General features: G+C 41.6%; 2 protein-coding genes across 2 annotated transcripts in view; one reads left to right on the forward strand and one right to left on the reverse strand.

The window, feature by feature from the left end:
* Nucleotides 1-5525: 5525 nt before the first annotated feature.
* On the forward strand, nucleotides 5526-31376 carry elp2 (elongator acetyltransferase complex subunit 2). The gene is made up of 22 exons (XM_070921490.1): nucleotides 5526-5672; nucleotides 5822-5900; nucleotides 6457-6527; nucleotides 6621-6765; nucleotides 7922-7999; nucleotides 8337-8401; nucleotides 8498-8564; nucleotides 10948-11094; nucleotides 11570-11665; nucleotides 12929-13029; nucleotides 18704-18835; nucleotides 19451-19600; nucleotides 20861-21052; nucleotides 21301-21370; nucleotides 21579-21674; nucleotides 23248-23305; nucleotides 24350-24422; nucleotides 25147-25339; nucleotides 28703-28824; nucleotides 29069-29211; nucleotides 29893-30006; nucleotides 30674-31376. Exons 1-22 carry the CDS (start codon nucleotides 5541-5543, stop codon nucleotides 30867-30869), a joined length of 2520 nt encoding a protein of 839 aa, XP_070777591.1. The 5' UTR covers nucleotides 5526-5540; the 3' UTR covers nucleotides 30870-31376.
* Nucleotides 31377-39968: 8592 nt separating this feature from the next.
* gabbr2 (gamma-aminobutyric acid (GABA) B receptor, 2) overlaps nucleotides 39969-72089 on the reverse strand; it is a 160209-nt gene continuing 128088 nt past the window's right edge. The window contains exons 14-19 of the mRNA XM_070922051.1: nucleotides 49845-49955; nucleotides 47855-48079; nucleotides 47485-47667; nucleotides 46680-46809; nucleotides 41962-42079; nucleotides 39969-40134 (exon numbers count right to left, since the gene is read on the reverse strand). Of these exons, the coding sequence (XP_070778152.1) occupies nucleotides 39969-40134; nucleotides 41962-42079; nucleotides 46680-46809; nucleotides 47485-47667; nucleotides 47855-48079; nucleotides 49845-49955 (933 nt within the window). The remainder of the gene's footprint in view (nucleotides 40135-41961; nucleotides 42080-46679; nucleotides 46810-47484; nucleotides 47668-47854; nucleotides 48080-49844; nucleotides 49956-72089) is intronic.

A 72089-nucleotide genomic window follows, 5' to 3' on the forward strand; every position in this document is an offset into this window, starting at 1 on the left:
TTTAAACAATGACGACTTGGAGGCTACGGTGACTCATATGGATGTTATTTCTAGATGGAATAATGAGACGATGAGATGATCTATCCAATACAAGGTCCATAAGTTCTATCTATACAGTTTTTAACCATTATCTGTATCTGGCATCATTAATATGTATAATTTGTCTGCATCAGAGGATCTTTAAATCTGTCTGTCTCCAAAATGAGGAACAAACGTTTTTCTTCCTAGCAGTACATTGTTCCTCTTCTTCCTTTGTGACCCAGTGACTTGTATCCATAATAGGACTCAAAATACTTTATTTCCATCTGGATCCAAGCCTGACCAAACTATTGCCAAATTCTCTGTATCCTCAAGTGGCTCCAGTTGCTATTTCTAACTTTACAAGTGCAGCCACTGGATGACAAGTGGTGAGTAACACATCATATTACAAACACACCAGATGGCTGAGAGCAGATATGGCTTATAAGCACTGTGGCACTGTTAGTGAGGGCTTTTGCTGCCTGCTTCATCATCAACTATGGTGGCTGGCTAGCACTCTGTGTCAGCAGTGGAGACAATGTGTGTGTGTGTGTGTGTGTGTGTGTGTGTGTTAAGGCTGTCTGCCGCTCTGAGGCCCAGCCTGTATTTATTCAAAACCCCAGAGCTATGCTTTAGTGTAACCCTCCCTGTTTACATAGGTTTCACTCCACACACACACAGACATGTACACACACACACACACAGCATCATTATGAAGGTATGCAAGCAGTTTGGCTGCTCTGAGCGGACAGGGTTGTGTTCCACTTTGATGAATGGCTCTACTACTAACTAGATAATATCTGTATGTTTTTTTTGTTAATCTGCTCTGAGGCTCTCTTCCAAGCAATAAAATGATAAGAAACTCCACTCGGGCTACTTGCATTGTGCTGTATCAACTTGTGTTGGCTTAAATGATTCTGGTCACAGTAGATAAGTTCAAGAGGCAGAATAAGATAAGAAGTACGATACATCCTGTAACATTTCAGTGGAAATGATTTAGTTATCATATAGACAAATAGCTTCAAATCCACAAGCTCAGTGTGCATATTCTCATTGAGTTTGTCCGTGCCATACTCCAAACTGTTAAACAGGCTTGTTTTTCTAAACAGTAGCTCATTTGCTCTGGAATATTCAATATTTGCTCGTCTGCCTCTAATCTGTTTTAGGCACATTGCATTTTGACAATTTGCCTGAAAACCCGTACAAGCAGGAAGTCCCGTTTGTGTATACTCATCTGCACAGTCCAAGGGTATTACTCATTAAATAAAAGATGCTTATGCGTAGTGTGATTGTGTTGCTAACAGCTGCTCGCCGTGCTTTAGAAGTGCTGACTTCTCTCTCTCTCTCTCTGGATCATTCCTTCTGGCTGTACAGCTCCTGGGACAGGAACTGCTGAGCCTAAAGAGATAGTGATTTTGCACACTGCAAAATGTGAAATGAGTGCAGTCAGTCATATTCCCCTGTTGGATAAGTAGATTGAAAATTTGGGATTCAAAGGACGGATTGTAGTGGAATGTTGAAAGACTTTTTCCCCACCTGCATTTTAAAACGTAAGAAAATTTCAATCTCGAGGAAACAATTCAAGTATACTTTGTACATGCATGTTCTTATTATGGCCCTCTTCATACATAGTTTATATAAGATTATGATTTGTATATAGTTTTCACAACACAATTCACACATTAACATTTGCCTCCAGGGAAGGCATAACCCTGAGCCTGCTGGTCAGATGAAATAGTTTAAAAGAAATATCACTCTGAACACTTGCACCTCAGGTTAACGTGTCCTTGACGGAGACCTGCAGCTGAACTCGCCTGCTTACAATGATGCAGTGACCGGAGAGGCCTCTGTGAAGGAGAAGAGGTCAAACTGAGTTGAGGTTGAATATTTAGTTGGCTGCACGCTGTTTTTACTGACTGACCCTGAATAGTTTTACAGTTTAAAGCTTCAGGATGTGAGATGAGTTTAATCCTAGCTGGCTTACAGGTGTTTATGTTAATATGGATTCTGGTCAGGAAAAATGACACTGCTTCCAGTGCACATAATACACACCACAGAATTAATAACTGGATACAAATCAGACATTTTAATATGTTCAAATAAAAAACCAAAGCAGCGGTGCTAATAAGGCATGGGGTCATCTGTCTGTTATTTACCGCTCTCCTCCTGCCAAGGAAGCCCCCTCGGGGACAAGGCTAATTTAATTGCACGTAAACATAACGAGGGAGCAGCGAAGTGCCATGCAGACACCCATTTCAGTAATCTTGGCTTTTCTTGCATGTCCATTTCTGTTGTTACATAATCACAGACACCTCGCTTATACTCATTATCATTCTGTTTCCATCCAGAACTTCTTTGTCTGAAGGCTGCCGCATTTGTCAGAGATGCTTTCTGCAGTGTGGAAGAACATAATATGTAAACACACAGGAGTGTATAGAGATGTAATGCACAAATGGACACACTATGAGCTGTGTGTTTCTACACACTGCAGTAGGCATGCAAACGTAATACACAGCCACTCCCAAACACTGAAATGTGTCCATGTACTGTAGACAAATTAATACAGAATATAAACACAGCGTGAGATTGTGATGATTGTTCTTAAAAATCGAAGGTAAAGTTCCACAAGGAGTTTTACAAACAATGTATAGCTTGATGAGGAAATCAGCCGTCAGTAATGACTTAAGAGTAGATCTGAATATGATTTGAATGACTTTAAGGGGATAAATCGCTGAGCCTGAGATAATATTAAAACGTAAAGAAAGATCAGACAGTACATGTGCGTGTCAGGAAACATAATCTACAAAAGTTTAGCTATTTATATTTTGTTTATTATTTATATTTGCATTCTTGCATGCAATACCAAGCATTCACCAAGATAAATCCAGTTCTTTCTACACAGCTCAGAGAAAGTATACACAGTGAACTGTTGCAAAATACTGCTGTTATCTGAGATCTTAAAAGTGTAATGGTATAATTATAGAGTCATTACATGCACTGTTTTAGCCTGTCTCAACCGCTGTGCCGAAATATGCTTGTTTGTAGGTGAGTGAGGAAATGGCATTGAATGAGAAAGACAGTTTAAACTCCCCAAGAATATTTTATCATCTCTCAATCCCTTAAGTATGAAGTTCATTATGGTTATTCCTTAAATTACTATCCTCAGGCACACTGAGTCATTGAGCACTTGGTGGCAACATATGGCGCAATGAAATGAATGAATAAAACATTTGAAGATATTATCTACATTGCAAAACATTGCATTCTGCTTTCATACATTCTTGATGCACACAGCAGTGAGATGGAGATCTATTGTATGCATTACATAAATCAGAATTAGTCATTTTGGGGGTGAGGATCCTACTTGGGGTCACTATATTAAATAAAAGATAAATGGAAATGCATTAGAATTATATCACACTTTCTGAACTTACACATTGAGCTCCCCTCCATGCTCCTATAGAGATAAAGGCATAATGTATATTCAAATTAACATTACTTTTATGACAAAAACAGGACCAGACAAGGTTAAGAAATCCAGACTTATATCCGCTATATTCGCTCACACAAAGGCAGATGTTATGGCCCAATTACTAATCCATATAAATACAAATCCATACACTAAATTGTCTCCACTGTAGATATGTTAAGAATTTGACCACCCTGCGCTATACCAATTAGCAGCAACATGTTTGTTTTCAATCTCTTGAGCACTGTTGCCATATAATGAGAGCATCATAGCTGATGCAGAGTGTGTCCACGGGCTAAATCAAAGCGCTTTCCCGGAATGACCCTGTCTTTACTGGCTGAGAGAAACAGTTCACCCTGGTGCAAAAGACACAAAAGACACAAAACATTTCACATTAAGCCGTATCCTTACATGCTGTGGAGTGGAAAATAGGACAGGATCTTTCATAAATCAACCTCCTCTCTCTCTCTCCTGCAATGACCTGTTACATTTGATCAAACTAATCCTGCATTGTGTAAGCAGGTACAGAGATTTCACCACGAGAGGATGATAAATGCATGCTCAAAGCAGTACAAAGATAATAGAGATGTTTTTTTCACAGACGCAGCTGTTTGGCTACATCCCAGCTATCGCCTAGCTGCCACTCCAGAGATGAGAGCCATAGATGCATGGGCATCCTCCACAGAGAGGTCGTCTCACCCTCTGTCAGTCTGTCTGAATCCTGTCTCCAAGAGACTAAGAGAGGAGGGACAACAATAGCAAGATGAACACAATCTATTTTCTATCCAAGTGTTCGTGACAGTGCGTGTGTTTTGTCTTTGTCACGCACATATACCACAAGTCAGCACAGTCAAGCCAAAAAAGACCCAGGCACCCCTCCTTCATCCATTCTCACTTCCTCGTACTATTTGGCTCTATCCCTTTTTGTCTTTGCAACGTTGTCATTTATCATATCGTCTCAAGGTTTCACAGATGCCATCACATTTTCCCCCCCTGATCATGTCAAGTGGGTGCCTGGAAACTCCTTGTGACAAAAGTGTCGCCTCAACCTTTGAAATCTAAAAGGCCCAGGGGCGTTTTTTTAAACAAGCAAGGCTGTCTGGCTGGCAGCTAGCTCAGCTGTGACCAGTCACACATGTCAAGGGGATAATACAGTCCGACACAGCTGTGTTTGTATGCTGTGGCATCTTGATTATTGATGGAGCAATTTCAAAGTAATGCAAAATGTGTCATCAGCCACTTGGTTTTTACTCCTGTTATCATAGTTGTCAACAGTATTGCCATTTCCTATTTGTATACTGTTCAATAAATACATGGGTTGTCTTCAGCACCATTTACTGACACTAGACAGATGCAGCAGGGTGGCTTAATGAATGTGGGGACCAACCGTCAGTCAGAAGACCAATGTTCAAATCTCAAAGCATCCATCCTGCTGACATCACTCCAAACAAGGCACTAAATCCCCTCCAGCTCTATTTTGGTCTGACCTTTGACTCCCTGTAGGATGGTAAAGAAAAAAAAAATCTATTCAGACCAATAGATTATCACCTCCTTATTACCCCTTTCCACTTCCACTGAGAGAATTCAAATACATTAAATCATATAATCTTTATTACTATAATCTACTTTGGTTAATTCCACTGGGCATTTTACAGTAGTGTAGTTATGTGCTCTTTAAGAAGGCCAAGTTCAACAATAGGGTTAGTAAAACATTCATTAGCAAGAAATGGGCAATCAATGAGGTCTTTATGACCATTTGTAAATTGGAGAAGCCTCTCTGGGTTTTGTGATTGTCTTACGCCATCTAGTGGACATTACTCCGCAGTGTACTTTAGTGAGTTAAACCGCTTTAGTGCTTATTTATCACCGACATTTGAACATATTAGACATAATAAAGATTGTGTAGGATTTGGTGTGTGAAAACGTTTCTAAAAGAATATCACCATTGAAGTCAATGATCGAACTGTTGACCGTCGGATGTGGAACGTTTGTTGGCACGGCGCGGTTTAGGTACAGCCACATTTACGGCAACACCATAACGACAGCTTTCAAGATGGCGGCGCCCATAATTGAAACATGCCATGTAGCCTGTTGTGCAAACAGGACACCAAATGTTGTTTCTTGGGGTCGTGGAGGGACCATTGCATTTGGGACATGTAACTCCGTGGCTCTGTATGACCCACAGGTACTAAAATCTGTCTAACTTCTACTGTAAAGTTAGCTGCCGTTGTTAGTTGTCACAGCTAGCGATAAGCGAGCATCCCATAGTTGTCAATAAGCGTATTATGTTTTGTTCGTTACCTTAATAAAGACACCATTTGGTTTTTACTTCAGGAGAGAAGAGTTGTCGCTGTGCTGAATGGACACACAGGCAGAGTGAATACAGTCCAGTGGGTTCACAGAGAGGACTGTGGTGAGTGTGGAGAGGGAGGAAACCGATGTCACTGATGGACCTGTCAAACTGCTGGTTGTGATCGGTTTATGTTAGCCTCTCGACCATTTGATTTGCCACCACAACAAATGTACAGCGGCTTGTGTGCCAGTGGAAGTTAGATGTTTTATGAAGGCTTAATTCAGTCTATGGATCTAAACTTGAATTACTGGTGTAAATGGCTAGTTTTCAACTAGTCTTCTTCATTGTGGCTTTAAAACACGTGTGCAAAGTTGGTGTAAAGTTTAGTTATTTGCTGCCATGTTACTCTTAACAAGAGCATTAGTGAGGCACTGATGTTGAGCAACAATCCTGGCTCACAGTCGGTGTTCCAGTTCATCCAACAAGGTGTTGCACACCAAACCTGTAAAACCATTCTCCTTGGAGCTCAGAAAGCCTTCCCCAAACTGTTACCTACACTATTGTATAAAACTATAATTGTTTGCTGTAGTATTAAGATTAACCTTTATTGTGACTAAGTGGTACTTTTAGCCATATAGTGTATCTTTACTCAACTGTGCTGGTATTGTTGTGGCAGCTCCAGAGAGTCATCTTGTCTCCGGAGGCTCAGACAATCGGCTCATTGTCTGGGAGGCTTGTAATGGGAAGGTAAGCCACCTTTTTCATCAGTCACTGTTTCTGACTCAAGGTTTCCTGCCTTTATTTATAGATGTCTTCTAAAATGTGCTCTGCTGTTTCCAGTTTGTCCAGTCAGTGGAGTGCAAGGGCCATACTGGTCCAGTTTGTGCTGTGGATGCCATCTACGTGAAGGACTCAACGATCCTGGTGGCCTCCTCAGCGTCCGACTCCACAGTCAGACTGTGGCTCTGCAATGAAGCCAAAGAAGGTACAAAAAAACCCAACTGGCAATACATTTTAGTGTCAGTCTGTAATAAGAATAATGTCAGTATGTAATGTCAATAAAGTAGTTTGGTATGATTGATTTAATTTGGGTGATTCCCAACATCTGTCCCAACAAGGGATTTTCCCTTCTCAGATGGTTTCATTTGAATAGTTATAGAGGAATGAGGTAAAACTATACAGAGTCCCTCAATAAAAACGTAAAAAAGAAAATAGAGAAAAGTCCAAAAGATAAACCATTTTGTGTTTGTAAGTAATCATTTGTCATCGCCTTAGATTCACCCTTAAATTAGAAACCACCTGTAGGATATTGTGATTATTTTGAGAAAAAAAAGTCTTTCTTGAAAAGTCATCTTTGCAAGAACAAGCAAAACTGGTTAATTTTCCACCAGGTGCTTTGCATGTTTTTGGATATGGTACTCTATCCAGAAAGTAACAGAGTCACATATTACTTGATAAAAAAATTTAAATTTTTATTAATTCAGTTACAGTCAGAGTGTCTGCCCCCTAGTGGCTGCAAGAGGGCATGGCAATGTTTTCAATAACATATTCATTTGCTTCACCTCTGCAGTGCTGCAGAACTGTTCAGGATGCATCACATCTATGACATTGTGCCTATGTTTTATAAACATATATATATATATATATATAGTGTTTTTATTTTCTAAGTAATGTAAGTTGACAAAATCACAACAGCTGTGTTAATTGTAATATTGCTTTAATTTCTGCACATAGTTGAATATCAGTGGTGTTCCAAGCTGTCATCCGTATCTACTTGACTTTTTTTCCAAAGCTGTCACCCATAACAGCTTCCCGTTGGTGAAAGTTTCTGTCCACCTGTCAGTGCAGATGAACGCTGATGCTGCTTGACAGTCATGGAAATTAAACGCGTGTATGTGGACATAACCTTGGGGCATATTCCCGGATAAAAATACTATCTATGTTATGTTGGTGTCTGCATGGAGATTGTGGCAGCTTGAAAGACCCTTGGCCTCCACACATTAGGGTAGAAAAAAATGTATCAATTCTGTTCACACAAAAACCAAAACCCATATAGTTATATATATTATTCTTTAATTGTGTAGCAGTATTACTCGCATGGCATCAGAAAGTTTAATTCCATGTGCATGTGTGTTCTTCAGCTGAGTGCCTTCATACCTTATCATTTGGCAGCAGTTTCATGATGGATGTCTCTCTGGCGCTGTTGCCAGGCAGCAGAGGTAAGCCTAAACTGTTCCTACATAGACACCCTTTAAGTTGTGCGCCACACACACACACACACAGACATTTTTCCTCTCAAGTCATCCATCTAAATTTGCACCACTGCTTTAGTGCCTGTAACTGAATCTCATATTCAAAATGCAGCATGCGTTTGAAGTGTCTCATGTCATTTCGCCTTTCTAGTTTACATGCCTTTCGTCAGTTTGATGCTGTTCTTCATCCTTCACTTCCACCTCGCTCCTGTTCATGAAACCTAAGCCCCAGATGGAAATGTATGCAACCTGCCGTGTGTGTACTTAACGTGTGTGAAAACCTAAGCTTCTTTTCCTCTTACAGTTCCCATACTGGCCTGTGGGGGTGATAACTCTCAGGTGCATCTGTATGTGCAGTCCAGCAGACAGGTAAGCTCAGATCGATACTCTCTCAGGGGCAGCTCACTCATGTATTCTGTGCCAAATCTTTCATTTCAACATTTGACCTTTTTAAACTGCTAACAGCTCCAGAAAGCCATGTCACTGCAAGGACATGAAGACTGGGTCCGTGGGGTGGCATGGGCAACTCTAGGTGAGTACTACTGTTCCTGATGTAGAACCTATTTTTAATAAACTGTTACTATCCCGGTCTCAATTAACTCAAGGTCAGATATACATACAATATACTGTATATTTTCCATAATTCGGAAAACCTTTCCTTTAACCAGAAAGCCTTGAAGATATATTCTGTACAACAGTCAGCCGGGTTTTGACAAGCTAGCAAGATGTTTTTGACAATAAAGATATATTGTTAATGTTTGCTTGATGGCTAATTAAGACTTATGTAGACATTGTATGAGCAAAACAGTACTTGTTAAATTGGACTTTTTTACCTGTTTTTCTGCTTGTTTCTGATATGGTGGTCTTTGTCTTCTGAAGACAAAGACTATAGGCTTAAAAGCTTGTGCTTGTGGTTCTCCAGTATCTTTGAATTATCTTAAATAAGCAAAGCTGGATAATATTGGGCTTTGAAAGAGTCAGATAACAAGTGATTGGCTGAATGCTGAGAGGTGGGTGGAGATTTACAGTCAAAGCCCTCAACCAATTTGATGAGGAAAGACAAGTGCATTTTGACCTTCTTAAAGCAAAAAGCAAGCAAGCAAAAAGACAAATTCCTCTTTTTAGATCATTAGATACAAAGAAAATCAAAACTAGCCACCATGCACAGCTTTTGAACACGTTATTTTGAGTCCAGCTTCACAAACCAGTGTGCTATTGACTGTATTGTGATAGCACATGCATGGATCCAATCCAGGCTCTCTACTAATTGTGTAACCCTCTTCAAGGGCACTTCATTACTGCACTGTTCTGACTGTGTAAAAGCTATTTCATCTCCTTAACCAGCCCTCTCCACCAGTGTCTCCGTCCCACTCAGTCTATGACCTACTCCACGCTGCCAAGCTACGAGCCAGCAAAGAGACAGAGAGAAGTTTGTTGATATGAAATATCCCCATTGGAATGACAAAACCCTCTCTCCACAGTGATAGTAGTTAAATAAATCATTCTGTTCTTTTATGACTTGGCAGATGGCAGATTGCAGCATTAGAGGTGCAGTTTATCATAGCTGTTAAACACTGGGATTCAGAGCACGATGCTGTTTTTTATATTTGTGTTTCTGTCTTTATCCTATTTTCTTTCCATCAACCTTACTAGTAGAATAAAATCGGCACTAGTATAAAATCACCTGTTCATATGTCAACCACAGGCTTTACCCAGTTTATTATCACTCTTTTAACATGACTTTTAAATTATACAATCAACATGAGACACATTCTTAGAGCAGAGACAGTCAGACATCTGATCTCATACACATCAGATGTCTGACTACATCATCTGATATCATTAATATTTATTTTATTTTATTTTTTTTATAATTCAGAGTGCCGTGTCACAGAGCTGGAGCTGTTCATGGTTAGTTTATTTAGCAGCTCTTCATTCAAAATTAGAGAGTGGCTGTATTTTCACCTCTTTGTTAATTTTGCTATAAGTGTTTTTTATCTTGGTGGGAGGGTATTGCATTTTCTTTCCAGCGTCAAGGGGAGGGTCCAACGAAAATATAAATAAAACTGTGGAGGATTTCGCTTTTTTATAAAATGAAATATAAGATTTAGCCCCCCTCCCCACCCAATAAATGTTTTAAAATGTAATGAATTAAGAAAAACTCCACACTCATGATTCAAGATAAGTTGCAGTTCAGCCTGCAACTTTATTTGTTGCTTATGGGTAATATCTCAAAAACAATGTTCCATTAAAAAAAACAAAAAACAATTGTACATCACAATTGACAAACAATAAAGGCCTTTCTCCTACCTCTCACCCACCAGCATGCAGGAGGCCTTAGGTGGTAGCATCATCATTTTTTATTACGTCTGTTTATCTTGGCAGAGGAAGAACTGGGCCAGTGGCCATTGGACTGAACCTGAAATGCGTAATTTGACAGACCGGGGCACTCTGAGATGGTGGCATGTGCTTTGTTTACCACCTGTCTGTGTATATTTGGCATTTACTCCCGCTGTCTTACTGGCCACGTCACAGTCAGCAGCATTCTTCTGTAATGCCTTGATAACAGTTAACAAACTGGTGAATGTGTAGACGCTGTTTGCGAACATGTTCATCATATCAAATTCATAAGGTGATAATATATCAGTGTTTGGTTTACAGCGTGTTGCGCTACCCCCAATTTATGCAGGTTTTATCAACCTGAAGTATATTAAGCACTACACTTCTCAAATTATTGCTGAACACCACAACAGTAATTACATATTTGATAATAACACACTTTTAATCAAAGCACTGCTGGAGAGTAAACAATACAAAAGCAGTTTTGATCAGTCCAATAACAGGGTAGTTTAAGAGTTGATGGAATATGTCTTTCACTCTGGAAGGTTTTCAGGGTCTCTCTCTGGCTCTTTCAGGTAGGGAGCTGTTATTAGCCAGCTGTTCACAGGACTGTCTCATCAGAGTGTGGAGGCTGTGTGCCAAGTCTGGGACAGACGCCCGCACAGAGGACGATCACACCATCATCAAAATGAAAGAGGACGTTTTTGAAGTGAAGGAGAGAGGTGAGCGAGCCGCGCAGGCTTGATTATGAAAAGAGTGCTAATTAACCAAATGAAGCGATACGCTTTTTGATGGTTTAATGGCACATGGTGGTTATGGGGTGTGTGTGTGTGTGTGTGTGTGTGTGTGTGTGTGTGTGTGTGTGTGTGTGTGTGTGTGTGTGTGTGTGTGTGTGTGTGTGTGTGTGTGTGTGTGTGTGTGTGTGTGTGTGTGTGTGTGTGTGTGTGTGTGTGTGTGTGTGTGTGTGTGTGTGTGTGTGTGTGTGTGTGTGTGTGTGTGTGTGTGTTTTTTTACATTTATTGGCGTAATACATACGTAATTGATTTATAATGGAATATTTATAATTACATGTAGTTTGCCACAAAAAAGGAGATTTTCTTTTTCAAAGCAGATATGTACCTTCTCAGTTAATGAGCTACCTTTCTCTTGATCATAGCATAAAACAGGTCATCTGGGCTCTCTGTCTCTCTGATACAGACGTGTCCTCGGTGTTTGCTGTGTCTCTTGAGACGGTCCTGGCAGGCCATGAGAACTGGGTCTATGGAGTCCACTGGCAGCCTCCACTTTGCAGAGGTACCTTGATTAAAAAGCAGGGAAGTGATTTGTCATTATTCATAACATTTTTAGATAACTGACAGTAGCTGCCTGCTAAAATCTCTTAGTAGTGTTTGTCAGAAAGTGAATCCAACCTTTTCTTTCAGAATCAGACATAACTCCCACTAAACATTTCCACCACGTATTCTGTTTCTACAGCCTGTGGTAGTAAATGGATTGGCTTGCATGCTAAGCTGAGAGACATTGTTTATCTCCCTGTGTCTTACGATGCTACTGCTAAAGCCAGCAAGAGACGGTGATGATGTCAAAGAAAAAAAGGAGAAAAAACGGGTGTGAAAAGTTATTGGCTTAATTAGTTCTCAAGGGAAAGGCTGACTGATGTGCTAAATCTTCTCTTTTACTCTGGTTGCCTTAAAAGCTCATCACATCAAGATCCCTTCACACCCGTCCCAGCTTTTGTGTACATCACACGTCATTATGTTCAGATACTTCAAGTGAGTAAAGCTGCACAATTATGCAGTAATTATGCAGAGTGCATAGTGCAAAGGTAGTCACAATTATTTTACTCAATATTGAAATCACATTTTGTTTTTCCATCTTTACAAACAATATTTTTTATTATCATTAAGCATAGATTCTAATATTTATAATAACATGATACCATGCCTCCTAATAAAAAGGAATCTCTTCATAAATCCCTACATAAAATGCACTTGCGCTCTCCTTGCAGTTAGTCTTTGTAGGAAAAATGCCTGCAGCTCCCACTGTGTTTGGGAAGACCAGTTAACCAAGCACCCTTGCCTGTGATTGGTCAGATTTTTTTTTTTACCTGTAAACACATGTAGGAAGCACTTGATTTGATGCATCAGAGCAGTCATTCTAAATACTAAGTGTCAATATCGTATGCTACCAACATTAATAAATTGTGGAGACAAAAGCATGATCATGGTTACTGTGCTGCCTTAGAAATAAATCATAGAAGGCCTAATACAGTGGCTCTATAGGTAAATCTGATGGGTTGTGAGATGATTAAATCTGTTCCCTAATCTTTGCTATTTTAGTGTTAGATCTTGTGGGACATTAGTTACCTCTTCAGGCCTCACACTATTCAAATGAAACAGTCTGATAAAAGAGCATCACAACAGCTCATAAGTGTTTCAGATCATAAGCCCAAAAAGTTGAAAAACCACTGGCCCAATAATTGACTGTTGTCTGTTGGCCGTTATTGTGTGTGCTTCTCCTGTATTGGGTTCTTCAGCGTCTCTTTGTCTCCCCCTGCAGGTGGCGAGCTACAACAGCCCCTCTGTCTGCTCTCTGCCTCCATGGACAAAACCATGATCCTCTGGGCCCCTGAGGAGGGATCTGGAGTCTGGGTGGAGCAGGTGAGTGTTGACTTAAATACAAGGAGGGTGTATGCAGATACACAGACCCTACACACACATACACACACGCGGTATCAATCACTCTCTGAGGGGATCACAGGGTTTTCACACAGACCCACACACCAATTTCCCTCTCTATTTCTGCTAGCTTCCCTTTCAATAGCTCTTGACATGATCCGGAGCTTCAGCCCTCCCCTAGTATTCTCTCTCCTGCTGTCAGTGCCCCTGCGTCGGTTTCCACTCTCCCTGACATTGAGGTGTCAGGAATAGAAGTGATAGACAGTGATGAAGAGGCGCCGAGCCTGGCGCACCACTGTGAGTTTAGACAAGCTGAGGTTGTCCTCCCCCATCTTCCCTTCTATCACTCACTCACACTGAACCCCCTCTTTTACGGCCCATTCTCCAACACATCCGACAGGGGATGGAGAGGCTGGTGGAAGACATGCCATAGCCTTTGCCTGCACCACCTTTCTCATTATTTTTTTCCTCCATGATCTGTCTTTCCCTTTCACTCCCCACTCCTGCCTTCTGTCATTTTCTGTCGTCCACCTCCTCTTTTTCTTCACCACTTACCTCCTTTTCTCTCATCTCCCTCTCTCACATAATCTCTCTCCTTTCTTTTCGCTCCCCTCCACCTCATCTCTCTTAGCTCCCAACAGCTGCTGTTGTGCCAGAATGGGGCTAAATTTAAGTGTGGATGGTGAAGAAAAAGCAGTTCTGCCCATCTGTCCCACAGCTTCTTTTTTTTTTTTTTTTTAAATAGGCCTGGCAAATTCTCAGGTGGTTCAGGAGTACCTCAGATTACCTTTCCATGTACCTAACAGAAACAAGTACTCATGGGCACAGTCACAAATATATCAGACACAAACTACTGACATAGACATGCTCACATACGCAGAATGTATTCCGCAATGTGTGCACACATGCTCGTAAATACACACACGCATCCCATTGCACAGACATGGCTCACCTCGCCATGGCAGGCACCTTGTGTGTGATCACACTCGGATGTGATGAGAAAGATTCTACACTTTCACATTTTTGCGCCTTTGATCTCATCATTCACATCCACAGTGACGAGCAGAAAGGAGCAACCATGAAAGTCTTGATTGTCCTCTCTGACAAAGGGACGATGATTAGGGCCTGAAGCCAGTGCGGATGTCACATATTCTTCTTAGTTTTATCAGACAAAGGTGGTCAGTGGAAAAGACAAGCAGCAGTTGGCGTTTGAAATCAAGTCTGGTGTGGTCAATCTCCCTCCACAGCTCAGGACTTTTCCTCTTGATGTCAAAAATAAAAAATAAACCCCCTACCTGAAATAACCTTTTTGTTGAATGTGAAAGTGCGTAGCATGCGTCTCCTCTCTATTTCTCTCCTCCTCTCTTTCTATTCCTTTTGATCGGGTTTTTTTTTTTTCAAACGAGAGCCAAACCCTTTGAACTGACAGGTTCCCTGCCTATAAAGGAAGCTTAACCTCTGAAGCTCTGTCACACACACATAAACACACACACAAACACACACAGATGCACATGTGTAATAATGAAGTGTCAGTGAATTAAACTGTATTTACATTTTGTTCCTATCTTTACACGTTAGACAGAAATAAAGGCCTTTGCTGTAATCTGAATAGGCCTCACAAAGGCTTTCTACGGGACGGTGAAGTTTTTGGCACAGCAGATTCTGCAGCACCAAATGACCAGCCATGTGTGTCTTAATTAGCCGATTTTTACAAAGAAGTGCTCCACTTCTTCACGCTGATTAGAGTAATTGGTGAGATTTAATGGAGAGCGAGGTTAGCAGTGGGGTGGCCGGGCCCACCGCTGCGTAAAGCACATCTTACTAACGAGACACACTGGTAATTAACATCTCAGACTGACCACAGCGGGCCACTACAATGCCTGGGGGGATTGTCAGTTTGTGTGTGTGTTTTGAGAGAGAAGAGGTCCTAGCCCTTGGCTTGTGTACAAGTTACACTTAACCATATGGCGGACCGAGAAAAGCCAATAAAACCAAAATGAGTTTATATTTTTGAATAATGTATACGTGCATGTTTACGAGGAGTAAGTCAACACCAGGTTGAGAGGCTGTTTTGCTGCCCTCTCTGGTAGAAAGTTTCAAGCCTATTACACCTCTGACCAAACCCAGCATCATAGATGGGTGGGGTTGGGTGTGGTTGGAAGTATGCTCTATTGAACCTGTAACCACACCCAACACTGATGTCACGCTGTCCTGGAATCCACCTGTTCTTCACTGTTAAGTTACTCTTTAACTTTAACCCTTTTAGCAAAAATGACATGTAAAAGTTGATTTCATGTCGTACTTAAATGACAATTCATTGAAAAAGGAAGAAAATCGATCAACAACACATTTCATAATTGATTAATTGGTAAAAGCTTTACAATGAATTAATGAATTAAATGATGATGATGTATAATGTGAAATGTGTCGCTCCTAGTGACAAAAGCACAGAGAATTATCACCTGACTCTGCAGTATACTTCAACTCTATGGAGCTTTTTAGCCTCTTTTAGCACATTGTTTTGGCTGTTTGGTTCACTCTCGCTGAGTGATTTTCAGCAGTTTTTCAGTAAAAATGCGAAATTTATCAAATTAATTTTAATGTTGCTCCGCGGCTGCTGGTTGTGAAAAAAAGAAAAGTGTTCGCTAACACGTTCACCATATTAACTTTTTTTAGGTCAGCATCTCAAATTTGAGGATTGTCTGCTTTTTTTCTCACATTTTGTAGACCGTGTCGATTGATTGAGACAAATCAACAGATTAATAGAAAATGAACATAGTCCTTAGTTGCAGTCCTTACTTTAAGATGTCAACATCACGAGAGATAGAAGGGAAGAAGACTCTTGGTGCGTCTGTCAGTGTTTCAGCTGGAAAAGCTGATTTGAAAACCTGTACTCCACACTGTATGGATTTTCCTGGCTTGGCTAAGCTCATTCAGCACTCATCACCCTCTTCCTCTCCTTCTGAGAATGATATATGCCTTCCCTTCTTTGCTGCCCTTGTTCTAGTCCTCCCCCATACCCCCGCTGGCCAGCGATAAGGCACGCGGTGCATCCATATTGTTCCCCCTCTCGTAAACAAGACAGATGACGGCTTTTTGCCTCTGTGAGTTTTTGCATGATTTATGGCAGGCTCTTGTGTGCAGAATTTTAGAATCAATCTGCTTAATGTTGCATCTCATTCTCTCTCAATCTCCCCATCTCTGTTTCTACCTGTCTGTCTCTCTCACTGAATGGCTGGAGGATCGTGCCATTCAAAGTGAAGGCATGCCTTTATCGCTGTCATTAGTTCCGCTGTGTTTCAGCCTGCAGACAGGCATTATTTTGAAGGTCATTGATGACCAACGCAAGCTCCCTAAGAGGGCCAGATGATTGAGGACCCCACTTTACTGCCACATACAGTAGACAGACGTAGCGAAGATATGTGCGTGCCTCTGCTAGTGTGTTTGTGTGTAGCCTTTCAACGTGTTTGTTTAACATGTAACTGATGCACGCACATTCTTGTGTGTCTCTCCTGCAGTCTGCCTCAGGTCACTGCTGCAGCGAAACATGCTCTCGCTCTACCTGCCTGCTTTAAGAAAAGATAATGGGCTAAGCTGTACATCTTTCCAGATTTTAATCACTCAAGTATATGAATTTAGCACTTCTCATATTTCCTCACATCCAATGTCCATATCATTTAAGATAAGCTAATAAGCACAAGCTAATTATAGATGGCGGAGATATTACATAGTCATATCAGGATACAGACCACAGTGCTGCTGAGGGAGCAGTGTAGCGCTCTCAACGGTTGGTTCTGCTGCTATCGATTTGAATAGATCTGCCCTCTGGGCCCAGTTTACCTCCAAGGCCTCTGGGCCCGATAAAGCTTTTAATTGTTTGAATTCCTCATGGCAGTGAGAAGTTGGCCTGGCCAACAGAATACTCTCAAAGTCCTTGAGTAAATAGTTTCTCTTTGTCTGGTTAGGCATTGAAGTATCGTTCTCAAGAGCGAGTAGATAATAATGAAGATTTCTGACTAAGTGATGGGCGTGAATATAAATGTCTCCTCGTGCAGAAGTAGGGACTTGCCCTCTTGCACTGTCCATTATATTTCAAGGATGAAGCTCATTTCTTCTTGTACAGACCAGCTGCAGGTCGACATATTGACAGCTCGTGGCTAGAAAAACTCTCTGTTACTTAAACAAGATGTGTTTATTCAGATTTTAAATATTTTGATTAATTTCCACATTGTTTCAAGTTATTTCTGTCTGATGCCATAATCCTGCATTTAATCCTACCAGTTATGCAAGCAACCGGATGAGATATTAATATTATTTTGTTTTCTCTATTTTGATATGTAATTTCTGTTCTCTATGGATATTAATGTCAATGAAAGGATGAATGAATACAGATTGTAATTCAGTTTTTACATTTTTAGAACTAATTGGGAGCTTTTTTATTTTGCATTATGGCTGAATATTGTTCATTTTTAGTTGTAATCCTCTGTCTGTTTTGCCTTCTGTTTACTTTAAATGTACTTCTTTATTTCTTTTTCTTTTTTTGTTCTCTAATTTGCAAAGCAAAACTTTAAAGAAACTTTAATGTGAGTTAGAATGACCTCAGAAAGAGTCTAAACAAGTACACTTTCATTTTTTAGTGTAATTGGTAACTGCACTTAAATCGAAATGGGATTTCTGCCCCAGATAGTGATTTGAAACCACAGAATTCAATACAGAATTGTCTTGACTCACAAAAGCAAGGTGTCTGAGATTGGACAGGTGGTCAGAATCCTAAAGGAGCGATTTTTATTTTCTAGCATTTTTCTGAACTGAGAGGCAGTCATTTTGGGCATTTTTAAATTGGTTTGGTTTTTCAGTGGATGCTCAGAACCCATGGACCCTTCATTGTCTATATGAGCTGCCCTGTGAATGTGACACAGGGGTCACAGGCTCTCACCCAAATCCAATTTATATAAATCCTTCTGTTTTCTCAAGGTTTGCCATTTGTTTAGTGTGATATGCTGCACTGCAATTGCTTTCATTTTGTATTAGACAAATGTATTTTGTCAGAAAAAACACAACACAGTTTATTCAACTATAATAAGTCCCATTTTGCATAATTTCTCATCTGACTTGTCAGCTTAATTTGCTGTTTTTTTTCTTGCTTCTATCCACCATTATGGGAGCTGTTAGTTAATAAGTCATGAAGGGAGACTGAGAACAGATTTGAGAACCCTAACTTGTTTTCCCTCACTCCTCTTCTTTTCTGTAAATCTGAGCCTGTAGGTTTACACAACCCAGCTGTTTGCCACAACAACTAGGCTGTAAACTGCATGTCTGAATGTTATATAGGATGGAAGGAGGTGCTAAACTCTCAGAAATAGCAGCATTTTTTTTAAACTAACCTACTTTAAGATGAAAGTAACCTATAACAACATGAATGTGCATCACCTCAGTTTTCTCCATATGAGACAGGTGATGCACATTCATGTCATTACAGGTTACTTTCATCTTTTTCTGCAGCAAGTCAGTGACTCTGACCCAGAAATCAAATGTTCTTCACCCATCTGATGTCAAATATGTGTTATGTGTGTTGAAAAGGCAGATGAGTTGATGCTTCTGATCAGTGATGATCGCCCCCTCAACATGTTTTTTTTTTTTTTCTTTTCCACACCAGGTGCGTGTAGGGGAGGTTGGTGGCAACACTCTGGGTTTCTACGGCTGCCAGATGAGTCCGGACGGCTCCATGATTGTGGCTCATGCTTTTCATGGAGCGCTACATCTCTGGTGCAAAGACCAAGACAAAGAGGTGAGAGTCATGGCCTCAGCTACTCTTAAATTCAATATAATGCCAGTATTTTTGTAGTTTGTTCAGTTACAATACACAAATTGTTTCTTTCATTCACACAAGAAATGTACAACTTTTCCCTGAAGCGCTGGAATGGTAAGAATGTTTGAAATGAGACTCAATGTCAGTGCATTGCTACAGCTACACTGTGTGAGAGACTGTGATTAGTGTAATTAGTCACACTGAGTCTCCTGTCTGCCACTCAATTTGACTGGCTTCGCATGTGTCTTTGTTGGGTGTCCCTGAGAAAGAGTCGGGGTCTGAAGTCACAATATCAGTTCAGAGATAACTGCATTTCAATTACGCTTGCTTGGAAGGTGAATTTAAAGTTCAGCACCAACCTGAAGGTGTTGATAACTAATTCAGATGTTTCAAAGGAGATCGACTTCTCAGACAAAAGCACCTAAATTATAATGACCCACTCTCATGTAGTTGTCAATCATAGACACCAGTTCTGGGGTTTACTAAAATGTGGCAGGGGTGGTAGTCATGGAAATGGTGTTTATATAGAGGGGGATTTAGACAGGAAATCAGTTGAAAGCGTGTGAACTGACCATTGCAATGCTGTCTGACCAGGGAGAGTGGAGACCTGGGGTTGTGATATCAGGTCACTTTAATGCAGTCCAGGACCTGAGCTGGGATCCTGAGGGTGAGTTCATCCTCAGCGTGGGCTCAGACCAGACCACCAGACTCTTCACTCCGTGGAGGAAACAGGATGCCAAACAGGTAAAATAGGCTAACAATCACCTGTAACATGTTGAAGTAGAAGAAAAATTACAAAGCTGATTGTAGCTCAAAGTATTTGAGACATTATTTGACTGTATGTTTTAAATGTTTTATGTGCATAGTTAGGAATTAGATTAAATAACTAGATGAAAATCTGTTGTAGGCTAATCATACCTGAAAAATCATGTGAATTTATCACACTGATGCAAATATTCTATAAATCTAATATTGCCATAAAGCAGTCTTGTTAGATGCAAGATTACGGAGCAATATTAAAATGCAACGACATTATGAATATACTAAAGACATTAAAGGGATAGTTACCCTGGTATAAACAGTATAGAAAAATCTCACAGCCTACATCGTCAGTTCATTCACTCCTATCAGGAATAATAGGAATACACTGTTAATACATCACATACACATCAGAGTTCATTTTCCTCAAAGAGAAGGATACATTTGAAATGAGCTTGTAGTGTAGATGAAGAGGTACCTCGCCACATTTCTCTATTCACAAGACAATATAGAAAATGGCTCATGTTTCACACACCTGGCATCAACATGTTGACATCAGGATTCAGGCTGTCTCCTGTAAGCAGTGGTTACTTAGTATGCGGCTCTCTTTTTAACACCGTTAATCTTTGTGGGATACACTCTGTACCTAATAGATTCTCTACTTGCAGTGGCTAAAATATGTTTAGGCTCTGTCCCTGATCGAATTTTTGCAGGCTGTGGCTTAATAATAAAGAGTTTCTGAGAAGTGATGATATATTTTTGAGGGAAAAAATGAAGACTTGAGGTACAGGGGTAGATTGATCAGCCCCGGCTCTTCGCCCACTACTTACTTCACCTCAGGTTTATCCAGATGAAGTTGTTAGAAGCGTGGTGAAACACTCCAGTTTGGATAGAAACATAATCAAGGTTCCAGTCTTCATCACATCATTCAAGATGCCAGTTTGGTATATTGCCACCTCATGCCAGTGCCAAAGGAAGTCCTGCCATTGTAGTGAAGCTTTCCATCTTCTCCCGTGAGAACACTTTGCATCTCAAGCTGTAAATGTTTTTTGAACAGGCGATTCAGTGTTGTATTTGGCTTGGTTTCAAATGCCTGGGTATAGGGCCAAGACACCCTGTTCCACAACATCAGAGATCTTATTGAAACACTGGCACTTCCCCCTGCAAAGGCATGCAGCTGGTTGGGATCCTCGTGACCAGATCTGTATCTGTACAATATCTTTCCATGTCTTTTTCACCCTGCAGGTAACCTGGCACGAGATCTCTCGGCCACAGATCCACGGATACGACATGCAGTGTCTGGCGATGGTTGGGAGGTTTCAGTTTGTGTCTGGAGCTGACGAGAAAGTCCTGCGAGTGTTTCAAGCGCCTCGTAATTTTGTGGAGAACTTTGCCAACATCTCTGGGACCTCAAGAGAAAAGCTGTTGACATCTAGTGTGAGTGCCAAATTAAATGAAACCATCTATGATTATATTTTCAAGTGATTTGTATTCGATGCGTAGAAGTAGTCAAGTGATTAAATCCATGACCTTTAGAGCCACATGTTCCTCACCAAGACTTTCTTTGTAGTGTCTCTTTCACTTTGTGTTCCAACTGTAAAGTGTGCTGAGTGGAATTCTCACTCTCCTTAAAAATCCGACACACTGTGTGTCTCTGTTCGTTTCATTTATCTGCTCATTGTCAGGACTCCGCCAACCTTCCAGAAGGAGCCAGCACGCCTGCCTTGGGCCTGTCCAACAAGGCTGTATTTCAAGGTAAAATACTTGCTCAGCTCTGCGCTGGAGTGTTTTTTAGTGCTCAGGGTTGGGGCCCAGTTTTGTCTGATAATCAATTTTCATGAGCTCTGCACAGTAGGTTGAGACAGCTGTGCCTTATTAAGCAGAGGGTTTGTTTAGTATCTCCATTCCTTTCATGTAACGTAATAGTCAAATATATTTACAGAAATGTCATTTTAATTTACAGGCGACCTTGCCCCAAAAACCAATGAAGAAGAGGGGCAGTTCAACAGTGTATCTGATCAATACCAGGAGTCTTACTTCCACCCACTCGTCATGACAGGTACTGTAAACCTGCAAAAACAACACTTTCAATTATTTTACATAACATGGTCATTACTAAAATGTGGCAGTAATCTAAGTACACTCTCATTTAATTTAAACCTCCTTGATAAATAATTTCAGAACCAAAATGCACCCCTGTCTCCTCTACAGTCTGATAGCCTGATTCGTATTCCTCATTGCGATCCACTCAGCAGCCTTAGTACACATTTAAGAGTTCCCGTCAGCCTGTCGCTGGATGTTCTTATGAGAGACAATGACATGCGGCCAGACGGACGGTTAGTTATTACAGCTCCACTCCCACAGTGCCTGAGGTCTCCTGGAGGCCGATGGTATTACAGCAGGCGAGGGGATGAGAGGAAAGGGATGGTGGGTGAGAGAAGAGGAAGAATAGGTGTCAGGAAGCCGAGATGTGAGAGAAAAAAAAGGAATAAGACAGGAAAATTGTAGGCTCTCATTACAAAATGAGTAGAAAATTCCAAAATAACTGCAAATCAGAGAAAAATCTCAAATGTGACATAAGATGGATGGGTTTAGGAACGGAAATGGCATTGAGTTAATGTGTAGAGAAGACACAGTGGTACACGGAGGAAGAAGAGTACAAGAAACAAAGGCAAAACAGGGAAACTAATTGTAGGAAATGTGCAGATGGGGAATGGATGAGAGTCAAATGAAGAGAACGTAGCATGGCGCTTTAAAACCCCTGGGCTAGAGGGTGTCAAGGGCTGTCATCAGCATGATTGAAGCCACTCCTTAATCTGCAATGCTAATTAGAACGCAGGCTTATGTGATTGCAAAGTTTAAGTATTGATGACCCCGGGCTATGTAGGGAGCAACCAAGTGCGGAGACTGTTGTTAACAATGCATTTTCACTCGTTTGATTGGCTTCCACAGGCAGGGAGACTAATGAATAATTAGGCAAAATGGGAAGCCGATGACCAATAAGAAAAACACAAGGAGTCTAGCTTTCAATTACATGCAACACGAAGGCAGCGCAAGGCTTGTGCAGAGTCTGCGGTGTGAAGGAGAGGATTGGCACCCGGCTAGATTTGATCCCCCTCAAAGCCAGCAGCCGTTAAGAATCGAAGATAAAGCTGCAGTTGTTTCAAAATAGCTTCTTTTTTTCGGGGGGGGGGCAAGTTGCAGGGCTGAGGATTTCATGCAAGCTAAATGCTAAAAGAGGCTGTATGTGAATGTGAGAGAACATTGTCTTGAGGCGATCAATCGTGTTCTCAGTCTACCATGTAGCTTGTAGTTCACTCTTTCTGTCTCTCTTTATGCTACTCACTGTCTTTTTTTCCCACCTTTTTAACTTGTACGCCTGCCGCATAGACACATGCACATGTATCCTATCTGTCGCTCTTTCAGTTAATAGTACAGGGATTTAAAAGAGGGAAATTATAATAGCCACTTGGGTGTAATCCTCATTTAGTAAATTGGAAACTGGGTTGTATTAGAATTAAAAATTTTAAAACAGCTCAGGTTTCAGGGCCATGCAAATGACAGTTTTGTAAGGATTTTGAAGTCTGTTGTTAACTGTGTGTGTGTGTGTGTGTGTGTGTGTGTGTGTGTAGAGCCCCCACCAGAGGATCATCTCCTCCAGAACACACTCTGGCCTGAGGTCCAGAAACTGTGAGTATCCAAATGTCTCTCTGCTAACAGCGTATCCAAACCCTCTTAGCTTGCTTTTAGTTTCAGTTATCTGCTGGTTCAAACAATATCCACAGTCCTGAGACAACCCACAGCAACATACAACCTCTATCTCCATTATATATATTTCTATATACTTCCTTTCCCTATAAAGACATCAGGGTTTCCATATTGTTCTTAATGAAGCAGCATTTCCAGAGTATTTGTTTGGTTTTGCCCAAAGGGTTTATTGTATCTAAAAATGATGGACTTCCCGAAGCTCTTGGTTGTCTCCATCCCCATGTTCATCAGCCAATCAGGATCCAGCTTGTTGCCATCCCATGAGCCTCTTCTCCAGGCTGAATATATGGCCTCCATTTGTGGCCAATGTTAAATCCATTTACCTGTCAATCCGCCATAAACATGACGTATGGCGCAGCCGCTTATTCAAGGTGTGGGCATTGTATGTGTTGGAAAGCCTTTTTCTACCTCCATTTGGCTTCACCCCCTTGACGCATTTAGTGCATAATAGAAACATTAAAATGAGTAAGTGGCCAAATTATTTTTGTGGCATAAATAATACTCTCACCGTCGCGGCCAAATTGCCGCAGCGTTTAAAAGCTTCCTCGTCGGGGAGCAAAGTCTCTCCGTTGAGTTGCTGGCTGTGAATTCACTTTGCTGACTTGTTGACATTTAAAAACAACCAGGTGATAGTCGGCAAGCTAACAGTAATTAGGCTGTGAGTGATTAGCTGGACCATCATCATTGTTCATCTCTGTCAGCAGGAGAAGGGCCAGTCATCGCAGATCAGTATTTTAATTTCACACTCTGTCTGCTTATTTACCTGTCAGCAAGCGGCGGCGGCTCAGCCTGGAAGCTTGTTTGGAATAACAGAATACTTAATTTACTGTCAGACAGGGAGTGCCGTCTTTGTTGTTGTCCTCCTCTCTTCACCCGTCTCTCTGATCTCTGTCTGTCCTCCCACATATTCAGTGTGGCTGTTCTTCTTGAATCCTGTCCATGATCGTCCTCCTTTGTCTCCTCCAGGTACGGCCACGGCTTCGAGATGTTCTGTCTGGCTGCAGACAGCGCTAGGACAGTGGTGGCCTCTGCATGCAAGGTCAGTGTGATAAGATTGAGGCCAGAGACCATGTCACAGTCCAGACCACAGACCACATACCACCCCACCCCTCCCTTAGTAAAGGGTATTAGATCACAGAGGAGAGAGCATCATGACATATTTACTCCGCCTGCACTTATTCACACCAAGCAGGGGTAGACACTGCTGTCACTCAGGTATTGATGGTACCCACCTTGTCTTGACCTTGATTGTGCAGACAATTCTGTCTTTCTGTGGCATACAATCACTCTGATTCACTTTGACTCTTTCTTTCTACTTCACCCACCTTCTCACCCTGCATTCCTCCCCCCTCTCTCTTCCCTTCAGCTCCAGTTCCTTCCAACTGTCCTCCTTTCTTCCCTCTGCACCTCTTTGCTTTAGTCCTTTCTCCCTTTATAATTATGTTCCCTTTTCTTCCTTGTTACAGCTGCCCTCATCCCTCCTTTACATCTTTAATTTTTTTCCAACAAGCAAGCAAATTTTCTATAACATTCTTCAAAATAGAAGTGCCAAAGTGCTTTACAGGAAGAAGAAAAGGCTCAGAGGGAGATAGAAAAGACAGAGAAGATGGTATCTAAAACAAGGGGAAATAAGTGTATTACCCACAAAGTAAAAGTTATAAAATAAGGAAAAAAAGACAACAAATGGGTTTCAAGATGCTTTTGGGAGTTGTTGTATTGTGTATATTTCCCTGTAAATGAACTAGTCTAAACTGTCTTTCTAGGCGTCTAAAGCCGAGCACGCAGCAATCCTGCTGTGGAGTACAGCAACATGGCGTCAGCTACAGACGCTGCCGTGCCACTCCCTCACCGTCACCCAGATGGCCTTCTCCCCCGATGCACGACTCCTATTGGCCGTTTCCCGTGATCGCACCTGGTCTTTATGGAGACGGAACCTGCCTACACCTGAAAGTCCAGGTGAGAAAGTGGAAGGAGTTGTCACTAATACGGGCTCCTTTTAAAGGTCTGTGTTATTTAGTCGTCAGGATTTTGTTTTGTAATGCAGGACGGCTCAGGAGGAGATAAAGGTCCGTCATGGGGCTTTGCATATAAACTTAGCTTAAAGCAGCTACAAGGAGTTTTTAACTGGTTATGAAACAGTCTCACTACAGATGCCTCTATATGACCTACATAAACAAACGAGACCATCTGCGAGAAGATTGGCTATTTCTGTATAGTTATTCTTAATGCCTGTCCCGGGTCCGATTCCCCGCCAAATCAGACGAAACAATTTACAGTATGCAGACTGGAAGAGCCTATGTTTACATTTTTACAATGCCAGGAGATTCTTCTTTGGAGAATTTTATTTTTGACGTTATATTTTCTGTTAGTTGTAGGTTTACATGTAACCTAGGTATATGATTAGTACTAAAACAAAGTTTACTGTGTCACCATTGTTTTTTTATTTTTATTAATCTTACATAGTCACAAATCATTACCTTATCGCTATGCATCCTGGATAGGATTAAAAGTAAGTCTTTCTTTCATTCCCTTCCAAAACAAACACACTCACTAGCCAGATCAAGATCTTTTACGACCACAAGGGCCTTAGTGGCAGACACCACCAGCTCCCTGATTCAAATTAATTAAAAACAAGGTAAACCCACGCATATTTGTTCCAAATCAAATTCCAAGTCAAGCTGGCCTGATTGGAAGGAATCCCCTAATTAATACTGTGAAGAGCCAAACAAGTGATGCATTGACTGAAACTAGTCCAAAAAGGAGCTAATGAAGGAACAATTATTAATTTATTTGATTTAAAATGTAACCACATTTTCTCTGCATATTTATGTAAACTGACCACAATTTGAATTTTTTTAACTTTCCCCCTTAAACAAACGTATTAGTATCTTTATTGCAGGTAATACTTTGGATAGTAGGCGCAGCAAAGCTTTGAAATGGGGTATGAGGGCTTTCAGATGGACATTAAGTAATGCAGAATACCTCAGGTGCCTTCATGTTTACTTGTTCAACCTCATTCATTGCCGGAGGCCTTGTCAGTATGGGACCAGGTACACCCACATCAATACAGCCTGTTGTTATTTTTGACATATTGCAAACATCAATCTAAAAGCCTCCTTTGTAGCTTTTCATCACTCATTTTGTCTGTTTTGCTTGACCTTTGACCTCTTTCAGATTTAACTCAGTGGTGGTGACATTAATGGTTAGAGAAACAGATTTGTTTCTGGAAGGTCACCACTATCAGTATCCACATAGTCTGAGAAATTAAGCAGATGAGAAATCATCTGGACCTTTTTTTTGTCGATGGTGGAAACAGTTGATTTTGTTTGAAATCACCTTCCATGCATAAACAATGTGGTAGATGTTGTGTAAATCCTTGTCTCTGATTGGCTATTCCTGCTCTGAACATACATGTGATTAATCATGCGCTCACTTGAGAGCTGCTCTTAAAGGTCACTCTTGCACTTTGCTGTAAGTAGGAGTAATATGATGATAAATGGGCCTTATTCTTCACACTTCACAAAACACTGTTTTACTCCTCAGTTCACTCTTAAGAGCATTCTGAAGTGTAATTCTTAAAAGTTTGATCAACATGGTCAGGTATTGGCAAGGTGTGAGCCATCCACAAACAACGTTTCTGAGTCACTGTCATCATATAAAAATAGTTATGAATATATCTAGAACAAGATACTTAAAGTCTGTAACAAACAAAAAATAAGCACTGATATCGGATCAGTACTTGTCGGCCAATGTCCTGAGTCGATCTGCGTATCCCCACTCTCCATTCACCTCCTGCAGGGCCCCTGTTGTGAACAAGAGCATGCTCCTGCAGAGTTTGTTTATATGAGAATCTCAGCACCCTGACTCAGACAAATAACCCGATCCTGCATCCAAGGTGAGCAGAACACGACATTTAAGCCCGGAGGATTACCTCCCACCTGCACCTGGTAACGCATCTCGTGGCTCTTTTGGCAGCTCAGGATGGTCGTAATGGGCACTGACAGAGGCTAACCAGTCCTGCACTGTATGGTGGACTGCACGGAGGCAGGGGGGGTGTTTGTGAGAGAGGAGAGGAGGAGAGGAGTAGAGGGAGTAGAAGAGGAGGGCGGGGGGGGGGGGGGGGGGGGGGGGTTGGGGGGCGTCCCGTCTGTTCCGGTTGGCTGCTGAATCACTCAAGGTGATTGTGAAGAACACACACTCACACACAGTCTCGCAGACCAGACCAGGGAAGGTTAAACGAAGTCAGAGCTGATCAAACAAACTGACTCCCTCTATCCTTACCTCCACTGTGTCTCTCCTTTTCCTCTCACCTGTTTTGTCTAACCACGTCCTCCTCCCTTCCCTTGTCCAACACCTCTTCCTCCCTCTTCCTCTCCCTCGTGGGTCAACCACCCAGACATCTTCATTAAGGAGATACTGTCACTTTCCTCTCCTCCTTTTCTTTGTGCCACTGTCTATCTAATCTGTGTAGCCCTTTTTAATACGCTGCTCTTATCTTCTTGATGTATTTAGCTTTTTGTGTCTCCTCTTTTTTTTTTTTACTTTACTGGATGGACTTTACTTTGTCCATCTCTGGTCTCCATCTCTGTGTGTTCGGACTGAACAGCCCACCGTGTCTCCTCGCGGTCCTCAGATGAGTGTTAATGGAAGGAGGTGCAACACCTGTGTGTCCCAAACAACACACCCTCAAGTGTGTGTGTGTGTGTGTGTGTGTGTGTGTGTGTGTGTGTGTGTGTGTGTGTGTGTGTGCGTGCACTTTGTATAGAGGGAGTGTTGTGAGCGTATATACACGACATGGTTTTTAACTCTGACACTGTGGTTTTTATGACTACGTGTACATGCCGGTTCCATTGTGTGTGTGTGGTTGCACCAGTGAAGAGCAGCACTGCTGCGGACGCGCAGACAGGCGGCTGCCAGCAGCTTACAAACAAACTCTCAGGGGAAAACCAATCTGGGGTCTGAACTGACTTAGACTGGGGAAATAAACAGCAGCAGGTCATAAACCAAAACTGACTGAAATGGAGGGCTGGAATGAGGTTCTCTGTCTTGTTTGGTTGTTTATTTGTCGCTCGGGAGAGCCTTTGTTGCTACAGAGCAGTGAGGGAGGGATGTAGACATGCTGATGTCATGCTATAATAGTGGTGACACAGAGTTTTGACTACCAGCTCATGTCTCATCAAAAAGGAAACGTCAGTGTCGAGATCTATAAATTAAATGTGACAAAATATATGTATTGTTAGGAATGATGATAGCATTTTGAGTTTGAATGAATTCTTCATATACTCTCTGTACTTGTTTGTGTTTGTTGTATCCATGCAGAGCTGCAGTTCTCGCTGTTCACACACACAGGGAAAGACACAGCCATACACAGCCGAATCATCTGGTCATGTGACTGGAGCCCAGACAGCAAATACTTTGTGACATCCAGTCGGGACAAGAAGGTATATACTCTATAAGTCCTTGCTTTTAAGGTGATAAAATGATGGTAAGAAAAGTCATTGCACTTTCAGGTAGTAATGTCATGAATGTAATGAATTTTGTGTGTGTGTGTGTGTGTGTGTGTGTGTGTGTGTGTGTGTGTGTGTGTGTGTGTGTGTGTGTGTGTGTGTGTGTGTGTGTGTGTGTGTGTGTGTGTGTGTGTGTGTGTGTGTGTGTGTGTGTGTGTGTGTCTGTCTGTTTGTCCAGGTGATAGTGTGGGGACCCTGCGGATTAGAGGACTCTGGAGACTCTGTGCTTCCTCCTGAGATTAAACCTCGTTCTTCCATCTTGGATGTGGGCGATTCTGCTACCGCTGTGGCTTTCTGCCCCGTACTCTGCGCCGATAACAGGTACACACACACACACACACACACACACACACACACACACACACACACACACACACACACACACACACACACACACACACACACACACAACCCAATTCTTTATTTTTGTGTCATGGCTAACTTTATGTAAGTAAGTGTAAGTACGACCAGCTGAACTCTGAGCTCTGTACACTGACAACATCCTGCAAAGAATTTGAAAGTGAAATATAAACTATTTTAGTCCTTTTCAAACTGATTATCTGTCATACTAACACTCTTGGTGATGTTATTTTATTTGTGCTGAGGAAAAACCACAAGTAAATGGTTCTTTCTTTTCATTTGATAAGACAGTACAACGACCCAGAACTAGTTAATAGCAGATCCACCGTCCACTGTTTTAATGTGAAGTTGTTTGTAGTTATTTTAAGTCATAAGGAAGTGTAGAAGTTACCTGCTATGGCTCAGCCAGTCTACGCTCAAGTGTTGGCAGGAAACTATGGAACTGAAGAGGCTGCAAATCAATACTGAATATCACTGTGTAGACACAATGCAGAAGTCTGACTTCACCGCCACGTTTAATATTAGAATTTTGCACGAATTCTAGGTCACTGCCCTAAGGTCTGAGCACCGTAAATGAATGTAGTCAGTGAAGGTTTGGTTTGCTGTAATGCAAATGTGTGTGTGTTTTGGCGCCTTCCACAGCTACCTGCTTGCAGTGGGCCTGGAGTGTGGCAGGATCTTGCTGTACAGGTGGAGCCCTGGCCAGGAGCCTGCTGGAGGACACGACTGGAGCATCTGTGGAGAAACGGACATCTCGTATCCTTTACAACACACACACAAACACAGTTCATCTGAAGTTCATTTCCTGATGGAACTTTGAAAGGCCTCCAATGGCTATTGGCAGTAGATGTAAATGACAATGTGTCACAGCAACAGTAGTGTGGTTTAGTTTGATGGCTGGTGAGAGGCAGAAGCTTTCTGTTCTGTGTTACAGAGAAAAAGGCAGCAGCCCGCTGGATCTGGCTGCGTTCCTTTGAAGCAGGCAGCAGTTAGGGGGGAAGGCATCGACAGGTACTTGTGTGTATTTCTGTGTGTGTAGTATCCCACATGGGTGTGTGAGTCATCATTTGCAGAGCTCCGGAAGTGAATTGAAGACAGTTATCTCTATTGTGCCTTTGTATCAGAAGGCTTCTGCTCCTCAGGCGTCAATGCTGCTCAAACCACATTTTTGTCAGCATTTTTCAACAACTTTTGAAATCAAGTTAGTTTAGCCATTCTGTACCTCAACAGCTATTGTTTTTATACATATATGTTTCAACTCCCTGTTATGTGTCCAATAATCCCAAGATCAGAGAGAGATGTTTGGGATTGTCTCTTCACATTTGAGAAGGAGAGACGGTACAGTAGTAGAGTATGTGTAGTCTGATGCTTGTCATACAGAGCAGTATCCTGTTGTTTCCCTTCATCACACATCCTTTCGCAGACAAAGCCACACTTTGGCGGTCAAGAGGCTCCGCTGGAGGCCCAGGACCGGCCGGGCAGGTCGAGACAGCAACAAGACGGATAGACAGACTGACGGAGAGAGTGAAATCAAGGAGCAGAGCTCCTGGGTCCAGCTTGCCAGCGCCAGTGCCGACCACTCTGTCAAAATCTTCAACATCAACAAACGGGCTCTTTAGCACCACCAACACTGACACTATTATGTCTCTCCCACGCAGAGAGACACTTGGACTGAGGGCCAGGGGCCTGACTGTGGCACCAAGGCCACAGCTGCTCGCTGGCAAGCCATTCACTCCCTGTGACAGCCAGTTAAGTCATGGGTCAGTCGCAGGACAAACCCACAGCACACATGCCCCGCAGTCTGTCTGCACACAGCTGAACAGATTTGATGGGTGGAAGCAAGATGGTGAAAACGCCGTGACCCTAGGGTGGTATTTTGCTTAGACACTTCAAAGTGTTTTAGATTCAGAGAAGACGACACTGCTGGATATATATACAGATTGCATATTTAGACTTGTTATCCAAGTAAACATTTATACAGTGAGCGGATGCTTTTTAGGAACAAATCAAGGAAGTGATTATGATCATGCTATTCTCCCTGGTTGTTAAGGCTGTCATTAATTGCACAGATGTATGGTGTGTATTTGTTTTATGACAAATTAATTAAATGTTTTTTACATCCAAAATTTGACTGTCTTTGGTCTCTCAATGAAGTTCTATTGTTGAAGTAAAACAAATCACAGAACTCTCAAGTACAAAATGGTGTAAGATCACAAAACATGAATCGTAAGTAGCAGAGCCGTAACTGAAATGGTAGTACAGCACCTGTCCAATTACTAAAGATTTAATGTACAATATAGCTAATCATGTTTATGTGTTTCAGATTTCTCTTGTATTTTCCTGTCTTCCAAGCAGCCAGTAGTTGCTAGTTGAAACCACTTTAACCAAAGAGTGATTTTTTTCATTTTCTGTTTTGATTCAGTAATATTTAGTGGCCAGGAGAGGTAAAATGACCCAGTAATTCACATGGAAAAATACAAACCAGCAACAAAGCCTGAAACATTTTTGGTGTCAAAATGTATAATTTCTTTTGCTTTTTTTATGTAATTGTCTTGTGTCTCCTCAGAGTTCTCTTACGATCATTGTGGGTGTTCAACCCCCATTTTGGGAACACCATGCATTCGAAGATTGTTCGCCGCAAGTATACATGAGTTGTAGTTAAGAAAATAAAACATTCAAAAACATGGGTATGGCCTATTACAGTCAGGACTTTAACCATTACAGTAGAGTAGGATCAATCAATGCAGGACGGTGCAGTTATTGAACACTGCAGCTTTAGATTAAGGTACATCTGCTTTTGGAGACTGAGGAGGGACGTTAACAGAATTCTCAAGGACAGAGGATGTCCATGCCTTGGATTTACTATGGGTTCAGCTGAGTGTGCCGACATTATATGTCAGCCATAAATTTATCTGCAGGAGATTGTAACTGCTACCATAACTCTCTCTCTAATCACGTATCCTCGTATGTATGGAGGCATCAGTCAACTCACGCCACACACGCTCCTCCAGGAAATGGCTGTTTTTCAAACAGTGAAATGAGGTTTTGGGGCAATGCGGCCATATATCAAGGGATTTTCCACATCATATATAACATAATGTAATTATTGAATCATTATCAGTGATGTTTCAATTTAAACATGAGTGATCATCTTGCTGGGGATTTTCATCAACACATTTGTGTGAGGAGCTCTCTCAGCTCTTTGCTCTGACTAGCATACTAATACATACCTCATATGCCCCTTTCTCAAATGCCCTCTCCAATGTGCCCTTGACCACTCATCTTGATGAGGTTGGATTGCCATAATGTGGTGCTGAGGAGGGATTAGAAGTTCCGTCTGAAAATCCTTGAATGCTGCAGATTAATGGGGAAAATGGTGACCAGTGGCACAGGTAATAAACCACTAACAAAGGTCACTGTGACCTCAGAAACACTGCTCTAGAAAGGGTTTTGTATGAGGGAATACTGAAGATGAATATATCATTATGCTTTTGTGTCAGGGTAGGTTTTCCCAGGCGAATAGTCACCGATTTCAATGGAAAGTGAGAGCTCCTTTTTGCTATCATTGAAATGATGACATTTCAGCCTTTGTGAGTAGACAAAGATGAAGAGAGTGTGTTAGAAACATGCTTTTAACAGAAAGATTGTTGTGGGTTTATTGTTAGTGTGCAGTGAGTATGAATGAGTCATATGTCAGGGTAAGTTATTATTGTGTGAGGGGGTGTATGTATTTTCTTGCCTCAATGCTTCCTGCAGTATAGTTACACTTTCTGTTGCTAAGATCCTAACTGTTCCACAATTAGCTGCACAAAGGCAGGTGTGGACTGCAGCTCAGGATCAAAGATAATCTCAGAAACACAGACACTGTCTTTTACTTCAGGCAACTAACAAAACAAAAAACACAAAACATCATTAATCACAAAATCCCATATACAGCGGTGGAAAAGATAGAAATCAAAGTGCAATTAATTTTTAGCCTATGGAACTTTTCACGGTGCGACCATGGGGTGGGTTTAAGGAGTTCGGAAATATTTCACATTTTGAATTCTGTAAGTGTTAGCTTGCGTATGTCAGTTAAATTAAAGCCCTCAACTGAATATAAAAAGCAGATGAATCCTAACTTAAAATGTGTGTAAACAAGACTAAGAGTCTACAGCCATGCTAGCGGCTCTGTGAGGTTGTAATTATGCAGGTATAATGTTTACCATGTTCCCCACCCTAGTTTATCCTATCTTGTAAATGTTGAGATATTTTAATGATTTGACCTGCAGGTGATGCTAGAGGAAAAGTCATCCTCTGGGAACAAATTTCAACATTGTGCAGATATTTCAGTCTGGACCAAAGAGGTTCCTAGAGCTAGAGATGCTAGAGATATTATTTGCTGATTCTACATAAGAGTGAAGTTTCATATTAACTATTTTGATTGCAACCACAGCCCTTCAGTAAATACAGTGTGACCTTGTTGTTCATACTCCATCATAAAACATAAAATAAAGTTATTGCCTGTCATAAAAGCTCCTATGAAATTCCTGTGTGGCGGTGTCCTTCTCCATCTCCATCCTCAGATCAATGCAGCTTAATCTGTGCATGTGTGCACGCGTTGGATAAATTGGATATAGTACTGGCTCGTGTTCTTGCCGTTCTCGTCTCCGACCAAGCCTTCATTTCTCCAATGGAGCCATCACATGTGAAGGAGGATACATAGCTTCCTTTCCACTGACACCCAAGTCAACTTAATCAACCCGCCTTCCATTTGCACAGCATGATCCCGCTGAGACGAGAGAGAAGGTCACGCAGCATTTACACACACTGGAGCGTTTCTTCCTGCCGAAGCAACTCGGCAAAATCAGCGGTTATCTTTGAATCAGTAGGCAGCAGCAGAAGCATACTGGATTTAAAAGCTTAAGTTCACTTGATTCCCTACAGAGTTGTATGAACAACAATTACAGCCATCACAAGGTTATGCAGTTGTCCTGCAAAGTCGTGTAGTACATCTGTAACTTGAAGGATTAGTTTGACATTTGAGGAAATATGCTTGTTCGCTTTCTTGCCGAGTTAGATGGGAAGATCAATACCAGCCTCATGATGCAGATGACTATGGAGCTAGAGCCGTGAGGTGGTTAGCTTAGCTTAGCTTAGCATTAAGACTTTACAGAGGAAACAGCTAGACTGGCTCTGTCCAAAGTTAAAAAACATGTGCCTATTAGAACCTAAAGCTCACTAAATAACACATTCAAAGCATTGAAAAATTATATGTACCATAAAAAAAAGTTTGTATGGGGACCATTTCATCAGTAGAAAGTAGTTCCAATGCAAACTGTTCCCAGAAAGGTCTGGAGATTGTTCAGAGGAAGAGGAGTTGCTGCTGAATATTTTAAATGTAATTTTTCAGTGCTGTGAGCACCACTAACAAAATCCCATTCATCTTCATTGTATTATGGCGGAGGCAGAAAACTCTGAGACTGATTTCTAAAACTTTGGCTGTTCTACTTTCTAATAATAACAACAACAACAACTTTCAGGTTGCCAGATTGTGAACAGTTTCTCTGGCAGGTGTTTATCCTCCAGCAGGACAGTTGTTTCAGGTATTCCAGGGTATGTACAGTGTCTGTTACTTACAGCCAGATGACAGTAGAGGATTTGGTTGGCCAGTCTCAGCCAGCTGCTCCACAAGCTTCTCCATGAGAGACGAACACAGTTTGCAACCGCGTCTAGCATCCACATGCTAAATATTTGAAAGTGAGGATGAAGAAAAGCTCTGACAACAGAACACGTGCACTCGCACACATATAAATGACACACAAACACAGGAACACACTCAGACACACACTCATCCCCTCCATCCTGTTTGCCACTGGGTTCCTCCTAACAGTTCAATTATTTATCGACCTCAACATACTTTTCAAGGCTTTTCATTACAAATTTATTTTTCCTTTGCAGTGCCTCTCTGTGTGAGGGCAGCAGGCAGCCTGCTTGCTGTGTGCCTTTTGGTATGCCAATTAATGTTGACTGGCCAGTGTATCACATGGGCGCACTTCACTCCATTTTCATTTTTCTGCCTTTGGAGAGAGAGATCAACAAGACTTTTGACAAAAACAGTTCTGAAATGCCACTAAAGGGTGTGTGTGTGTGTGTGTGTGTGTGTGTGTGTGTGTGTGTGTGTGTGTGTGTGTGTGTGTGTGTGTGTGTGCGTGCATGTGTATGTGTTGCTCTTACCTCAAGGACCTGGAAGGCCACACTACACATGAAAGTAATTCTTGCTTTATCCAGAGAGCAAACAAACTCAAACACAAATTCTACCCAACAGTAAACATGATTTTTTTTTTTTTTGTCTTGTCCTGTCAGTGGTTGTACTCATCAGAGCGGAACATTTGGCAGATTGCTTCATGATCAACTGAACTTACGTCAAAGAAACAGAAGACATTTTTAGATGGCGCAGAAGAAAAAGCACAGGTGTAAATAATAGTTAATGATTGGTCGAATACAATTCAGCTGCTTCAGTTTCAGGGTCCTGGTACATGCTGGCTCACTGTCACTCCGTCATGGCTTACTACACTTGAAAAGAACAGAGCCATCGTTAATGTTATTAGTAACACCTGTGCTTTTCCTACATACTCATAGAGTTGGCTTTATATTTGTTGGACAGATTTGGGCGGCATGGTGGCGCAGTGGTTAGCATTGTCGGTTAGAGCGGTTTGGGGTTCCTCCCGGAAGGAAGTGTCCTTGAGCAAGACACTGAATCCTAAGTTGCTCCCAATGGAGACCAGCACCTTGCATGGCACCTCAGTCGCCATTGGTGTGTGAATGTATGAATAGGTGAATGAGACTTAGCTGTAAAGCGCTTTGGGAACCTAGAAGATTGAAAAGCGCCATATAAGTGAGATCATTTACCATTTACAGATTTCTTCACTGACTGACTGCCTTTAAATCAACATTATAAATGCAAACATACTTTGGAGAACCACAGGAATGATTCTACTCTATCAAAGGCTTGTGTGCAGATGAAACAAACATTGCATTATTTTCAGTCTCACTTTATTTAACGATGATGTGAAAAGTAAAGGCTGTCCATAACATTCAGACAATAAAAGAAGAATGTTATTCAAATCCTCCCATAACAACTAATGGCTCCAAAAATGTTCAGGTGTTCCAAGTGTGATACTTATTTTATACAACTTTTTCATATCTATACCTCATCTGTACATAACATAGTTACAGATACTGTAAATAAAAAAAATGACTTCCAAGTATCCTTGTGGCGCATTTGTGAAATATTTCCTATGTAAAAATGAAAATGTACGTAAAGATCTTTTACATATACATATATATATATATAGTTCTCTATTCTTTCTGTAATAAGAAAACAAGTTATTGCCCCTCTTGAACATGTTGCATTTAACGTAGGTTTTTGTTTACCGTTTTAACCTCTTAATTGAACTTAACTCCATGTGATACCACATATCACACTGACAAAAACAGTAACAGTATGGACCTGTGTGTTTTTTCCATTAAATATATACGTCATATTGTTATATTTTTGGACATGTATGTTTCGTGTTCTCCAGAAACCCTGATGATGACACATACAAAGATATAATTATATACGTATATGACACTTTGATCTTCAAACTGAAAAGGTAAAAAGACCTGTGGCAAATACAAACCATCAGCATGACGTTTATTACAGGAAATTATGAGCCCTTGACCTACCACAATTGCATTTGAACAATTTTTCATCCATGTTGAAAAAAGGTTGAAATGAAATCATAATAAAAGAAAAAAAAAATCAGGGCACATTTAAAAAAAAAACCCAGAACCATACCTGATGATCTGTATTTGGCGTTTTAGGACTAAAAAAAGTGATTTTGTAATTTGGTAAATGCCAGGAGTGGGTTATTAGGATTGATCGTTTGCTACTACTTTCACTTTATTGCCCTCAGTGAATAACTGCTAAACCAGTAGCATAGTCGATATGATGATGAGTTTGTCCACTGAGAATCTTGGCATTGACATGTGTGAGCTGATCAACAGGTTTAAAGAACTTAAATTCATGTTTTGTTACGAAATGTAAACCAAATTGTAGGTGAGAGGATGAAACAACAGAGTGGATTTGTCACGACAGTTGCAAAAACAGAGGTAACTCTGTGAATTATACATTTCAATTCATGCCGTCTTGAGAAAGCCAAATACCAAATATTCCATACATGGACACCATCATCAGGGTATCAGCAAATTGTACACAATCACATATAATGTAATATATAAAATGTGCAGTTGGTTTTTCTTCTCCTGAAGGAAGAACCAACCCTCTGACAATGTCTCTCACTCACTTGTCTAGTGACCGTGATTCTCTGGTTGGCAAAGGTGCGGGAGAAGCCGTGACTCCTTGGAGGTCTGTGCTCGGGGTTTCCCTGCTCCTGTGCTCAGCAGGGGCTGGAAGGGGAGGAGCTCTCACAGGAAGTCACCCTGATATGTCCGATAGCAGATCTCTGCTAGCTTGTCTCCCACTCCAACTCTATATCCTTGACTGCCCCTTTCAACTAAAGACTGATTGACAGTATTTATGATCAGACACCAGTTTGCTGAGGAAATCCACTCCAGCTGAAGTGGAGCCTTCACAAAGTTCTCCCACTCTGTCCCATGCATTGAGGCATTGAATTTAAATAAATCTATGACACGTTGTACAATTTACAGATGTGTGGCCAATGTTATAGTTTTCTGGGTCAGCGCCATTTTCACCCTATTCATGTACTGTGGATCCTGCAGGCTACAATATAAGACAACAGGCACAGCGCTCAACAAACGCCTTAAAAACTAAAAACCAAGACACCAATGGTGAAACATATGCTGAGAACAAACCCTCTCACACTACATAAAAAGTCATTTTTTTCCTTTGAGTCCCTGTTTGCTTTTCTCCTGCATGAGGACAGTTTTACAAAAAAATGACGACACTGTGCCGATGACCGTTTTGCTCAGTGCAGCGTTCTTGGGCCCAGTTCAATGGCACTGAATGACATTTCCATAGCAACTGAGGTGTGTTCACTGTTGCTATGTGTGAAGTGATTTTTCATGACACTCAATATGAAAGAAAGCCCTGTGTCTGTGCTTTATGCTCTATCACTGTGACCAGCAGTGGTGTCATCACCGTCTTGGAACTGAAAGCTACAGCCGGTTGGGGCTTATTACACGTGGCTCCCGTGTGTTCGTCGTCTTGACTACCGCTCATGGAAATTCAGGTCAACCATTCAGTCCAAACTAGTTGTGGAACTGGTAGACCTACATCCTTTCCAGCATCACTTTTTTGTTTTATTTTCCTTCTTCATTTTATGTCAGAGTCTTGTGCCCTTTTGCCATTGACATGAACCCCATCGCCCTTGCCTGTGCTGGTTAGCTGTGAGGGCTAGACATCTTAACAGTCTATGGAGACCACTCTGTGGGGATCAATATGACCAGGCCTGTCTGCCTTGTCTGAAAAGCACCTGAAGTCATAAGGTGCTCTCTTGCGTTTTAAGTGTACATCTGAATGTGTGCATTTCTTGGCATATAACACACATAAATAACAACTGTGGAACACTCCTGTGGTGTCTTATAGCTCTATTTTCTAACATATGCAGCCTTGGAAACCAGTCAAAAGGCATAGCGTCAATATTCTGTATAACATGCTTTCTGAGGACATATTAAGCAAGTTGTAAAATATGAAAGGCCTTTGCAAAGTCTGATGTGAAATTTCTGATGAAACCAGTGGTGCAAATTTAGCAAAGTGGTAAAAAGAGCCGTGTGCATCTTACTCCAAGTTAGAGGAATGGGCCCCTAGTGCCTTTTCATGTTCTGTGACTCACAAGCTTTGATGTATTTCACTTTGCTGCCCATAAGCTAATTTATCAACAGTTACACAAACCAATTCAGATATCTTTCATACATATGTCTAAGTCTTTGTCGGGTGCCATGTTTTGTAAGCTTTCATTTGAAATTTTCATGATCACCTGCCTCTGTTACACGCTCCACACTTAGAACCCCTTTAATTGTCCATTCACATCATATACAAAGCTTACAGTACATCAAAGTCAGAAATGATGATATTTACATGTCTCCACAAGGATGGGAAGGGGACGCGGAGTAAATTGGATGATTTCCTTTGTTGGGTTTTGTAAATTCCACGTCTCCACACCGGTATCCAGTCACTGAAGCAGTGAAATACTCAAGTTAGATGACGAGCTCACACATAGCTGCGAGCACATACATACAACAGATAAGGAACAGAAACAGACAATCCCCTCTGAGGCAGATAAGGCTACACGTCAGGTCAGGGCTGGTCCGCCGCGGTTCTGCTGTTGGGGTGTCAGTGTGTTTGTGCATGTGTGTGTATTTGTGTATGCTTGTGTTTGTTTGACTGTGCATATGTGTATATGCCTAGGCAAGGGAAGCAGATGAACGAGGGGACATTGCTGTGAATCGTGGGAGTTTGTAAGGGTCATCCAGTGCCCACTCTGTGTCCTCCCACCCCTTCCTGACTGAGGGTTTCAGTTCTCAAGAGAGGCCGGGGTGAAGAGGTACGAAGAGTGAAACTCGGCCCCCTCCTCTCTCTTTCCTCTCCCCCTGTCCTCCTTGTTCTGAGACAAAATACGCACATACGCTGATGATATCAGTCTATTTGTTGTAGAAAAAAAGAACCATATATGTCTCCTCTGCAAAGAGCCAGGTGGGGGAGTGAATGAAGCTCACAGGCCAGAGACCATTACCCGGTAGGAGGGGGGCATGTGTCTGTGCCGTGGGCTGGAACCAGGGCTGCCGTTGGGGCTGGTGCAGCTGGCATCAACCCCTCCTATGGAAGGTAAGTAGGCGTGGTGCAGGATGGGCAGCTGCAAGGACAGTCGACGCTGTATGCTGCAGATGGAGAAGGAAAGTTACAATGTAAGAGGCAGAGATAGAGAGAAAGTAAATACATTTACTCAAGCACTGTTCTAAAGTATACTTTAGAGGTGCTTCACGAGCATATTTGAATTTCTTTGTGACTTTTTACTTTTACTACACATTCTTCTGAAAGCCATAGTTGTTTTTGAATGTTCAGCGCCAACATCTTTTTCATTTCATTAACTGGAATAGGCACTCATAAATCAAAATATCAATACTAAATACTCACCTTCAGTATATGTTATTTATTGGAAATTGCTGACAAAGACACAAGGGAAAGACACAAGGGATTCTACTGTACTGAAGCACAGAGGTGGCACATGTTGTGGACCTGCTCTACCACCTTACCATTAAGATTTTCACATTTTTTTTCAGTGCTGTTTTAAGTGTTCATATAATCACACCCAGCTACAGTGACGAAATTTACAAAGTATAGTAGGCGAACTATAGCTCATACAAGCCCTCAGCAATTCTTCTAATTGTTTTTCCTGTATTCTTTAGCACCCTCATTCCCTTCTTCACTTCTCCTTACTAAATCCCTAATCCACCGTGCCTCCCAGCTTCTGGGATCATCTGACAAAAAGAACATTTCATGCTTGCGCCTGCTGTGACAGTTCGCACCCTACCTCGCCAGTGCTCGCGCCACTGCCAGCCGTTTGCAAGAAAATTACATAACCAAATGCCAGTTATGTAAAAAATTAAGGAGGGGGGGTTCAAGCTCATTTAGCGTCTTAATTAGGAGAACTAGGTGAAATATTAATGGTCCTGTTCCATTTGTGATGGAAACACAATCTTCCTCGCTCATGAAGGATTTTTTTTTAAATTTTCTGATATTTTTGATGTTTCAATAATGACAGACACTACACTTAACATTTACATGCACCTGGTGTGTGACTTACTATTGGTCATGTTGCAAAGTGTTACTGTCCGTCCCCCTCTACCTTTACTCTCCTCATACCTCTTTTCTCACTTCTTTATATTTGTCTCTTCTTTATCTCCTCTGTCTCTCTCGCTGCCTCTTCATCTCTCTTCCCTCCATGTGATCAAACATTCATGCGGCATGGGAATAGCTCCGAGTGTTCCTTTACTTCTGTTCTCCTCCCTGTCTATTTTCAGAGCTGCTTCCAATGCGAGCTGTAAATCACTGGTTACATAAGCCTCTGTGAGTCTCTACCTCTTTCTTTCTCTCCTCCTCCTTATCTCTGCCTCTCTTTCCTATCTAAACATCCTTCTCTCTTTATCCATCTTCTTTCTGTAACTGCCCTCTCGTCAATATTTTACCCCCCTTGTCTGTGGTCTCTCCCTTCTCCATCCATCTGTCGCTCCATGTTGTGCATTCTTCTCCTGGTTCTAGTTAAATGAGCGAGAGGGGGAGATCTCTCAATGATGCATGAGGTGTCCCCCCCCATTGATGAAGTCGACATCCCTATGAATAGTAAGTGAATGTAGATCTGCACTTGTGGTGTTTTGAGTTGGACCGTCTTCTTTTACTAGTTGGGACAACAAATGAAACAGCTGCTACATGTACACATTTGACTGTGAGTTTATGCTGCAGTAAGTCCAGCATGGAGGGAGAACACACATATACTCTGTGGTTATATGTATGTTGATGTGCGTAGGAGAGAAAAGTACAGGGCCGGTCCATGCGTTCGCAGGGCTCTGTTGCCAGAGCAACCGCCTGAGAGCTGCTGGTGGTTTGCGATACATGTGACGTGTAGTCTGATGAGAAAGCTGACAAGACAGAGGGGAGGGGAGAGAGAGACATGGGGGTAGAGGTGCTGAAGAAATGGGAGTTCTCACTGTTCAGGCGAGTTGATATCCTCCAGAGGACCTCTGTTTATTCTGGAAGGATCCATGGAGCCCCACTGGGCCTGAGGCTTCTGCTCCAGGTGGTTCTTTAGTATCGACTTTTCTCCGTCTGCATTGAAAAACACAATATATAAGTCACACCTGCTCAGAACCTGAGACATGACTTTAGCCTGAGCCTGGATCTACATTTTGTTTCTTCAGCTGTTTGGGAGGGGGAGCAGTCATGAGCATGGAAGATGCTTCTTGTTTTTTATGCTATTACTTTGATCCTGATGTCAAAAAAAACAATAAAAATATGCACCTACCAAATGAGTTCATTTTCTTTTTTGAGAATATTTATATGAATGACTGATCGAAGCGTGTTTTCATAATGACTTTTTTTTATATTGATACATATTGCGTTTACACTTTGCACACACGCAAAGTTTGCTGGAAGTGAAGCCCCAAAGCTCAGAGCAACATTTTGAGGTGGGCTAGAGACCACTTCTTTTGGTTTAACTGGAGTCCAACAGCAGCTTTCACTCTTTACCGACCGCACCAAGGGGAAAATGGCCACTGGATATCCAAAATAAATTCAGTATAAAAATCAGTACAAATGTAAAAACACTTCAGGGCAAGTCTTAGTCATAATAGTGATCTGACAACATGTCAACCATGTCTGTCAACCGACTTTAAACTAGTTAGTTTCCTTTTTCCAAAAAGGAGACAGATTGCATAATTGAATCACCTCACGTATGCAGGGTGATATTTACAACACAGGCAAAAAATAAAAACTGATACTTGTGTGGGACAAATTCAAAAAGTGGAAACGGAAGCAAAGAGAAAGAAAACGTGAAAGTAAGAAAGGAAATAAAAGAAAGAACTCTTATTCCAGAGAGAAAGGCGGAAGGGACAAATAAAAGCTTCCCAACATGATTTCTGCATTCTCCAGATGTTGCACGGGGAAGCAGACGATGAGGCTGAAACACAACAAGAGTTTTCTCTCCAGTTGTCCCAGATTTCCCAGCACTTGCTGACCTCATTCACTGATCACAGCACTCCATGGCCCTGATTGGACATCTGAGCTTGCTGAACTATTTTAGAGCAGACTAGTCCTCTTTGCATTTTGAAAAAAGCCTAACCTTGTGCCTCTCAGAGCTGTGTTAAAAGCACAGAGACAGATATTCATAGACTTCTTTAAGGATTTAGAATATGTGTTGTATTCCACAAAGAAAGTATTGAGCCCTAAGCAGCTGCTTAGTTTTTACCTGTATCTTGGGTTTAATATGATTGGCTGATCTGCAGTTGATGGCTTCAACAGCACATATGCACAAATGCTCCAAAATGTAAAGGAATTACTGCTGCATGGTATAAGGAAGTTCAAGTAGTGTTAATCGATAACAATAACCTTCTTCTTTATTCTTCAGCCTAAAATCAGGTCTCAGCAGCCAATCTGTCAGAAAACCACACCCTAACTGTTATCCAGCGTCGCCATGTGCTGGTACATATTCATGAAGACAGAGAGAGAGAGAGAGAGAGAGAGAGAGAGAGAGAGAGAGAGAGAGGGGTGGAGTGTTGCTTCTCACCCTGAGTGAGCATAATCGCTGTTGACACGGCGTTCTACTCTTATAACAGCCACTCATTCACGGCCCCCAATACATTAAGACCAGCTCTCTTATGAATACTGATGATTACAGTTAGGAGCCAGCGATGATGATGATGATGACTGTCAAGCATAAGCCGATTGAGGCTGGCAAAAGTTTATATGCTAGTGATCTTTAAAGGAGGCCTAATGACCTGTGATTTTATTTCCATAATATGTGTCAGATTGACGTTTGTGAGCAGCACCTAATGCGCTGAACTCTCTTTGTCCTTCTCTCCTCACGAGATCATTATCGTGAACACTTCAACAACCTCGAGACTAATACATTTCTCTCTGAACAAAAAACTAAGTAATAGCTCAGTCAGCCTATCGTTAAATATGAGACCACCACGCCTCAACGTAACCAGGACTTTAGCAACTTTCCACGCTCAGGAGCAACACAGGAGAGGCCTGGTCTACATCCAGTTTCAATTTCTCTCTCTTGTTTTTTTCATGACCTTAAATGCACTGAGGTCCTTGTTGCTGCTGACTGTAACTGGTGGCCAGAGAAAGGTGCAGGTACTTATTCCTTTACCAAACACAGGTTTGTAAATATAAATAGTGATCTGACACAACTTTATATATATATTTTTCTCTCTATAAAAATATCTCTGAACACAAAAAAAGTGTCTGGCTATATTTGTCTCTGCTCTCTCCTGACAGCCTACAGTAACCAAGACAGCGCATAGAAAGATTCTGTCTAAAATAGATTTATTTCTACGAGCCCACACAATTTGAATTTTAGTTCACTAAAGAGAGCCCGATATCAGCTGCTGCCAATACATTAGAGAGATTTCTCTCAACAAATGGAAAATGTGAGAATGTGTTTACTTAAATTACACTAGTTAAATATGTTTTAGGTAATATGCCACCTTTTTTTTTATGCCACAATTTTTTAAATTTTTTTGATTAATGGAAATATAATTTAAGATCTATAAGTTTTCACTGGAAAATTTGAACCCTTATACATGTAAGAAAAACCCAACAGTTCAATGAGCCATACCAGTCACTTAAGATGTCTTGTAAAAAATCTGAACTATGACTAATAATCTCTGATCTGACTAATAATAAGTTGGGGTTCTTTCAAGGATAAATATAAAAAGGTAAAAAAAATCTCACAGATGGTAGCTCATTTACTAATTATCTAATTAGAATAATCTTGGCACTGACTTCTTGCTCCCTGTGTTCCATAAAAAGACAAAGCTGCTACATCAACCTATTGTGCAACAACACAGACATATTTTTATATCAAATCTATCCTCGCAAGGGTACCATCACATAACATCAACCCCCCACCTCATTTCATTTCAAAGCTAGACAGTATTTGGGCTAAAACAGGAGGGTGCATGCGTGGTTGTGTGTGTGCCCATGCAAAGGATGAGAGGGAGGCAGAGAAGAAGGAGAAACAGAAGGAAGCAGAGAACAAACTAAAACACAAAGACGAAGCATTAGACACGTTGCTCGGTGAATGTACTCACTAACTGCCGTCACTTCATTGCATAACTATGAACTTTCACAGATGAGGAACTTCTCAAACAATTCCAACACGCTCTGCTCCCAATCCGCAGAACGGACGCAGCTGTTTTTACTCTTTTACCTTCCCAAACTCAGACAGATCCATTAGACACCCCTGAGAGCAGCTTTGTGCTGGCGTGTGCATCAGACGCGCCAAATCTGGCTGCTGTACATCACCATCACCCTGCGTCTGTTTAAAATGGTGCCTAATGCAAAGCGATGATGCTGGGGTGTAACCATTCACTGAATCAATTCAAGGAACTTGCCTGTATAATGTCTAAGTACGCTTGTATCAGTCAGAAGCTGGGAGGGTAAACCGACACAGGCTCTCTCTACTGGAAAAGACGAATATGACATGTATTTTTATGTTTTAGCACCTGATAGATTACTGCTGTGTTTCCATATGCTTGTGTCACCCAGTGATGGTTCACGTTAGCTGCCACCCCCTCCTCCCCTCCCATCCTTAATCTTCACTCGACTGTTTTCTCAAGTACATTGTTCCAACGCAGCAAACAACACCCCGAACACCAAATAATGAGGTGCAAAATCAAGTGTGGGCTTAATACTTTGGGCTTAACAATAAAAGTGGGTTGAAAAAAAGTGTGACTACAGTATGTGTAAAACTTGCTAAGCAGCAGTGGAGTATGCAGGTACTGTAGCTAATCTCATGACTCATTCTTAGAGACGTCACAGACTTGCTGTCAGACAGAGCGCTCCTGTGTCCCTTTTTCACCTGCAGCTGACAGGAGCACCAGCGACGGAAAAACTGTCAAGATATTCCTTCAAGCTGCTGCTCTGAAAGCAGCATTAAAATCCTTCAGTAAAGCCACTGAATATGCAGACGTAACATACAGATAGCATGGAATTATTATTAAATAATATATGAGGATTAGTATTCAATTTTTTACTAACAACAAATTCTGGATGTTATGATGATCATGAAAGTGATATAAACCATTTTAATGCTCATTATTCTCTCTAAAGTGAAATATACACAAAAGTAAACCTCTTCACAGCGGTACACATTACTTCATATAGAATTGCCTCAGACTGAACTGAACTTGAATCTCGGCCTATATAGACTGCTGCTATCTAGTTTTCAGCCACCAGTAGCAGCACTGAGCTCAACCCAGCTGAACAGCACTCCAGTCAGTGAGTGAGGAAGAAAGATGCACCATCTTGGATTTTACATGTTCATTAGAGTAAGACATATGTTTGTTACTTCATTCCCACCAAACATCAATGCTGTGACTCCTGATAGGTCATTGAATGTGAGGTTGTATTTTCAACTATTTTCAGGTATTTCAAACAATTGCAAAAAGGGTTTGTACTCTTGAATCCAGGCTTTTCGAATCAGTGTCAGGTGTGAATATCCAAAAAAAAAAAAAAATTGCTTACACACTGACAAATAAAAGTAGAAGAGGCCATCGTCAGCACATTATCGATTGTCCTATGGCCAAAACGTTAACTTTTACGGAGATTTTTCCACATTTTGTCAGATAGCCTAACTGTGACTGTGGTAGATAGTATGATGAAGGGCTACAACCTATTAAACATACAACCTATTTCTCACCTTTGCCATCTGTGAAGTTGCGTATGCTGAGGATGTTGTTGGCGTCTGGATAATGGTTCTGTTTGATGTAAGGAGTTTTCTCTGGGGTGTCCTGCAGCTGCATGGTCACTTCCTCCAGCTCCTTGTCCAACTTTTTAAACAGAAAAACAAAAAATGTTAGGTTATAAGCCAAATACAGTGCTGTAATATTGATCTGTTTACAACAAACTGCTACTACTTCTTTACATTTCAAAAAAAAAGAGAAGAAGAATGCTAAAGACTGCTGTCTGCCAAAGACATAATAACTTTACTTCTCCTCCAAGACTGTCTCAGTAGCTCCTCATTCGCAACAATCATGAACAAAAGCAAAGACAATGGCAGTTGTTCATGTCTGAGAGATCTGATAGGCAGCCAAGGTGATTTTTTCAAATGTCACTCAATGTCAGTGTACATTTTTAAGAAATGAATCAGACAGCATATACGGTGTGGCACAAAGACCAGTGACAACACAATCTCTTGAAGTGATCAGAGTTGCTTTTAAGAACTAACAATCATTTTATTAAGAATTAATGAAACTTGCAAATGAACTGACTACAGCTAGTTTCATTTAACTTTTCAAGTTCAATGGAGTTAAATGATTTGCTCTTTCTTCCTTCTGTTGAACTTGTGCTCAACTACTATAACGTCAATTATGTTTAAAAGCCTCTCCTCATCCCACTGTTGCATTAAAAACCTTGCCACCCGCTGCAATGTTGACCTGTCTTGTAGAATTCTGATCAACGGCAAAGAAGAAGTTCAACATGACTGTGTGTTCATCGACTCAGACCTCTGTTATCCTCATGCGGAGGCGGTGGTTATCAGTTTGAAGCCCGTCCAGACGTGAAGTGTTAGCTTGGTTGACGCTGGTGACTGAGGTGGAGGTCTTGGAGTCTTCCTTCTTCTGGTTCTGGGTGAACTTTAACCTCCGGTTCTGGGTGGCGGCGTCTGGGTTGGTTCTCATGGTGATGAACTGGCAGAGGGGTTATGGGTATTAGTCACAGCTGCACTCTGTTTACCTAACTGTTTACGCTGCATTTTTAGCTTCCAGGACTTAGTGAAGTGTGGTGTGTGAATGTGGTGATAATTTAGCATTCTAGTTTTTGGCAAAACAGATTTATCCACTTACACACACTCTCCTCGTTCACACGGACACTGACCTTGGGAACGAAGACCAGGCAGAGAGTGATGGTGCTGCAAAAGATGATCACCAGGGCCACGATGCAGAACTGGACATTGGGCTGGTCCCTTGTCAGAAAAGACACTGCAGCACCGATGATGCACATGATGCCCACGTTGTAAACACTCATCCCGATGTATTTGCTGTCATTGAGAGCAGGGATGCTCACATTCCTGGTCTCCCATGCCAGGAAACAGCCAAACAACTGTCAGGGAAATCATAATGAAAATAGTTCCATGAGAAGTTTGAGAGAAAGACTGAAGGCTGTATTTGATTTTGGTTGAAGTCTGAACTTGTTTATCTCAGTCAATGCAGACACAGTTAGTCAACAGTACTGGTCATCCTCACTATCCTACTAAACGGTGTGGTTTTCTTTCATTTTGCTTCTGCTAGTCTAAACGTCAGACTTTTATAGAATAAAGCAGGACTTATTAAATCTTAACGTTTTTTTGTTGTTCAGTGCTCTTCATTGTTCTTCATAAATATGGAGTGGAGGTTGTGAGGAAACATTTAATTTCACTTAGCTTTAAGAAACACTTAAACAAATCAAACAAAAATTGGCTTAATTATATGATAAAGAGGAGAAACATAAACTAAAGGAAGCCTTCTAAAGCAGCCTCAGGTTTCATGCTTGTAAAATGTTTATTTAGTGGGAGCTGTTGGAGTTGCAGCAGTAGCCGCCTGCTGAATAATTCACTGTGTGCTGTGTAAAGTGGCCTGCCTGCTTATTCTAAAGTCTAAATGAGAGTTAGTGGAATGACAAGCAGCAGAATTAAAAGAGCAGTCATCAAGGATTAGTACGCCTCAGGTGTGTGAGCGTGTGCGCGAATGTGAGGCGCGAGCATTTATTCATATGTGAGCCTGTGTGTGTGTGTGTGTCTGAAGGCAGGGATGACTCAAGCCTTAATGCTTCTTTTTGCTGTGTATGTCCCTCTCTATGCCTCATACAGATGTGGGCTCCTGTCAATCACTTGATACAAACTTTTCTTACTGCTCCACTTCTTTGTTTCTGCCTTATTATTTTACATCAAAGCCCTTCTACAGTACTTGTTACCCTAAAGTTTTCTCACTCCTTCCATCTCTGTCTTTGACTTTTTTTCCGTAGTATTCCATACTCAGCATCCTCTCTCAATCTGTTTAGGATGATTTACTGCTCTGTCTCATTCCTGTAAGTGTGTGTCATTTTGCATGCAAGTATGGTATATAAGTGAAACCCACACACACATATCCATATGTTCACACACATCTGTCAGGAGCTTTAGAGTCACAGTGAAACGGAAGTTCAAGCATCTTTAGCTTCAGTAATGTAATGTGAGAGATTTAAATAAAATCCTTAAGATCTTATTGGCTCGCTCAAAAACGGGCGTGGCTTAACAAATACAGTGTGATACAGAGCAGTAGTTCAGGAGCTGCAGGACTGTTGGCCTCCACACACACCTCACTCACCTGCGTTGTTAGAGCAGGAGGAGGAGGAGGATAAGGGTGAAATCAAATTAGACCTCAACCACATTCTTTGGAAATATAAACAACGTTTTTGCCAGCTGAAATCCAAACACACATCTCCTTCTAAGATATTTCTTTGCTTCCCACACTGGCTAGTGCTCAAGTTCAGTTTCATATGATGGGCACATGATGGGACAAATCAAATCTGATTGGACAAATATATGTAACCGCCCCTGAGGTAAAGACCAGTCATCAAAAATATGCGTCTCACAGGAAGAGGGATTTAAAAATAGTAAAAAAAAAAAAAAAGATACTCGAGGTTTAATATCGGCTCACATTTCAGAAACAGCGTTATTTAGCAACAATAATATGAATAGAAAGGCATCAAGCCTCATTCATGCACATTCTTAAGACTGTTAAGAGTCACATCAGCTAATACATTTGTACAGTACATTCAGATTAGAGTGTGCATTCATGCATGTCCAGACCGTGAGTACATGATGACATTTTGTGTTCTCTGCTCTCACCATTAGCAGCCCCTTGTAGGCATAGACGATGCCCAGCCAAATGGTCATGTGTGTGTTCTCACAGTGCTCCAAGAAGGGACGGATGGCTATGTCCTGGCCTTGGGGGTCCGCCTGTTGACAAACACATAGACATGAAGAGAGGAGGGGAATTAAGTACAACCCCCCAAAAATACTTTAATTGTTTTGGAAAAACAAATTAGACAGTTGAACAAATAATCCGAAGCAAGTGCCATATGTACAGTAACAGTGAAAGAGGCTTCATTTCCTGGAGGAACAATAAAACCAGTGAACCAGCTGCAAGAGGAAGAACTGTTTCCACATTAGCTTTCTCTCTGCAGGTGTTCTAACTTCACACTCAGAGACGAAAGGTACACAGACTGTCTGCTGCTAGTCAGGATGAAGGGTGTCAGTGATCAAAATTACAGGTGTGTAATCAAACTGTGTCCCATCATGGCCACTGGGCTTCTCCAAAGTTAGCTGAAGTTAAATTAATCCGTGCTTAGGACGCTAATGGGCACGACTAATGAAGCTTGTTCATTAATGTGATTTACACCTCCTCTTTTCTTTCTTGTTTCTCACTCACACGCTACCTCTCCTTCCTGTCCCCGTCTCTCCGTTTCTTTCGCTTTCTTTTCATTCCCCCATGTCTTTTACCACAGCTGGTGACACAGGTGACTTACAGGGCAAATTAGCACCTGAGGTGGATATTAATACGCTAAAACACGTCACCTCTCCTCTCTCTCTGTTAGGTAGAGCTTTAAAAAGCCTATAATAAGAGCAATAGTTTGCCCTGCATGAATTCATCCGAGGCCACGCCAATATATCAACTCGGAGACACCTGGGGCAAGGCTGGGCATAATGCCATGCTGCTCACTAGGTGTGTGTGTGTGTGCGTGTGTCTTCAGGTTTATTTACAGTAAGACATGTCTAAGCAGATGGTGTGTGTGTGTAGGTGTGTACAGTATAGTGTTTAATTTGCTGAAATTTAGATCATGAGCAAATTCCTTTAAGGCAGAAAGCATGATGAGGAGGGATGAAGAAAGGGAATATACTGAAATGTTAGCTTTTCTTCCGTCCTCATACATACTACACTGAGTGAATACTTTGTTTGATGTGTCTCATGTGAATGCTCTCATCATTCATAAACCCACACCTACACATACCCATTCCTCTAGGTGCTGCAAAACACCTCTTCTACTAGTCATTTTGACCCCCATATTCTCCATTCAGCTCCCATTAATGGAAATTGCAGCTATTCATGCTTTCCTCTATGACCTTGATGGATTGACATTAGTTATTATTAGTATTGACATTAGTGGTTCTCTATAGGATGTTCACTTAAAATGGAAAATTGGTACTTAAAGAGCTGCACTGAATCACCCAACAGAGAATAACAAAAATGGGACGATATAATTTCTGGATATCCTTGAAGTGTTGTATTATAGTACAGTTTTCGAGCTTTAATTCCCATGTTTCTGCCTTGGAAATACAACTTTCACACAGCGCTCCTCATCCCGCTTGCACTTGCTGTCTTTTTCGCTTTCAACATTCAATCCCGCAAAGGATTACGTACGCAGTTACAACATCACACGCAGTTTTTGCAAAAAGACACCGCAACAACATAGCGGGCAGAACCCCCCTACAACTCAGATGTAGAGTCAAATTTTCCACCATCTGCCGAAGATCTTCATAACCTCTGATGTCTCAAAGCAGGAACACATTAAAGAGCGAGGATTGCTTCGGTGGCAGTGAGTTCACACACTTTGTCAAAGCACTCTTGTAACCCCTTCCGAGAGTTCCCGTGGCAACCGCGTGGCTCATGTCACTCATACATCTGTGAATATTCTGGGACTTGAGTATTGGATTCTTGTTAACTTTAGGTGAAGGTAGAGCTGTTTTTTTTGCCTTAAAAGCCATCAAGGAGGTGGAAACGCAGAAAGTGGGGCAGGAGATGACGCACAGACAGGCTATTTTTTACAAGGACCCCACAATTAGATGACACAGCGCAGAAAAGGGATCCTGAGACTCAAGTATGACATTTTCATCGGACAGCTACAGGTAACTTCATGAAAAAAATATTGCGTAAAAAGCTATTTTCAACCTAAGTAATGTGTTGGGACTGAGCAACTGAAAATCATGAGTTATGCATGAGATGCTCTGGTTTGACCAAGTCTCTGGGCAGTAGCCAGTGGAAGAAATCATCTCTGGTCACAGGAAGTGACACAGTTTATATTTCATGTAAACAATGAAGGCAGTCATTCTCCAAGCTGCTCGCCACTTTGGACTGTGGTACTTGGGGTGTAGCATGGAATCTCTACAAAGGCCTCACTCCCTCTGCCTTATTTATATATATATATATATATTCCATGCTACACCCCAAGTACCACAGTCCAAAGTGGCGAGCATATATATATATATATGTCCCTGGTGCTCACATTAGTCATTAATTAAGGCAAAATAACACCTTTCTTCCTAAATATATTCCCTTCTGTGGTGTAGATTGTAGTGGAGAACACTGTCTTCTGTAGCCTGTGGCTCCAAAATCTCACTTACTGAAGGCTTTTCTGGTGATTTCCATAATCAAACTATTTAGTGACGCTTGTGTCCTGAGTGAAAGCGTCCGTGTTTGTTATGTTTCTCCTCTCATTCATTCAGATTTGTCACCCTTCTGTAGGTTGGTGCTGCCTTTACTCGTGGCAAAGACCTGAAGGAACAGCAAGATGTCAGATGTCAGCTTCTTTTTAAATAGAGAAGCACTTTCCAGTCTGACATTGTAACGTCAATCATTGTGCAAAGCAGCTATTCCCTGTAACTACAAAAGTTACATATAGTAATGTCACTTGTGTGTTACTGTAGTTAATGAGCAAACTAGTATCAACAAACATGCAGAAGGATTTATTATAACCTCTGGGTGTAAATATGCAACGTTACAGTATGACGTGTTAATTCTACTGAACAGCTTAATCTGCATCTTCGTCATTTATGTATATTTATGTTTTTGGCTGAGCAACCTCTTATTCAAACAACAATTCTCCAAGAAGTCACACTTGTAGCAAATCATTTTGTTCATTCAATATGAGAGACACATTCTGCATCAGTGCTCTTTGCATAGTCGCAGCTCCGAGCAAACTTGTGTCACCAACAACAAAATGATAAGACAAAATGAGATATAATGCTTATTAGGCTCGGGTCTCTATCGCAGCAGAGCAGACAGGAGCTCTCGCCTTTTGGAGGGAAGCTGTCTGGGGAGTTGCCAGGCAACAGGGCTGTAGGCAGCAGGCGGCCCCAAAGCGGTGGTGATGGCAGTAAAAGTGCCGGTTCACTGTCATTTTTCACAGCATTAGCCCTCTAACGGGATCACTCTGGGAGGGCTGGAGCGGGCACAGGACTGGCAGATTGTCTATGGAGAGATGGAGCTAGATGAGGCGATGAAGGGAGTGATGGAGGGAAGAGGGAGAAAGAAGTGGAGGGTGGGATGGAGGGAAGACAGGAGGAGGAAGTATGGATGGAAAGGTGGAAGTTGAAATGAATGGAATAATACAGGGATAGCAGGCTAGATGGTACAAATGATGGGATGGAGAGGGAAGAGAAATAGATGCTGTCAATCCTCAAAGAGATCAGTGAAGAATAACTTAAAGTGAAGGGAAGAAGAAATTCTAAAAGGAAGAGATAAGTGGAGAGCAGAGGGAAAGGCAAGTGAATACACCAGGAAGAGTTATGGAAAAGTGGAGAGATGGAGAGAAAGAGCAGGGACAAGCTGACTGTAAATTCCAACTATCTGACTATCATGTGTGTTTTTCTAGACGCAACTGTTGTCTGATCAATATGGGTGTCCAAAAAAACACACTCAAGATACACACACACAAGATAGGAACAGACGAAAGTGGATTTTTCCTTATTCACTGAGCTTGTTTTACCACATTTACTACAATTGATTTAAAAACATCACCCCCAGCTTGTTACATGAATGCACGGGTGGAAAAGATTTGAGAGTTGGCTCCTGAAATACTGACATTATCCTATTGAAAAAGTCCATGTTTGATGCTATATGCTATAACAAAGCTTGAGAATGGGATGCTGATCAGCAATTGGCTCTCAAGCCTCTAGTTACCATGCAACGATGACGTACTTTAGGGTAAAAAAAATTAAAACTAGCTGTGAATGTGTTCAGGTGAGTTTCAAGTCTCTGCATTATAATTAATTGGAAACCGTGGGCTGCCTCGATGGAAGGACAACACATTTAAAAATGTATAATGTGATTTGGAATATTACTGATTTGTGGTAAACTCAGTAAACCCTCATTATAAACGCTACTTCCATGTGCCATTTAAAAGCAAAAAAAACATGGAGAAAAAAAAAGACAGCCATATACTGTAGAGCATCCTGTATTCCCATGACTCGCCAAATCACAGCCACCAGGGCTTGTTTCTGGATATGGATCTCACTCTGACTATATGACGGCCTCTGGCCTGGTGGAGAGCAGGGAGAGATAGACCAACAAGTGAGGGAGGGAATGGAGAGCTCACTCTTTGTCACCTGCAGCTACTTCACACAGAGGTGTGTGTGTATGTGTGTGTGTGTGTGTGTGTGTGTGTGGGCATATGTACCTGTGGGTGCCAACGTTTACACATTCTGTGAGCACACATATGTAATGTGACTGGGCTTGTGTCTGTGTTAGGGATTGTTTGTGTGGAAAAGGGTGTATAGATGAGCTATCAGGCAAACACTGACAGAAACACTCCATCACTCATGCTGGCAATTACAACAGAGGAGATTCCACCACGGTGAAAGAATAACAGAGAGAGATGAGGACAAAAGATAGGTATTGTGGGTGGAGCTTTTGACTTTGTGGCAGCAATTTATGTCAGTGCAATATTTCGAAAAAGCAGAGACAATGACTGCCATGAAAAATGACGGAGGGAAAGCAGCTGAGATTAATGCAGAGGGAGAGAGAATGAGAATCACTGAAAAAAAAATAGTCTACTATACAATTTTTTGTCCTCAAGGAAGACTGTAAAAGTTTTATCATAAAAACATTGCATAAAATTACTGTGTTGTGATTACTCCAGGGATTCGTCATTTACATTTATGTGCGCTGAGGCTATTTGAAATCTCTCTCAGAACAGTAAGCAATGTCATATGTCGTATATTAAATAATAACAACACATTTAGATTTTTCTGATTGGTGATTGGTGGCATTTTGAATGTCAGTGGCTGACATCGTGTTTTTGCCGATGCCGAGGGTACTAGCCCCGCCAACTGTTTTCCTGGGCACGGAGACAGGGAGAGAAACACACTGATACAGTGCTGTCTGATAGATAGAGATGTCACACAAACACAAACACATTATCCTGTGTGGCAGTAACTGTTTTCATACATGCTAATAGAGACATTTTTAGCGTTTGTCGTATGTCACTTTCAGCCTGTCTCCCCTGGCTGAAGGTAATTACTGTTATTAGGACTGTAAAAGATGACACTTGTGATGAATATCATATTATGGAAAATCGTATGCGTTGAAAGTGGTTTTAGAAGAGACCCAAGAAATATCATGTATACTGTCCCACAGTTATTCAAATGTAATTTTTGGTTTAGAGTCTCAGGGGAAGCAGGAGAAGCAACTGCAAGTATTTAGTATACTGAGAAATGTTACAAGGATGGAGGTATTTAAAGAATGAATGAGGGGATGTAGAAAAGCCAGGATGAGAGATTTGGAGAGTGGCAGGGGGAGAAAAACACATCAAGAGCACAGAGGGCAAAGAGAAGGGAAGATGAAAGACATCCTGGTGCCACTGTAATTTGTAGGAAATCATTTGAAAAGCAGCGAGCACCGTTTTCACAAGCCCTCTATGAAATTCTGAACAGCAGTAATGGCCTTTAGACAAGCACACAGGAGAAGTGCATAGTGGGTGATTAGCTCAGCTTGTTGGACAGGGGGGTTGATGCCAGTGATGCCAAAAAGAAATAGTTCATACCCATTTAGGAGATGTTTTCTTGTACGCTCACCATGACATAACTGCACATGTCCAGTCATAACCCAGATGGCAACCTTAGCCTCATTTCAAAGTTAAAGAGAGCAGCTCTGATTGCCTTACCAAACCAAAGCAACCCTTGATCTTAGTCTCCCTAAATTATGCATTAGTTATGGTTGCCTGGAACTCCGGCAACTATAATTGCTGTAAGAATATGAACCAAATTTCCCCCTCAAATTCATAGTCTTCTTGTTTATCCGATTTTACCTGCAGCCAACAAGTAGTCTTTGCAACTGTACAGTCTGGTTGGACACTGCTGCCGCACTGGCAGCTAGCAACAAAGCTGCACTTTTAAAACACAGAACGTTCATGCCAAATGGTGTCAAAATGGACAAAGATAGTTCAAACAGACAACAAAGCCTGTTTGCTGTGACAATCTGTGATGACAGACTACAACTTCACTTAGAACTTCAGGGTTTTGGACCAACCTGGGGAAAAACTTTTTGTTTTTTAACTAGAAAGGGGTAACACTTTATTTTAAGTCCTACTTTTTAGTATTCATAAGCAGTCAATGTGGACATAAGTAGAGGCTGGTATATAAACAGATATAGAATGACAATATAGTTAACGTTGTAATATAAAATGTCTTCATAGGAGACGTTACAGTTGTTAACAAATACTATAATAAACACTTAAAAATGTTCTTACATCTGTGCACAACTATATTATAAACCATTTATTGAATGTTTATATACTGCTTACCAAGAAAGAGCTTAAAGGATACTCTTGATATGGCGGGCAGGTTGAGTAAAAACAGATCATGGACTCATTCATACCAAGTCAAGTTTGTAGCATGGACATCATCATTCCCTGCAAACAGCAGGTAGCAGCTTGAAATGTGTGTAAACACAAGGAACCACCCACGCTGAATGACTTCAAAGAACTTCAGAGCAGGTATCAACTGTGTTGTGACTGTTGATTGTGATTGAGCAAATGGCGTCATTCTCATACACTGCGTAATGTCACCTGCTTCTCACCTGCTGCAATAAATAGTTTAATGATGCTGATATTTAAAACCAGCTCTGCCTCCCAATTTGATAACCTCACCTTTTCTCTGTTCCTGATGCTGGTGTGTGAGCAATAACAGCAAAGCACCTGATTCCATCTCTTGATGGGGCTCACAACTTGAACATCAGATGACGAACATTAGATGACGCACAACAGTCACCTGTCGGGGTCTGAAAAGTTCTGGCTAATTGAAATCAGCAGAGAGAACTTTCAAAGGAGGCTTCCACTCTTTGTTTGGCTTTCAATACTCATATTAACTCAACATCTGGATTATAATTATACAGTATGAGTCTTGTTTTGTTAAATGACCCATCTGGAGCTATTTGTTATTGGAATGTAGCTAGTTTCTATTTGACTACATGGAAAAATTGTTTGCTTATTCAGTATTACTCGCTCTACTTTTTAGAAATTATAAGGGCTTTAGACATGTTATGATAACATAGGATGAAAGACATAATACAAGCAGATTATCACTGTCAAGGGAAAACTACGTATCTCCAAATTCAGTGATTTTGAATAAGATAAACTGGAGGATTAAATGTTCCTTTATGGGTTGTGAAAACTTTCCTACTTTTTAAGCTAAATTAACCACCAAAAAACCCATTAAAATATATGAAAAATGCATTGGAGCAAAACTGAGAATAGGGCTGTTTATCTTTGCTCATAGAGTTGATGATTTGTTTTCACGACAGCAAGTCTTCCAAAATCAAAAAAATGAGAAAAGTGATGTTAATGTAACACTGAGCCTAACAGGTTGCCTTATGATTTTCCCTTTTGTACTTATTAACAATGTAAATAAAAGCACTGTTTAAATTTCATCTGGTCCAAGCACTAAAGGTATGTGGTGCCATCCTAATTCTTAACTACTGTAACTGAATAGCATTACTGTAGAGAAAAATAAATAAATGAGAGGAATAAAAGAGGAAGAAGCCAGTGAGGAAGGGTTGGAAGAAGCGAGGTAGGGGGGTGTGAGAGAAGGAGTCGAGGGAGAGATGGAGGAAGGGAGGGTAAGGGTGGTGTGCCCCCGGCCGAGGCTGACCTACATGCAGAGGGGCCATGGTGGCAGGGCGGCAAGATGCCGCTGGCACTCCAAGCCATGTGGGTCTCTGCCATCCCACTTCACAGTGTGTGTGAACACCATCTAACTGCGTGTGTGTGTGTGTGTACATGTGTGCCTGTGTGAGAGAGCTTGTCTGTGTTTTACTGTAATGTCCTATAGTCACACCGGATGGGTGACCAGGATATTCCACTCCAGTGCATCTTCACAGATATTATTCTGACTCACTTAAGAGAGAGAGAACAAGGTACAGTGAGTGAAAGAAAGAGAGGGTCGAAAAAACAACAACAATAAGATAAAACCCCCAAAAAGTAAAAATAAGAAATATAATTACAGTGTTCTATGCTCGTTCTACACATACACACGCACAAATCTTTCAATCTTTAATCTTCATTAAACTACAGAATTCATACAGTTTCCACCCCTCTTAAGAGTCTCCTCCCCCTCCTTTCCTCTTCCCCACTAATGATGATAAAATGATCTCTTTGCTTGAATATGTCTGTCTGCATTTAAATATTTCTGCTCTCTTGCTTGCTTGAGCATCCACCCCCTTTTCTTCCTTTTTTCATACAAGCCTGTAATCCCATTTGAGGACTAATCCTTCTGATAGAAGCATGGCCCAACGACCTTCTAAACACCACTGGGCCAAATTGGCAGTGGCATGATGAAATTGTGAAAGGATTTTTTTTTTCTTACTCCCCTCTCTGCAAGAAACTGGCACAATGATGTTTTGACAAAGGACTGATTCCATGTTGTTCAGATAGCTGGCTGACCTACCAGTGCCTAAAGACTGGAAACAAACCGGAGCTTCATGTAGGGAAATTAACAGCTGGCTAAGGGTCAGTTTCCTCGTTTCATCCACAGATGATACACACAGGGGCCCATCCTAGTTTCCTTTGCCGTTTGCTCAACATGCTTTATTCTGAACCATTGAATTGGTCTTGCTTGTCTTACATTTTACCTGACAATACAATCACATTTTAGTGCCTTTACTGGCATCTGATGGCTGTGAAGTGAAACTCTCATGAATCATCACACTATGAAAGAAAACACAAGAGTGTTGTAATCCCAGTTCAGTGATAAAATGTCGGTGTATCACAGAGTGCTTCAGTTATTGTGCCCCTGACTGCACTGTCACTACGTTGGCCTGAAGGAAGCGGTACCAAAGCAATATTCATTGTCTGATATTTTTGAAGTTCCTCATTTGAACATAAAGTTTTTGATCACACTTCTTGTTATTGCCATCACAGTTACATGTAGGTTGAGAGACACACGCATTGCAAGAGCAATCAGTCAGAGATATAATAAAATCTGAAGTGAGTAAAACAGTGCAAGACAGGTCAAGTCTTCAAGTTGAGAGGTAAAGGGTGGAGAAATACAAAATACATTTTCTGTTGAACTGCTCCTACCACAACTTCAAAAGAAGACACTTCAAAGTAACACAACAGAAGGTACTGCCAGGTCCACATGTGCAAAAGCACACAAAAGACATGCAGACACACAGACTGAAGAGAAAAACAAACACATGCTGGCACAAGCACTAAGACAGAAACAAGTAGATAGGTGCTTGCAAACAGACTTATTCAGTCACTTATGCATTCTCACAAAATTACAGCATAATGGCACACACACAAATACACAAAGCTACATTATAATGAAATATGCACACAGTGAGATCTACACACACACACACACGCACACACGCACACACACACACGGTGCAGCTCCCTGGGCTCCAGCAGGGAACTGCCTTAACTGATTTATTAAGAGCTAAACGCGTCATTAGTGTAAGCGGCTAACCCTGAACATTGGGCTCATTAGAATATGCAAATGCGGTGGTATAGCCCGGCAGTCTGCTAGATTGCGAGCTAAGGCTTTCGTTATCGTAGGCTCCAACTGCTTTTATGGCTGCTATTCTTTAACATAACTCCCTGTCATAACTCTAGCTTTCATCAAAGCTCCCATCTGCACACTGCATAGCTTAGGGCTGTATGTTGGGTGTAACTGTAACTGCCTTATGTCATTGTTGCCACAGTTGCGGAGGAGGTGGGTACATCATTATGGAAGTTTGTACAGTGCTGGGGGATTTGGTATATTTCTTGGGAGGTAGTATAATGCCAGAGAAGTGGGAATACTGTTAATGAGATCTGTGTACTGCTGGGAGGAGGCTACATTTCTTTGGAGGTATAGTAGTGCATCGCTGCAGAGGCGGTGGAGAACTTTCTCCTCTAGGTTGGTACAAAGCTGTGGATTTCATTGGCTGTATCAACTTAGAGGTAATCCAGGTCTTTGAGGGAAAGTCAGACAGTCAATTAATCTTGATGGAAAAGAGTGCTTACTTGTGCCAACTTCCATTTTTAAGAAACCCCATATGCAGACTTCACCCACTGGATTTTTGCTCGGTTGCAATATCTTTGTTCCAACAAGAGTTTTATTTCTCTGAAGAAACATAGCAAAGCTCCGGTTTTATCGTTATAATGCACAAACACCTCTTAAAATATCTGACTGCTAGCGATGTAGTTTGTTGGCACTGTATGCCTTAGGCTAGCTAGCCTAAATCATACAACATGCCAATGTCAGAGTCATGTTTATAGTGTAGATTATGTTGCTAACTTTAGTAAATAATGTTATTGTTGTGATATTGTGATAATTCTATGGGTCTGTGCGAGTGACCCCGTTCACATTACACACAGTCATTCGATCCTTGGTAATAATAAAAAAATATTGATTAGCGTAGCTTTAAACTTGTTTTGTCTACGTAGCATGAGTTTCACATAGCTGGAGTACCTGATGTTCATCGTCCTAACTAACTTTTACAACTGTATATTGCTACACATTGCCAATCTTCAATAAAAGTATGTCTATATTTTCATTGATTTAAATCAAAATACAAATTTGAATGTTGCTTACTGGGAAACCCCCAGGAAGGGGGATTTAGACTGTCCAGAATTTGTGGAAATGAGCACTCAGTCTACATTTTCCACACACATGCCCCTCCCCCCATTACCCAAGGAAAATTAAACCTTCCAGTCTGCACAAACACACTCCCTTTAACACCTGGGTGTCATTCTTTATCTGAAGGGCCATAATCAGGATTTGTAGCTGTGAAGAAGCTCGTAAATCCTGGTTGACTCAGTGACAAATGGAAAGCACCAAGAACCTGGGATAAGCCATCAGATATGACAAGTTACTCTCACACATCACCACACCCTTAGGTATTTCTCCTTTTCTTTCTCTTTATCTTTCTCACTCTCATTTTCCTTCCAGCTATCTCTCCCTTAGCAGCTCCCTTTTTCTAGTGCTTAAAAATGGGCCTGTATGGTTGATGACTCCAAACCTCATCTGCAAGCAGACAAACAACCCACTCCAGGACAGATGGACTCTCAGTGTCCCTTTAAATCAACAGTCCCAGAGATTAGTGGAGGTGTTTGTGCAAAGCGAGGAGCACATATTTTATTCCACATTTTCCAACAACAAACACGCACACCTGCCACAAAAAAGGATACATTGCATGAATCTCATTTTTATGGCAGATTTCTTATACATAATTCTGTTCCAGTTTCTGATTGGAGGGCTGATGATGACATTCATTGATGACCTTTTCCCGCTTCTTATTTCATTATTCCACTGCGACACTCCCCTTCAACCCCCTTCTTATTCCTTTCCCCTCATTTCTCCTCAAGGCGATAATTTTCGATTTGGTTCAATACCAGAACGACCTTTGGTGCCACTGCCCTTTATTGCGGACCAACCACAGTAATTATGGACCACAATACGCCAAAATAAAAGCCGGCATCATTGTGTCAGTAATAACCCTTTTTCATTTTACCTGCTTCACTACATATCCCATCATCCTTTGTCAAACAAATGTGTGCCAGAAATGGACTGCTACTGCCAAAAAATAATTTCCATTGTTCTCCATTCATTTTCTCTCTGTACCTGTTTACACTGTCCGATACAAGACCATCCTATTATATCATATAATATCTTCCTCAGGAAATTACCATAAATGATCTGCCATGTTAAACATTAATTGAACAGGCGGACCAACTGTATCTAAACCCGCCACGAGCGAGTGCAATATGTTCACAGAATGAATTAATTTGCTTGCAGATACTTCCCGCTCCAGTACCTAATAACATCAAATGCAACAGTGATTCAACACAATAAGAATGCAGACTATAAATGACCTACTTCAACCCTGCAAATATTCATTTTTCTTATCCTGCAGAGGGAGGAAATTGGCTGGGGAAATCCCCACAAGGCATTTCCCCCTGTTAGAAAAAAGCAAACAGCCCAACACCATTATTCTCTGGAAACATGCTGTCATGATGATATTTGATTACCCCTGTTACATACAGACAGCTATAACAATCTCTGTACTTCCAGTAGAGCAAAACCACACTATCCTCTTCTGAGGAATCTGTCTCTATGTGTCTCTTTCTCTCTACCTCTCCCTTTGTCCCTGCAAACCAAGAGCAGTAATTGAGTCCTTTGAGGCCCCAAGTTGCCATGAGCCCTGTGTTGTGGTTGCTTAATTGGCTCTGTTATTCACAAGCAAACCCTAGTACACTGTACTGTATTAGTGGTAGAGGCCTCTGAGTACTGTTTGTCTACTTTTCCAAGGGAGTAGACAGCAATATTTATACTGACTGCAATTTTGCATCTTACTCTGTGCATATAAAATTAAGTTGTGTGTCTTTGATTGGAACTGTGCCTTCGACAGTGCTCATAAACTTTTCTTCTTTGGTGTTATATAACCATATCCTTCCTCTTTAACTACTTTCCCTCACTCACTACACCATTGTCATCCTTACCCCCCCCCCCCCCCCGCCGCCACAACCACCAGAACCCCTCTGACGTTTCTGTCCATTATCTTCCCTTTTAACTCTCACTGCAAAATGTCAATAAAATATAATAATGTTTCATCATATATGCAATCTCAAATCCTACTTTTTATGCGTAAATGTGAAAATCTGCCAGTGGGGTAAGAAATTTTATCTGGATTCTAATTCTCCTTCATGCTGTTTCACAGTGTTTGTGACAGGTAAGTGACACCATTACTGTCAAGACATTTCTGCCCATGTTTTTGCACCCTTGATGTAGTTTATTTCAATGTTGGTTTAAAATAAATCTTTAAAACTATGACCCATGTGTGGTCGTCCCCTTTGTCTTTCTTCGAGCCACATTTTGACAAGACCCACTTAAGTGATTTGTTAGGATAGATGTTTTCTGAGGTGCTTGCTTCATAAGCTTAAGTGTGTGTGACAGTGTATGGAAGCTAATAGGAGCAGACAACATAATACATCCCCTCTCCTCCACAGCCCCTCCATCTGCTGGCCTCGGCTACAGGACTCAGGTGTTTAGAGAGCTGCACCATACTGCAGAAATGTCCAATTACTGTACATGTATTTGCTGGAATTAAGTAATACTGTCTGACACGAGAGAAGTGGCCAACCTTATGTCAACCCTTATGTGGTCACTTGCTTCATTAAAGGTCTCTCAGCAGGTGGAAGGATATTAGACCTAATGAAATGATTCCACCTCACTGGAAGTTTTCAGTTGTTTTAAGAGAAGCAACATTTTAAAGGCTTAAAATTAGATTAATATACACATTAACAATATTTTTTGGTGAACGGCTGTTTTAATACCTCCTCTATGCCTGGCACTATAGTCTCCCTCACTTTTCTCTTTCTGTTTGTCTTTCTCACTGTGTACTTTCCATCTTTTCCTCTGTTTGTCTCTCTCTGACTTAACAGTTTCTCCATGTTCCTCTCATTCATTCATTCCCACCTTGTGCTCCTTCAGTGACTCCATCTCCATTTTTTTGAGTCCCCTCTAAATCTTGCTACTCTCAATTTCTGTCTTTTTTCCTCTCAGTTAGCCACATATTTCACTTGTTCCCTTTGCTTTTCATCTATTGTTCCTTAATACACTGTCTTGTTTCACTTCTTCTTCCATTCCTATCCTCTCTCCATTCTTTCTATTCTCTGGTCCCAATCCACTGCCTGCTGGGTCCGGCCCCTCGCTCGACCTTAGGGAGAGACCTAATGATGCAGAAATGCAGCAGCGCTCTGCAGGAGCTCCATGATGCGCTGTGAGAACAGGAAGGGAGCACACACACTCGTATGAAAACACCAACGTGGGCACACATACAAACATGCACACTCAGGCACAGCTGCAAAGGCGCAATTGCAAATGTTCTCCCACATGCCCACATGCACATGTCAGGGGCAAGTAGCGACAACAACGTGGCTAGTGTGCCACTCTGAGGGCAAGGAAGAAGTAGTTATATGATAGGAGCATCAATAGCAGCCTGCAGGAGTTGACACAATGAGTTCAACGCCATTGGCTTAATATGACAGCCCTGCCAACACCTCGCAGCCCCTGCATGGAAGACACACTCACACACACGCACATATGCACATACACACACAAGCATGTGTGAGTCAGACGCTCCCAGGGGCATCTCTCCACCTAGCTAAAGCTTGGCTCTGACAAACACAACACCTTATGGTTGGCTACTGGTGCCCAAGGAGAAACAGCAACATAGACACCATCCTAATTCCATCCCTGTACTATCTTGAACAAAAAACATAACACAACAACGTCGTAATGCATTTTGAATACAGCACAATATACCGGCAATTAGGTGGGCTTTGACATAAACCAATAAAGGTTCACTCCTTGCATTGTTTGTGTTCATCACCAAGCTAAACGTGTGTGTGTGTGTGTGTGTGTGTGTGTAAGGGAGAGAGAGCGCAGCAGTGTGTGTACAGTACAGGCTGATCAGCCTTCTGATACATCAACAGCAGGCAGGAAATCCATGAGACCTTAACAGTCAATTACTTCAACTGTCATTGGCCTGCCATTGACTGCCTCCCCAAGGACAGAAACCAGTCACACCCAAGAATGATGCAGTGCCACCAATCACAGCCGAGGAGGATCCCACCTGAGTCATGGAGGTAAGGTATGGTCGCAGGCAGGAAAGAGAAGCTAGATATTTTCAGCTGATTGACCACTCAAATATTGCCATGAGTGTTCTTGGTCTGTTGATATGCATTTGAATAGTGAATGAACCTAGACTACAAGATAAAATGATCAGTTACATAACACACTGCTCACCTGAGGAGGAACAGATTCTGAACTCTGAATGGATTTAAACCAGTGCTTATACTGTATCACCAAAGATGCTGATATATTAGAGAAAAAGCAGATTCAAGATAGATGAAGTCACATACATATCTTCTGCTGAAGTGCGCCTGAAAATGAGACTATCCAAAAACTTGGTGAGATTGGTGAGTGGAGCTCCCTTTTCCCTTTGTCAAGTATGACACACACACCCACATACACACCTGAGCGGTGGCCTCTGAAGCACATGCACACACTTACTTTTCATCCAATTTTAGCCCATTTCCTCACCAATCCAATATAGCTGCGTTATAACTCAGAAAACAAGCCTATTGGATCTCTTTCACTGATGGTGGCCTTCCCTCCAGTCCAGTTAAAAGGGGAAAAGGATGCCAAGAAAGTGCCTATTTAGAAAGGAGATCAAAGCAGAAAACAAATGCTTTTTGGACAAACACTGCCTCATTGTGTTCCCATTTTAGCAAGAACATATGCTTTTCACAGTGATGGGCTGGACACCGTAAAGAGCAACAGAATAACTGTGTGGACTGGTACAGTGTGTCCACACAGCCACCTACTGTCATCAGTATCTTTCGGAGATGTTTTCAATGCATTGAATCGGCAGACCGTCATTATCTGATGCACAAAAAAATAAATGCCCATCTCAGTCAATTTTCACAGGCCTCTCATTCTGTTTTGAGCACACAAAAAACAATCAATTCATGGAAATTTCCCTGGCACTTACAGTCGTACATGCCATTATCTTTCTGATTTGTGTCATGTGCCATGTGTCTAGATCCATCACAGTGAGAGCCTCACGCAAAATGCAGGGATAAAAGGTAGCGTATGCATGATAAATAGAGGTGGTGGTGAGGCCAGCCAAGTGCTAGTGCAGACACTTGTTTTGAAGAAAATGATTTCTTTTAATATGCTGTGTTTTGTTTTTGTTGTTTTCCTGCATAAATATATTATTTGAATATTTTACTCACCAATTTCATTGCAAAGATTTTTGAGATGCATTGAGGTCTGGTAGACAAACAATATGAGCCGCAGACAACCATGTTTTAAACAACCCTCTAGTTTAGCCTAGCATCCCATACTGCTTAATGCTGGTGAGTTTATATCTAATAGGTGTGATGGCCAAAACTATGAAAATACTGTCAGGCTCTAAAAAAAAGAATCCTCTTGGTGGGACCAAGAGGTTAGAAGGACTTTGTTACAGTCTGGTTAATAACTACAGATTGAAGATCAGTAAATTAAGTAATAGCTGAGCAAAGGGAAGTATGAGCTTGATGGTGGTTAAAGGGGCACTCCAGCTATTTCGTATCGTACATCCATAAAGTTAAAGTTGGGGGTACACAAGAGATGGATTTTAACAAGAATAATCAAAATCGCAGCAGGAGAGGTTGATGATACTTTAGTACTAGTAACACTGTATACTACATTTCCCAACCCTGATGACATCAACAGGGTTATTTATTCAAAGCTCCCTCCAGAGCCACTTTAAATCTGTCTTCACCTCTTACTGTCTTGTAAATTCCAGACATGTGTCTGCGACCATAGGGTATTTTCAATGAAGATAGAGAAAAAGAAAGACAGGGAGACAAATAGGGGTGTGTGTGTGTGGGGGGGGCACCTATATATCCAGAGACAGAGTGATCTCTATCCACAGAATATAGCATCAACCGATCGAACAGGAGATAGGCGATTAGAGAGAGAGTAAACCCCAGCAAAGCAGAGTAATAGCTTCTCTCTGTTGTCGCGGCCACATGGAGCTGGCAGTGTGACAGAGAGATTATTATTATCGTCAGATGGTCAGATGGTGGTTGTTTTCGGGGCTCAGCTGGTTGAGTTTGGCCATCGGGATCATCACCAGGTGCTGCCATGTCCTCCCTGGGCACAGACCCACCATTGGAGGGCAGTGCAGGGTTGGCGCATTCCCTAGCAGGCAAGGTTGTGACTGGAATAAGGTTGGAAACACAGGACACAATATTTTCCCTTTCCACTTGCAGGATTGTGCCAGATTTAGATCATATCAGAGCTTATCTGAATGAAAGAAGGAAAGAAAGAAGGAATGGAAGAAAGAAAGAAAGAAAAAAAAACAAAACAAAAAAAAAACAAGCACACTGAGAAGAAATTAAAATAGGAAAGAAAGCAAGAACAAAGGCAAGAAGAAGAAGACATGAGTACACAGTCTGTTGACTTTGCTGTTTGAGCGCGTGTCCTTGAATTCATTTAGTCCAAAATGTAAGAATAGAATTTCTACTCTGATTGAGGCAGATTAATTAAAAACTAAAGCCTTGTTAATTATACCCAGCTATCTCAGACAGATGAGCCCTCGGATGCGTTGTCTGTCCCTCTCTGTGACGCTCACCTCAGCTCCTCTGGCGTTGTCCCACTTTATTTCCAGCTCCTCTGTCTCCAGTACATTTATACATCTGGGATATAAGTTCACAATGCAGACGAAATCCTCAGCCCTACTTTGCCCTCTGTGGTGGGAAGGCGAGCATCTCAATGTCATTGTCAGTGATATTCATACCTTATTGATACATATTGTAGGCATTAGTGATGTGTATGGTTTTACACATCTATTTTATTTCTTTACTTCATTACATACGCTGTACGAGGCATAATGCAAAGTACTTCAGGGTTGAGTTGGGACTGTGCTGCAACAAAATGGTACTACTCCCTCGCTGCCACTTCTCATTTCTTTCCTTTTATAGGTGTAATGAAGAACAGCGAATACATCTCTCTCCCTCTCTCTTCCTTGCTCTCTCTCATCTCTCGTCTCTCCATTTCTCTGCCACCTTATCGATCCCCCAATCCAATCAGGCTCTTGAGGCTACGTGAATCTCATTCTGAGGACATGGCAGCACATTTAATCTGAGCACAAATCAAGTGAAGGAATGCAAACTGTATATATATATATATATATATATATATATATATTGGAAATGTTTTTGTGTGTGCATGTGTACAAAAATTCTGTAAATCAAGCTTTGAAATAGGTGAATGTGAACTTACTATTATAAATCAGGTAAGAGCAAAAATAGTGCCTGCTGCAGGGCGTAATAAAGAGAGAGCCATAACATATTACCAGTATATAATTAGTATATACTTTTAACTAATCTGGTATACACTTTAAACTATAAAATGCTATAATCTGTCATGTTGGGGTATTATGTAATTTGAGAATGATGTATATAAAGTAGACATGCTGTACCATATTGATGAAATGATACAGATAGATAAGGTAACAGAGGAAATGCAGCTTTTCCATGGGTGCTTGCAACCTGACACCTCACTGCAGATACAGTACTCTATATGAGAACTGCTGCACTGCTGTTACGGCTATTTTGAAACTGCAGGGCAACTCTTCCATCACTCATTCATGCATATACACACACACACACACACACACACACACACAGACACACACAGAGACACACAGAGACACACACACACACACACACACACACACACACACACACACACACACACACATACCCCATATGCCCCTCCCAAGTGCATGGCAGGGTGAGTCTGTATTTCCACCTTCATTGAGAGTGAAATATCAATGTGTTGGCATGAGGTAGAGCCCAATATTGCTGTTTCACACATTTCTTTGCTCTCAGTCACACAACACTATCTGTCTCTCGTACCTTCTCGTCGCTCTTTCCAACTCAATCTGGCCCTCCCTACCCTTAGCTGTCCCTGTCTGCTGATAATGACTAATGAATGAGAATACAGGAGATGCTACAGTTGCAGTACACACAAGATGCTGTAGCTGAGCGGCACTGTTTTTTCCTCTCTGCATCAGATTACATCACAGCAATGAACATGGACACACAGTGTCACGCATGGAGAACAGACCCATCCATTAGGATCGCAGCCTAAGAGGCAGACACAAGTAAGTGCATGCCAGCAAAATGAAAGACAGGTGGACAAATGCACACACACATACATGCATGCAAACACACACACAGTGATTTGGTGAAGGGCAGTAAGGCAGTCGATGTTGCACAGTGTGTCAGTCAGGTTAATTACAGGACAGATGGCTGTCACTAAGGTTGGGTGGGTGTGGGGAGCATGGGGGTGCCTTGCCTGAAAGATAACGACACCTCTTCTGTAAACATACATAAGTAATGCATTTACATAGGCGGGTGATAAACAAATGTGCACACACACATACCAACTGGCAATCAGCAGATTGTGCTTCCAGCATGCAAGGATCTCCTCATTGCTATATTCTGTAATCATCTCCCAGCTATTCTCTCTTCCTCTCTCCGCCATCACCTCTTCTTGCTCTCTCTCTGTCTTTCTCTTTGCTCCTAACACCTCTTCTGCGTCGCTGCTCTCTCACTCTCTCACAGTGACACATCTAACCATTCAAATCTCACGCAGAGAGCGCCTGCCTTGCTGCAGCTGATAATGTGCAATGCGCCACAGAGAAGCAATCAGACAATTTAACACAGAAATAAACAAGCAGTTCACACATGACAGGCAATTCTTCATTAATGACTGTCATTTTCAGCAGACATCTCTAGTTCTGGGCCTTTACAGTTAATGTGGCGTTGACATGCTACTGTTGCTCTATTCTGTCGTGACAATCATACAGTAAAAAAAAGACAAAGCATTCAGGCTCAATTTATAGCATTATGCAATGTTAAATGAAGCAGTGATGGCTGGGATGGTGCGCCTCCTTTATTGCTTGACTAGCGATTATGCTAACAAAGATCACTTCATCTGTGACGCGTAGCTTTGGCAACAACTTTCATGCTAATGTTGCAAGATGCTAAATGCTTCTGACCTCAGTGAGGACACCACCACCTCCCTGATGCCACTGCTATTTTAATCTTGGGAGGCGTAAGAGAAAGAAATGTGATGCCATGTAGCCCTGTAAGGGGCAATAGAGAAGCTAAGTGGATGGGGTGTAGTTCAAGTAGCGCCATATGGTTTGCATCCTCCCCCTCCCGTGATGCACTTTCTGAGAGTATTGATCCAGGACATTCATAATCTCCCTCTGCTCTTTGTGTTTCCGGAGGTTTGCGGACGGCAGAGGTGGCTGCAGACACCGGGGGACAGCGAGGGGGGGAGGGGAAATGAGAGAGCTGAAACCAGGCCCACGGACAGCTTGTTACACTCACTGGAGTGGAGAGGATCGCAAATATGGGACATTTATTGGTACATTAGGAAATGATAACTATCAGTTGCAATACGATGATGTTGGGTGCAGAGTTCTTGGCAGCAATGGCATATTCAAAGAAGGCGGAAGGCAATTAAGCGCTGTGAAATATCTTTGAGCTTTGTCAGGCTGAGACTATAAATTTTACTTTCCTTAAAAAGAATATATCGGTGGCTTGACACAGTAACCTGTGTGGCTGTTATCCATTTAAAATGCTGCACATCAGATTATCACTTAATTGGAACCATTTCCCCCATGAATGTTTTGTTCCCATCACCTACACCTACCCTTCTTTTTTATCTAAAGAGCATTATTAATAATGCCCGAAGCAATATGAATGCTTTAACCGCCAAGCTGACAGCAATAAGTGTGCGGGCTTGGCTCTAAAAAAAAAAGATGTATGCAAAGATCAAAGTAAGTGGAAAATTCACGGGGGTCAAATCCAATCTCACCATGCTCTACTCACAAAGCCAAAAAAAAACCCTCCTCTGGGCTCTTTGAAGAGTCGACTTTGGAAATGACAGGAAACAAAATCACAGGTTGGAAGAGGAGGAACAGAGGGTTTAAACAGAGGTGAAATTCACACAAACACCCAATGCATCACTCAGATGGGTCAGAACATCGGATGTCACAACATCACATCATAGACAGATGAGAGAACGGCAGATTATTTACTACATATATCCAATGATGACTGACTGAGTGAAATTGTAAACCTGCAAAGGACTGGGTTACATGAGCCAGGCATTTCCCAATAGCCTGACAACATACAGCATGTGGGGTTTTTTTTGGTCATGCTGTCATCAGTCATGTTATTTAATATTTATTTGCCATGCAGTCCAACCAGGTAATACTTTACTTTTACAGTTGCAGTATTTTTGGTGGCTATTTCTTACATATTCTGAATGCTTTCCACGCACACATACACACACCTACACACACACACATTTCAACATACTCTTAAGTACCAGTAAGTACAAACACACACAACAGTTTATTTCATCCAACTCCACTGAGTTAGAGGCGAGAGCGAGACTGGCACAGTGCCAGCTTGTTGCAGCGGCGTTAGGTTTAATTATCTGACCTTCCCGTCGACTGGCTCACAGGCTCCCTGCCGATGGCAAGTGCTAATCAATGTCACCCTCGGCAGTGTGATGATAAGTAGCCATGACACCTCTTATTCTCCCCTTCTCTCCCTCTCCCTCCCTCTGTCTCACATCACATATCTTCAACTTCATTTCCCCTAACGTCTCCATCTCAGTAGTTATAGCTGGTATGCTCGCAGCCCTCTCCTTTTTTTTGGGCTCCTTCACTCTCCCTGCCCCCCCCCCCCCCCCCCCCCCCCCCTCTCTCCCTCTCTCTCTCTCTCCCCTCTTCCTCCCTCTCACACGTTTCTTTTTCCCTGCCCTTTCTTCTTGCTTCTCTTCCACTCGTCTCCCTCGAGTCTCCTTGAGACCCCTATCACTCTTTCCCTGTCCTCCTATCCTCAGCCCTCTATACTGTTAGTGTAAAGTCTGCAGTGTGCCGAAGGCTCAAGGTCTTGTGTAAAATAACTCTTCCACTTAGCTGAATGTATTTGTATTCCTGGGCTCATAGTGCTGAGGCAGCGCCGGTAGTTTGTTCAAGCTGAGGCGAAGTGCTCTCATCTCCCCATCACTGGCTGACCTTGGTGGTCTCCTACACCTGACTTCTAGGAGCAATGGTGTATGTGTGCTTAGTGTGTTTATACCTGCGTGTGTGTATGTGTGAAAAGGTGTGGTATCAGTGATTAACCTTTCTCCAATTGACCCCTCCCCTCGCACAGTGTCATCGAGGCACCAAAGTCTCTCAGTAGTACC

Source organism: Enoplosus armatus, chromosome 16 (assembly GCF_043641665.1).
Source record: "Enoplosus armatus isolate fEnoArm2 chromosome 16, fEnoArm2.hap1, whole genome shotgun sequence".
Taxonomy (NCBI): Eukaryota; Metazoa; Chordata; class Actinopteri; order Centrarchiformes; family Enoplosidae; genus Enoplosus; species Enoplosus armatus.

Coding starts and splice junctions, on each gene's coding strand:
- elp2 (XM_070921490.1), top strand. CDS start 5,541: ATGGCGGCGCCCATAATTGAAACATGCCATGTAGCCTGTTGTGCAAAC. Junction 8,402..8,497: donor ATGTGCAGTCCAGCAGACAG/GTAAGCTCAGAT, acceptor AACTGCTAACAG/CTCCAGAAAGCCATGTCACT. Junction 21,053..21,300: donor AAAAGCTGTTGACATCTAGT/GTGAGTGCCAAA, acceptor GCTCATTGTCAG/GACTCCGCCAACCTTCCAGA.